The sequence below is a fragment of the Ceratotherium simum genome, chromosome 22, assembly GCF_057802395.1.
Source record: "Ceratotherium simum simum isolate JZ-2026a chromosome 22, ASM5780239v1, whole genome shotgun sequence".
Classification (NCBI taxonomy): domain Eukaryota; kingdom Metazoa; phylum Chordata; class Mammalia; order Perissodactyla; family Rhinocerotidae; genus Ceratotherium; species Ceratotherium simum.
Genome location: NC_141921.1, coordinates 27,112,826 through 27,182,512, shown reverse-complemented (window position 1 = coordinate 27,182,512; position 69,687 = coordinate 27,112,826). Strand labels below are relative to the sequence as shown.

The following is a 69,687-nucleotide window of genomic DNA, read 5'->3' as shown; positions in this document are numbered from 1 at the left end:
ACTGCAGCCCCCACCGCCTCCAGCCCGCACTGCAGCCCCCACCTCCTGACTGGCTTCTTCCCCCTCAGCCCTGTCCACACCCACGCAGTGGCCAGAGGGACCTTCGGACCCAAATCTGCTCAGGTCCCTCCCCTACTCACATCCTGCACTCAGGACAACATCCCACCTCCCAGGAGGGCTCCCACAGTCACTGCCCCCCCCACCCCTGACTCTACCTCAACCACAGCAGCCACGTTTCTGTTCTTGGATCCGCCCCATCACCCCGTCTGCACCTCCCAGGAGAGGCTGAGCTTCTACCTGGACAGTCCCTACCCAGCCAGCCCCCTTCACTGGTAAACTCCTCCTGGTCCCGCAGGTCTCTGCTCAGACACCTCTTCCTCCAGGCAGGCTTCCCTGACTCTTGCAGCCTGTGCTCCCCTCCATAGCCATCCTCACACTTCATGGTGACACGTGCTCAATGATGGTTTCTCTGCTCGACTGAAGTGACATGAAGGCAGGACTTCAGCTGTCTGTTCAGTGCTATCTGCACCACGGCATCTGGCACTTAGTAGGTGCTCAATCACCATTTACTAGATGAATGGATGATGGATGATGGATGGATGGATGGATGACGGATGATGGATGACGGATGGATGGATGGATGGATGGATGATGGATGGAGGACGGATGGAGGATGGAGGATGGATGGAGGATGGAGGATGGATGGATGATGGAGGATGGATGGATGATGGAGGATGGATGGATGATGGATGGATGGATGGAGGGATGGATGATGGATGGAGGACGGATGGAGGATGGAGGATGGATGGATGGATGGAGGATGGATGGATGATGGATGGATGGATGGATGGATGGATGGATGATGGATGGAGGATGGATGGAGGATGGAGGATGGATGGATGATGGAGGATGGATGGATGATGGAGGATGGATGGATGATGGATGGATGGATGGATGGATGGATGGATGATGGATGGAGGATGGATGGAGGATGGAGGATGGATGGAGGATGGAGGATGGATGGATGGATGGAGGATGGATGGAGGATGGATGGAGGATGGAGGTTGGATGGATGATGGAGGATGGATGGATGATGGATGGAGGATGGAGGATGGATGGATGGATGGATGGATGATGGATGGATGATGGATGGAGGATGGATGGAGGATGGAGGATGGATGGAGGATGGAGGATGGATGGATGATGGATGGAGGATGGATGGATGATGGATGGATAGATGACCACGTCAGGGACAACACATCTAACACTCAGAGCTGGTTCAGACACCCCCGCCCACCTACCCCTACAGATTGCATCAAACTGTCCCTGCCTGACCAGAAGATCTTGCGGCCGGCCCAGTGGCACAAGCGGTTAGGTGCGTGCACTCCGCTGAGGTGGCCCAGGGTTCACCGGTTCGGATCCCGGGCACACACTGAAGCACTGCTTGTCAAGCCATGCTGTGGCAGCGTCCCATATAGAGTGGAGGAGGATGGGCACGGATGTTAGCCCAGGGCCAGTCTTCCTCGGCAAAAAAAAAAAAAAAAAAAAAAGAGGAGGATTGGCAGATGTTAGCTCAGGGCCAATCTTCCTCACAAAAAAAAAAAGAAGAAGATCTTCACCCCACAGAAGGACAAAAATCTCACACAGGATGAAGCCCTGTTGTTCTGGGGACCTGACCTGCCTTTTCTTGTGGCTCCTCACAGCCACACACCCCTGTGAGGTGGGTCTCTTGGTCTCAGTCTACAATCAAAGATGTAGTGGCTCCAAGAAGCTGTGTCACCACCTAGCGGGTGGCCCAGCTGAACATACACCCTGGCCTGCCTGGCCCAGGGCTGTGAGGTAGGAGCAAGATGCCCCAGTGGGGGCTGTTTGTGTGGGGTTGTGGTGAGGATTGGGGTGACAACTCTCTTCCCTGATGAAAGCCATCGGTCCCCTCACCCAGAATAAGCTCCTGATGATAACAGTGGCACTAATGCTGATAATAATAAAACCACCGACCGCCGCTGCCATGCGGGGCGCTGCCCTGGGCCGAGCTCCGGCCCACACTCCACCCTCCTCGTCCCATCTAACCCTCACCACAGCCCTGTGAGCCGCTCCTGTTCATCCCCACGTTACAGATGAGGAAACCGAGGCTCACGGAGGTGCAGGGCCTGCCCAGGGTCCCTCAGCCGCAGGCAGAGCCAGGCTGGACCCCCTGGGATCTCACTCTGGGTTCATGGGCCTCGTCAGCGTCTCCCAAGCTCCGGTAGTTTCTCGGGCCCTTGCCTGCTTTTCCCATCTGCACCCTCCACCTGCACGATATTGACTTAATCGTTCCCTTTAAATTGACTCGAAACAGGCCCCCTTTTCCAGTTTGCCTCACTCTGAGCAATAATATCCATGAAATCAGGCGTTCAATGCACTAATTGCTTGTGGGGTTTTTTTCTGAAACTCACTAAAATAAATACATGACTGGTAAAATATAAAATATTAACATTTGTCCATGCACCACCGGTAGTCACCTCTCAGACCCCCAGCGAGCACGTCCGCCTCCCTGGGAGGCTCCTGGCTGTTGTTGGAGAGGCGAGAGGAGGCTGGAGGAGGTGCCATCTGGGCCGGTGGACATGGCCCAGCCTCGCCCAGCCCAGCCCAGCCCAGCCCAGGACAGCAGCGGTTTCTCCTTCTCCAGGGGAGGCGCCACCCTCGCCTGCTGCCCCCAGCCTGGGCCTCAGCCAAGGAAACACCATGGCAGCTGAGGGGGCCCGGCTGACCACAGGCCCCGTGAAGGAAGGCCCCGTGGGGAAGGAGTCAAAGGCTGTGACACCCCCGACAGCCCCTGAGAACAGGATGCACGGTGGGGGGCTCACCACACAGACTCTCCCCAGTCCTGGCTCCTGGAGGAAGCCCCGGGCTTGGGACAGAATTCCAAGCTCAGCACCACCCACAGGAGAGAGGCTGGGAGGCACTCGCTGTCCACAGGCCAAGGGCTCCTGCCAGGAATGAGGACAGGAAACTGCAAGGGAAAATCTGACACCAAGAAGAGGGAAAAATCCTTCCCTCGTCGTGGCCACATGCCCGAGCAACAGCTGCGGCGGCCATGTGGGGACGGAGGCGGCCGGCGGAGAGGCCTCCAGGTGCGAGTGGAGGGGCCAGGCGGGGAGTCTCTTCCAGCCGGCTCTGTAGAGGGCACGTGGCCAAGCTGGAGGGGTCCAGAGGCAGGGCCCATGGGGCCTGGACCCCAACCTATGACCCTCAAAGAGCACCTGGGCAACAAAAGCGTTTCCCCCTGGAGGAAGGAAGGCTCAGTGGCCATGTGGGGCAGACAGGGGTCGTGTGGGGTCAAGTCCCAGAGCCTCCACTTGCCTCTGCAAGTCCCTTCTGCTCTCTGAGCTTCACTCTACCAGACCTGTAAAATGGGGAGAGTCCTGTCTCCCAAACTGGTTGTAAGGAACAAATGAGGTTAGCACCGTCAGGACAATGCTTAGCTCCTAACGAGCACCGAGATGTTAGCTATTCAGAGATTTATATTTATAAATTACTATTTATAGGTATGTAACATACTATAAGTATATTATATAATAATATATTTCTATTTTATACTTAAATTTATTATTCATATGGTTATATTATTCATATATTTTTATTTATATATCATACTATGTTATATAATACCTAAGTATATATAATATGCTATATATACTGTAATATACTATAAACCACTATTTATAAATTATTTATTATTATTACCACTGAAGAGCCATGGGAAGCAGAGGGAGTAGGTGTGTCGTTTGGGGCCCAGACATCCTCCACTGTTTCACACATTCATTCAATATGCATATCTATCACGGCCCTGGAAGCTCATCACTGGGGCATCACCACAGTCAGGCCCCCTCGGGTGGGCACCTTAGAGAGGACGGAGTTGCCGAGGGAGTTCAAGTTCAGCTCACATGGATGAACTGCCCACTGGGTGCCTGGCACAGCCTGAGGTGCCATCAATGAAATGAGGCTCAGAGAGGCAAAGGACTCGCCAAGGTCACAGAGGGCCTGAGGGGGCGTGGCCCTCACACCCAGCTCTGGGCACAGGCAGGGTGGCCACTCTCTAGACCGTCCCCCTGCAAACCCCACGCTCCCCGTCACCATCACCCAGTAGAGCAGCCGCTCGCACTTTACGAGGAGGGAGACAGACAGAGGAGCCACTTCAGGGACTGTGAGCCTGAGGGGCAATGGGAGCGGGCACGTTCTGACCTGTTGGTAGGTTTTCAAGGAGGGAGGCAAGGAGAGGTCTTGATCGGGAGGAGATGCTGTCTCCTCCTGGACGCCCTGCTGGGAGACCTGTGCCCTGAGGCGGCGCCTGGACCCAAACCCCCGCAAGGATGCGGTTCCCGTCCTGAGCACCGCGGGCCCCTCGCCCTGCACTCGGCGCTTACACACCGTCTCCTGTCATAGTCTCCGCACCCCAGTTAGGTGGGAACTGTTCTCCCCGTTTCCTAGGTGAGCAAACTGAGACCAGAGGGGCCGTCTCGTGCCCGAAGTCACACAGCATGTCAGGAACAGTGCCCAGACTCACCCCAGTTCTTTGCATTGTGGAGACCCTGTTCTCTTCAGGATGCTGGAACAGCCTTCTTAGGACCCTCAGTCACCTCTACTTTGGGGTCTCCAATATCCCCCTCCCCCCAGCAGGCTGCAGTTATCTCGGCTCAGAAACGCTTATATCCTGATTTGGGGACACAAGGCTGAACCATTTGCCCACAGAAACAAGAGAGGGTAGGGGACAGTAAGATCCTTCCTTGGGGTGCTCATACTTAGCCCCCGACCCCAGCCCCAACATGCAGGTCCGAGCTGCCACCCGGGGTCCAGCAAAGCCCCTGAACAATCCCCGGGAGAACAGAGATGCATCCAGCCCAGGCCCGTCACGGAGCATCTCAGAGCAAGGGACAGGAGAGGGCGCCCAGCCTGGGGTGGGGAGATGACTACCACACCCACGGTCTGCCCCCGGAGAGAAGTCACTGCCCCCTGGGAGCCTTTGTGTGCAGGAGGGAGTGGGCAGTTTAAAAGGATTCAATTAGCTGCACTGAGTGCCACAAGTGACTGGGAACTAGCCCGGCTCACAGTGACCGCGGCTGAACCCCACCCCCCAGCAGCGCCTGGCCACCTCGTTCCTGGGCCAATGGTGCCATCCTGTGGCCAGATTCCTCCATGGCAGCCTCAGGCCTGCGATTCCAGCCCCACTAAGATCACATAACTCCAAGGTCCAAGGCAGTCCTACACATCATCTAGCCCAGTGTCAGGGGTCCATTTCACAGATGGGGAAACCGGGCCACTCAGGTAGCAGCAAAGGGCAAGTGGGGTTAGTGGGAAATTTGGAGTCCAACAGGCCTGGGCAGCAGCCAGCCCATACAGTACTAAGGGTGTCCAGCTAAGTTTGAATTTATCTTGCAGACAATAGGGAGCCAGAGAAGGTTCTTGAGCCAGGGTGTGACCTGATCAGATGTGCATGGTAGAACCATCACTCTGGTATCAATGTGCAGAATGGACTAAAGAACAAGGCAGGAAGACCAGCTAATCTGCTGTGGTCCCAACCTGTGAAGAAAGGACTAGAACCTCCTTTTATCATACTGACTCTGAACCTCAGAGAGGCAATGTTCTGGAAAGAGCCCTGACTTTGGAGCCAGAGATTCCAGGGTTCAGATTCCAGCCCCGCCACTTACTGGCTGTGTGACACTCTACATCTGGCGGCCTTGGTTTCTCCGTTTGTGAAACAAATTTAAGTAAAGGATCACAGAGAAGGTCGAATTAGAAACTGTGTGTCTATCGACTAGCACCTAGTAAATGATCAAAAAATGGTAACTCAGGGTCGGCCCAGTGGTGTAGTGGTTAAGTTTGTGCCCCCTGCTTCAGCAGCCCGGGGTTTGCAGGCTTGGATCCCAGGTGCATACCTACACACCGCTCGTCAAGCCATGCTGTGGCAGCATCCCACATACAAAACAGAGGAAGACTGGCACAGATGTTAGCTCAGGGACCATCTTCCTCACCAAAAAAAAAAATTGGTAACAGTGGGTGACTTAAATCTGATTCAGGCCCCAAACACTCAAAGGTTGCCATGCCCCAGAGCAGAGCTGTCCCCTCTCCATGTCGACATACCCTGATGCCAACCTTCCAGCCACGCAGCAGCTCTGGGAGGAGGCTCGGCCCGTCCGCAGGCAGCAGGAAACCTCTGAGCAGCTCCTGTCTGCTCCTGTATTAATTGCATTTGCATCTGGAACAGATGGGGTCTTGGCAACACCCCCCTTTTCACAGCGCAATGGTTCAGGAGAAAATCATGTAATTAAAAAGGAGAAATGCAGAACAATCCCCTTAGCGGATTTTGCCATCTTCCCTCCCTTGTAAACCCAGTAATGAACTGTAATTGCAAAGACAAACCCGTTATTGAAACCCAGTAACCAATTCACTGTGGGGCCAAGAGACTCCCATTGTGGTCCAAGACCTGAGGAAAGAAAGAAAAAAAAAATCCTAATTAGTTTAGTCCTGTTTATCTATACAAAAATCAAAAAAAACAAAAATATCGGTTACAAAGTAAGTTGCTGCCTGCTAATAGACCATGGCTGCCCTGGGGAGATGCTGGTTTTCCTTCTTTCCAGGACTTGTTTACAATCGTCTGTTAATCAAACGGAGAGCAGAGAAAGACGACGGAATTACACAGAAAGGGTGAATTTCACAGGACCCGGAGCAGAGTGGGGAGAATTGGGATGAGGTGGCACGAGTTTGAGTTTAAAAACCCCACGATGCCATCCCCCACCTTCCTTGGAGCCTGGCGATGCGGTCCTTTAAGAGCTAGCTCCCCCAGCCCCATGCAGGGAAGAATCTATTCCAGAGATCCAGAACAGGATCTATTCCAGAGAGGGCTTCCACCCATCTCTGACCCCACTCCTGGGGACATCTGTCAGTTCTGCCCACCCTGCACCCAGGCCCTGGCATCTGATAACAAGCCCTCCTCCTTGAGGAACCACTGCTCAGCCTTCTCAGTCCCGGGGGGCCCTGTGCAGCTGGTCCCACCCATCATCCAGGGATAGGCAGAGCCCCCAGCCTGGCCACAGTGATTGTTCAAGGGTGGGCACAGGACCCAATCTGAGCCAACGAGGCTGAATTCTGTGAACCTGGAGCTGGGAGGGTGTGAGCACAGAGCTGTGGGGCCGTCTCCGGGAGAGGGCCTGCCTGGGTGTGAGGCTGTCGTGGTGGAGATCAGAGTCAAGAGCGGAGAGAGACGGAGGCCTGACGACATTGCTGAGCCCAGCACCTCCAGTCATGGGATCCCATCAAGTCCCTTCTTGTGCTGAAGCTGGTTGGTGTGGAGTTCCTGTCCCTTGCAGCCAAGAGCCTGTTCTGACCCCCATCTCCTGTGATCCAGTGTCCGGGTGGTTGCCTTGCTACGTCTCCTGCCAGCCACATCTTGCACGCTCCCTCCTGCCATGGAATTCCTCCAGCAGGAATGTTGGAAACGGGAAGCAGCCCCCCCACCAAAAGGCTGAGTCCTGGGCAACGCCCCTCTCCATTTGTTACTTTCATGAAAAATCCTGAGGCTCAGCCCAGAGGTCTCAAATCCCCAACCCACCTCGGCTCAGCCTGGACTGGGGCCTGAGCCAGGCCTGACCAGGCAGGAGGCCCGACCACTGCCTCAGGCCCACCAGTTCTCAGCCTCTGAGCTGTGGCCTCCCCCAGCCTCACGCTGTGGGCGCCTCCTTGGCCCTGGACTCTGATAAGTCTCCCCGTCCATCACCTTCTCCAACTCCCCGTCTGCGTGGCGGGGCCCCCACTCCCTGTCTGGCCCCATCAGCCTCCTCCTTTGGGGTCCCACCCTGCCCCCTCTGCCCTCAGGCACCTGGGTCCAGCTCCTCTAGGACAAGGTCCACCCTTTGCCAAACTGTGAGCCTGCTGACTGCCTGGGAGGACGATGCGGGAGAGAGAGGCCCCCGGGATCTGCTGAGCACCTTCCACACACCCAGCGCTGAATGTTCATTACCACAGGCAGCAAAGCTAAGTCCGTGTTATTAGGAAAGGCCTCTGCGTTAGGCAAACCTAGGAACCTGGCTCCTCCACTTACTCAGACAAGTCCCATCGGTTGTAACATGGGTGACACTAATGCTACAGCGTAGTGTCACTGGAAGGATTCATCGGGGCCCTCGGAGCCACCACCGTGGGCAGCTTCTCAACTCTCCCTGCACGTAAGGATTTGAACGCAGCCCGAGGTCTCCCCGCCCCATACCAACAGGCGGGTCAGCCGCTCTGCACATGACCCAGCAGGGCCAGCCTCAAGGTCCACGCACCTCCCTGGGTGTGTGATGTGGAGGTTTGGTCCCTGCCCATCCCAGCTGAGGCCTCTCCACAGCCCACCGCACACTCCATCCCCGAGTGTTTGTGGGAGAAGCACAAGTCTCATTTGTAATTGGAGAATCTGGTCCCATCATCTTACTTAAAACTCTTCGATGCCTTCACATTACCCTCCAGGTCGAGCCCCTGCCCACCCTGGTCTTGGGCCTCCTCCCTGCTCATGGCTGCTCCCTGCCACTTGGAGCTGCATCCAGGCCTTCCTGCCTCAGGGCCCTCGCACATGCTGCTCCCTCCGCTTGACAAGCTCTTCCCACCACCCCCTTCACTTTCCTAACTCCTAAAGAGCCTTCAGATCCACGCTTAGGTCCACCTCTTCCAGAATGCCTCCCCACCTCCCCATGGCTTGATTAGACCCTCTGTTATACGCCCCTGCAGCACACCCTAATTCCTCCATCCTGCGATCACAGCCAGATTTCTGTGCAACCTCCTGTCTCATGTTGTCTCCCTTCCTAGACTGTGAGCACCATGGGGCCAGAGACCACCCAGGCATTTTCTCTTCTATCCCCTGGTGTATGCTTCGGCGTTTGGCAATGCTTAATAACTGTGGGAGGAAGGGAGGGAAGAAGGGGGAAATTAGACTAGAACCACCCAAGAGCCCACAGCCTGACTTCGCTGCTCCCTTCCCCCTCCCTCCCAGCCATCTCCCGCTCTCTTCGGCTCCCCTCTCCCACCCCACGCACCTCACTTTCCAGATTTCTCCTGCAGGTCTTTGCTTAACCACTGGGACCCCTCCAGTCCTCACACTCCCTGGAAATCCACCTCTGCTGCCTCCTCCAGGGAGCCCCACACACCAAGCTCCCTGTCTGTCTGGGAGCATGACATCTCTGTAAGGAGGATGCTGTTGCCCAGTTTACTGTTGAGGAAGCTGAGGTCAGAGGGTGAAGGAGTTTGTCCAAGGCGAGAGGGCTGTGGGGAGTCACACCAGGACAGTGTGACACCACACACAGGGCTGCAAACCTCTCTGCTACCGTCACCTCCCCACAACATGTTTCCTGGAAACTCAGGCTGAGGCTTGGTCTCTGCCAGGCCCAGCAGGGTATCCCTGGCCATGTCTCTATCTTGTTTGACTTCATAAAAGCCGTACTGGCAGCTTTCGGTCTCTGAGTACATCCCATATGCCCCTTTGCATACTTCTCGTTTACTCTGTTTCTGGATCATCTCTCCACTTAACAGGTGAGGAACTGAAGCCCACAGGGAGAGGAGATGGCTTGCCCAGGCTCACACGGCAAGAAATAAAGTGAGGCTAGCATGCCAGCCTGCAAACACAGGGACTTTTTCTGTTTCTGTCTTCCATTCTATCTCTGGTGCCATGAAGAGGGCCCAGCCTGGGTGCAGTACAATCACGTGCTGCACGACTGAGGGATGGAGCCGACCACTGTCCCCAGAAGCTTACAGGCTCATACCACCCTCTACACCTTGCCTTCCTGAGCCCGGGCACACTCAGGCTGGTGCCGCTCAAAGCGGAGGCAAGGCTGTCCTCGTCTTTGCTTCCTGGTGATGCTGGGGGTCAGTACTTGTTAACATGATGCAGGTGGGCGAGCTCCCTGCTGAGGCACGGAAGACTTGCAGAGAGCCATGGTGCACGCTCTGGCGTGGTCTCCCAGCAGGGAACAGGTGGCCCAGGTGGCACAGCCACTGGAGGTCAGGTGGCCACAGCATCTCAAGGGACACCAGCACCAGATGGGAGCAAAGGAGGTGTTGAGGAACTGACAGGTGTGGCCTGTCCCCAAGGCCAGGAAACCACCCCCTAGATGGCAGCAATGATGTGAACTCCACTCTGGGAGCAAGGTGTGGGTGGCCCTGTGCTTAGAGCTCCCCAGGCATCTCATTTGCACCCTGCAGCCCCCTGTGAGGCAGTGCCAGTATTTCTTTTCCATGGATGTAGACTGGGGGACTCAGAGAGGAGAAAGGCCCTGCCGAGTTACCGGGTAGCTGAGGCCTGGTGCTGGAACCCAGGATGATCCGGTCACTTCCCAGAACTGAAGGATGAGAACAGACACCAAGGCCACCACGTGGGTGGGAGGAACTAGAGGTGAGGGGACAGCTAAATCAGTGCTCTCACATTGCATGAAACAGAAACTGACTCCGCCATTTTTAACGTTGCTGAGGTTTCCTGGTGTCTTATGAATGGCCAAGTCAGGGAGCATAGCCAGGCCCAATGAGGGAGACCAGCAAATGACCCCACGTGGTGGATTAAAAATGGCCACAAAATCTTTGTCATTCTCCCTCCACGGAGAAGTGGAGTTGATCTCCCCACTCCTTCAATTCAACTGGCCTGTGACTGCTTTGGCCAATAAAAATGCAGTGAAATTAACACACCGCCAATTTTGGGCCTCAAACCTAAGAAGCTTTTGGAAGCCCTGAGCTGCCGTGTAAGAAGTCCAGTTCCCCCCGCTGGAAAGCCCATGTGGAAAAGGTAAGGCCCTAAGACTACACGGAGAAAGAAGGAGAGAGAGAGAGAAGGGCCCAGCCTTGCAGCCGTGTCTACCAAGGCAGCAGTCATGTGCGTGGGCCCTGCTGGGTGGTCCAGCCTGCTCGAGACCCGTAGCCCCAGCCAAAACCACACGGAGCAGAAGAACCACCCAACTGAGCCCAGTCAACCCACAGAATCACGACAATAATAGGTGGTGGTTTTAAGTTTTGGGGTGGTTGGTTACACAGCAATAGATAACTGAAACACGCTTGGACTGGAAAGCCATCAGCAACGCAGCAAATACTGTTTTTCTCTTTCCTGAGGATGCCAGCCTCCAATCTCTGCCTTTTAACGCACCTGGAGGAAGATAGAGACCTCCCAGCTCCAGCACCAGCAACCAGGTCACTAGGGTCCCCACGTCCAAATTCCCAGAAGAGAGATGCAGATTGGATCAACTTGGGTCAGGTGTCCACCCATTGACCAATCAGCTGAGTCCGTGAGTTACACTGCATCAGTGCTGCCACCCTGCCCTCCCTGTATGCCGCCCCCCACACCCTCGCCCCCGTGTGTGGGGAGGGGACAATCTCAGAAGAAAGGAAGTGTGGGCTGAGCAATTGCCATAGAGGGGCTGTGACAAGGAGCATCCTGGGACAGCAGAAAGGCCCCTAGCCCAGGGATCAGCACAGGGAAAGGGCTCTGTGAAAGGTGCATGTGGTGGTGGCCGGGTCCCTGTCCCGGGTGGTTGTGTGATTGCTGAGTTGCTCTTGTGAGGTTGTGCTGTTATGTTGGTGTGGCTCCTGGGTGTTGCTGGTGGTGGTATTCTGCCTCCTCAAACAGCCTCTGAGGAAGATCCTTCAGGAGGGTCTGAGCTTCTAGTAAAAGCCTTTACATGCTCTCAAGTGTGAATCCAGCAGCACCAGTAAAAATGCTCCATTAAACAAGAATGGGTTCAGAAAATCAGCCAAGCTGCCCCCCCGGGAGGTGGGATTGAGATTCCAGAGGGGCGTTGCTCCAGGGGGCCTGAGAGACGCTGGCAGGCCCCGCGCAGGGCTGAGGGGGCATGGGGTCAGGAGTCCCTCCCTGTGCGGTCCCTGAGGGGAGGGCTGCAGGTGTCCGTGCTGGGGGTGGGGGTGAAGCTGTTGAAGCCCAAGGAGGCCACAGAGAGGACGCCGAGAGGGGCGTGGGGAGGGGGCGGGGGGCACCTAGGGCCAGCCCAGGCTCAGGCTGGGACCCTGCCCATCACCTCTCTCACACACACGCACCCCCACTCCCTTTTCCTCAGCTGGGGTGAGGGTTACAGGGCCCCCTGCTCAACTGTGAGTCCCTCAATGGTGGGGACAGAGTCTGTCTCATAGGCCACCATCTCCCCACTGCCCGACAGGGGGCGTGGGCTCTGTGTTTGTTGTCCGTGTGCATGCATGCATGAATGAATGAGTCGCATCTCGTGCCATTGCCATCCTTCTCCGATGCCTTTTTCTCTTGATGCCTTGTGGTCCTGGATTCAAGTCCTGTCTCTCCAACTGGCCCACTGCTGAGAAGTCATCTTATCCCCAGACATCAGCTTTCCCATCTGTAAAATGGGGATGACGCAAGTTTGTTGTGGGCAGGGTTCCTGGGAGGATGAAGTGAGATCCCGTAAATGCATTTGCAACTGAAAAGGCGGGACAAATGGGAGCTGGTTTTGGAGTCCTCGCTGTCACCGCTGTTACCAGCACTGCCGCCATCCTGCAATCTCCCCCGTCACCCGCCTTCATCAGTTGTTTCTCCAGCTCCCCAAATAACCACGTTGCCGCGGGCCCCATTCAGTGCTTAAGTTAAATCACATTTAATTGTTTTTCAAAAAGGAATACAGAAATCAGAAAAGAGATTCACAGCACTCGCAGTCAAGAAAGGGTTAACTAAAAAAATAGGAATATATTAAGCTTTCGATTGAAAAAAATGCAAACGCAGTCCCTCTCACACTCACCCCTGTGTTCTCATTCACACACATGAGTCCCTGCTCCCAGACATGCCTGCCCTCAGGCACACACATGCTCCCAAACCCACACACGCTCCCAGCACACACATCAAACACACACTCCTCCCCAGGGCTCGCAGGATGGGGGAGGCGGGGAAGCCTGGTGCCTTCTGGGGGACCTCACCCTCCCAACCCCCCTCACTGAAATGGCAAAGCTTGACTAAACTCGGGCTTCAGGGGACACACGCAGGACTGTGAGCTGCGCTTGGGGCGGGGAGATGGAGACGCCACGGCAGGACAGGCGGCCTTAGACGATTCTGTTCTCCAGGACAGCCAGCCGCTTGCTCACAGCTTCCAGTGGACCGGGAGTTAAGGAGAGGCGCAGGGTGACCAGAGCAGGGCAGTGACGCGTGTGGCACCTGCACGGGGGACCCTCACTTCCTGTTTCCTCCAGAGTGCCCCTCTTCTGGGGCTTTCTCTCACTCCTTACAGCACGTGTTCTTCCCAATGTCAAAACTCATCCTTCCCCTGCCCTCAGAATGGTGCCTTCCAAAAACCCAGCCCATCACTGTGAGCCCTGGGTGCCAGCCCTGCCCAGGTGCACCCGGTCCTGACTGAGCCAGGGCAGTGGTTCAGGGCCCAGCCCCATCTCAGTGGGGGCTGGAGTTAGTCATGTCACCAAGAGCCCGAGAAACGGGGTGTCCACGTGGCACCATGTTTTCCTGAGCATGCCCAGGACTCTGTGTGTGTCCAGTCTCTAAATCTTGGCTTCTGCCTCAGTTTCTCTGTTTACCCTCTGGGAACCTCTGCTTTTGACAGGGTCAGTACCAAAGCTGGTGCCAGCCTACCTGGCCAGTCTCCAGCCTGTCTTCAGTAGGAGGCTGGCAAGGAGGAGCCTGCCCAACCCCACCACAGAGGGCGCACGGCTTCCTCCCTTCTCCCCCTATGCCTCGGCCCCCCAGAAGCCTCGGGAAAGGATATGTTTCCTGGTCAGGGCCTGCAGCAGCCCCTCCACTTTGGCCTGGAATTTCACAATGGACTCGCAGGCACACGGGTCTTCCTCTGGAGTGGACAGGAAGCAGGGAAAGAGAAGGGGATGGTGAGTGGTTGCCCAGCAGGGAGGCAGGGTGGACACCGCCAGGTCTAGGCGGTCTTGGGGAGTGTGGGGCCTAGGAGATCCGAGAAGGCAGAGACACGTAGAGGTCTTGAGACAGAGCTCCCAGGAGAGATGGAGGGGGCGACCCCGGAACGTCGTCCCCGTCCCTCAGAGCCCTGATAAAGGACCGTAAGAGCATCTCCACACTGAGCACCTACTGTGTGCAGGACTACTATGTTAGGGGCCTCTACGTCATCTGGTGATTCCTCATCCCAAGTCTCGGGGTTTGAAGTCATTAATCCCATTTTATAAATGAACATTCCAAGAAGTGAAACTTGCCCATGACCAACAGCTAATCAGGGTCAGAGCAAAGATGTAAACCCAGGCATGCACGGCTCTGGAGTTCAGACCCTTTACCCTGGGAACCAGCTGGCAAGGCCAGGGGAGGTAGCAGGGTTAACAATTGCTCTACCTCTCTAGCCTCAGTTTTCCCATCTGTAAAATGGGGATAATAATATGCCTACCAAATAGGATTGAATGATAGAATACTTGGAGAGCACTGAGAACAGTGCCGTTCGTGTGATGAGCAATCAACATATGTTCACTGGCAGTAAGAGTTATACTGGCCAGCCCACCTCCTGGTGGGGCCAACCCTTGGTGCCACCCCAGCTCCTGCTTTTCCCCACCCACACCTAGTTCCAGGATGGCTCCACCCAACACACACAGAGCCCCATCTGCCCCTCTCATCGATGCCAGCTCCACCCTCACTCACCCACGCAGATCCTCTTCTGCAACTTCTTGCCAATCTGGTTGATGGTCTTAAAGTCAGCAGTGTAGAAGTAGTGCTCTGCCACGGGCTCTGAGGCAATTTCCCTCAGCTCGTCCTCCACAGCATTGCCCACACCCACAGCAAACATCTTAAAGCCTGCCAAGAGGAACAAGATGCATAAGGGTGGCCATGCGGACCAGCAGCCATGGCTCAGCCTCCTGGAGAAAGCCCAGGCAATCAGCACCAGACACCTCCTGGTGGCAGCTGCTGGAATTGCAGGCACAATGTCCACAACAGACATTGAGGAAACTGACATTTATTGAGATTCTACTGTATGTCAGACCTGTGCTAACTTGCTCTGAAGCTTTGTAAAATTATTTAACTCTTATAACCATCCATCTGGTGGTTATTATTATCCCCACTTGATAGGTGATAAAACTAAGGCTCAGGCTTGTCGCAAAGTGGGGTTGTCTTCCAACAGTTCATGTGCTTTTGGGAACATTCAAGTGGAAAAGTTCCAAGCCCCACCTAAAAGGACCATCAAAACAAGCCACTTACTTTTCTGGGGCCTCAGTTTTGTCATCAGTATAAGAAAGATGGATGAACCAATCCCTCCTCATTCCCATTGAACTTGGGTTTAGGGCACTAATCAGAAAAGACACTAAGAGAAACTACAGTTGGGCTGTACCCTGTGTACCCCTGGCCATCAGTAGTGTCCAGGGTCCAGGCAGGTAGCACCTACCAAGGTCCTTGGCCTTCTTAGCAGCATCATTAATGTAGTCCTGGCTCCGGCCATCAGTGAAGACAATGCCCACCTTCTGGGCACCAGGCCGAGCCCCACTGGACACAGTGAAGGAGTTGTCAATGAGGTACTTAAGGGCAGCCCCAGTCATGGTGCCCTTCTCCATGTAGGACATGTTCCGCACAGCCGCCTTTATGTCCTTCTTGGTGTGGAAACGGCCCAGTGGGAACTCCTGGCGCACAGAGCTCGAGTACTGCACCAGCCCCACCTGGGCCAGCTTGTCCGACACATCCAGCGTATCCACGATCTGGTTGATGAATTTCTTCACCAGCTCAAAGTTCTCCGGCCGCACACTCTTGGATCCATCGATGAGGAAGACCAGGTCGGTGGCTGAACTGCCACTGCCCCCGTTGCAGACTGGGGAGGGTGGGGAGGCGAGGGGATGAAGCTTAAGGACATAGTCACCCATCTGGATCACAGGCTGGGGACCCACCACACACCCAGCTCTGTGCTGGGGATCATCCCATTTTGTCCTCAAAACTCCCCCTGTAAAGCCGAAGTTCCTGGCCCCATTGTACAGCATTTGAAACTGAAGATCCAAAGGCTGTTAAATGACACAGCTCAGAAGTGGTGGCACCAAGATTTGACCTCAAGACTATGTGACTCCTTCCACCAAACTACACCCACCACTCATTGTGACAAAAAGAGTGACAGAAGTCAGAAGAGAAATTCCTGCAGACCCCAAACTCTAGATGGCATCTATTGTCTTTGCAGATTGGTCCAGAGGCACAGTACAAGGAGGCTCGGATGGGCTTCCAGGGGAGTGGCCAAGGCCCCATCCCCTCCCCACCACCCTCCCCGGGGCTTGCCTGTGTCGAGCCCACTGACCATTGCAGGTCTTGCCATCACTGTTCAAGGTGAAGCCCTCATGGCAGGCACAGGTGTAGGAGCCCGGGGAGCTGACGCACACCTGCTCACAGTCGTGGTCTCCTGTGGCACACAGGTCAGACACCACTGTGGGGACAGGAGGAGACTCAGAATCTCACAGCCACAGGGCCTTGGACGTCTCAGCCAGGATGGCCCCAGCACATACTCAGGGAAACTGAGGCCCCCCAACTAGGTGGGGTCCCGGCCCCAGACCCTCAGTTCAGGGCTGGAATCACTGCACCAGAGCTGACAACCCTGCAGAAGGTGATAATGCTGATGATAAACTAAAACCACTTGCTACAAAAGTACAGCCCACAGGAGCAGGCCCTTCATCTGTCTTGTTCCCTCTTGTACCCCAAGCGTCTAGAACAGTACATGCAGCAATGAATAGCACATAGAAGACGCTCAGCAAGGATTTGTTAAATAACAAGCATTATTTCACTGAATCCTCACAATAAGATGCATGCTCTTCTCAGATCCGTGTTACAAATAGGGAAAAGTCCTTGCCCTGACCCCGCCCCTAGTCTACTGGAGACCCCACCCCTTCTGGCTGGTCACATCCCAAAGACCCCTCACAGGCCCACCTCCCCTCTGCAACGGACTCTGAACCTTCTCCTGCCCAGTGCCCAGGCCTCTGGGACTCTCCCTCAGCACGGAAACTCGGGGCCCCAAACACCTGGGTACAGAAACACGCATAGGTTTTTTAGGCCCTGCTCTTACTGGCTTGCCGCCCCTCCTTGCTCCCTGCCAGGACCCATAAAAAGGGCTCTTGGCATCGTCTCTCCCCAACTCCCTTCACCCCAGCCTGGGGACCCATCCCCAGATCAGGCCCTGCCCCTGGCGCTAGTCCTACCGCAATCCGATTCAAATTTCACTTCCAACCTTGCCCAAACCCACTTAGGCCTTGTCCCCACCCGGGCCCCACCCCTGATGTTGGCTCTCAGTCCCCGCCCTGTATAGGCCACTGCCCCGCCCACACCACGCCCCAGCCCTGGCCCCGCCCCCAATGTTGACTCAGTCTCCGCTTCAGCCCTGTCCCCTCCCACTAGCTCGAGCCCCGCCCTTATCCTTAGTCTCTCAGCCCTGGCCGCGCCCCGACGCTGACTCAGCCCCGCCCAGTCCAGCCTTGACCTTTTCCCCGCCATGCTCCCGCCCCGCTCCCGCCCCGCTCCCGCCCCGCTCCCGCCCCGACGCTGACTCTCTCGGCCCCGCCCCACACCATGGTCCCGCCCCACACCCTGACCCCCCATCCCCGTGCTGGCCCCGCCCCAACGCTGGCTCTCTCAGCCCCGCCCAACTGCCCTGGCCCCGCCCCCACGCTGACTCTCTAGGCCCCGCCCCACACTCTGGCCCCTCCTCCTGCCCCTGCCCCGCCCTAACGCTGGCTTTAGGCCCCACGCCACAACCAGGCCCCGCCCCCTGCCCTGGCCCCGCCCCAACGCTGACTCGGCTCCGCCCCACACCCTGGCCCTGCCCCAGCGCTGACTCTCTCGGCCCCGCCCCCACCGTGGCCCCGCCCCTGGCTCCGCCCCACGCCCTGTCCCTCCCGCCCCTCCCCGCGCACCGCAGAAGGCCTCCTGGAACTTTTTGGACAGCTTCTCGATGACACTGTAGCTCTCCACGTAGTCGACGTGTTCGTCCTGTGGCTCACTGGCGATCTGCCGCAGCGTGGCCTTGTCCACGCGGCCCACGCCGATGGCGAACAGCTCGATGCCGCTGGCCCGGGCCCGCGCAGACACGTCCCGAACGCTGTCCTGGGGCCTCCCGTCCGTCACCACGATGACCACCTGCAACACGCGGGGCGCGTGTGAGGCCCGGGCCCCGTGCCCGCATGGGCTGGGCCGCTCGGCCCTCCAGGAGCCCCCGCCCGGGACCGTTGACAGAAGGGAACACCGAGGCCCCAAGAGGCAGGGCGGCTTGCCCGGGTCACACAGCTAGTCGGTGGCAGGTGTTCTGCCCCGGGAAAGAGAACCTGGCCAGCGGAGGCGGAGACAGGTTTCCTGTGGCTGAAGGACACGGCTGAGGTGTTGTGTGATCTGACTGGGGCCTCTGGATGTCTCCCCACTTAGACCGCCGCCTCTGAGGACAGGGCCGAGCCTGTGTGCCCAACGCCGTGCAGTTCTGCCCTGTGGCCACCAGAGGGCGGCGGAGGCTAAGGAATGGCAGCTCGGCCTCCAGGCCGGCCGTCCTTCCCTTCCCGCCCTGGGAGGGAGGCGGTTCCCACACAGGTGCCCAAGAAACGGAGGAAGATGCCGCCTTTCTCCCTCCATCCCCAGGATGCTACATGCCTTTCCCACAGGGAAAAGACTGCTCCCCTCCCACAGGCTCCTCCATTCTGAACAGTGGAAAGAAGACAGAAGGGACTGAGGCTGGCCCTCACCCCCTGCCTGGGCCTGCCCTAAAGTCGGGGTCCCCACAGCTCTGCCCAAGTCTGGGGCTCAGATCCAGGCCCCTTGGCTGCCTCTCTGCGTCCGACCTGGGTCTGCTTCCATTCCTGGGTCCCCACCCCTCGCCGGGATGCCCGACCCTTGTCTTGGTGACGATAGTACAGTGGCTAAGATAGGCGTGGGTTAGCAATGTGGCTCCCAGTGACAGCTCCCCTCCCTGAGCCTCCCTTTCTTCCTCTGGGGGGTGGCGGTGGTGAGGTCCTCCTGAGAAGACTCAGGGTAAGGAGCCGGGAAGGGCAACTGTTATTCTACTATCACTGCCCCGGACCCCTCCAGAGGCCTGGGCTCCTGGCACTGAAAACCTGGCCATGACTGTTTACTGCCACGTGCTGCCACCGTCCCCTGAGGCCCACTGTCCCCTTGAGTCCCTACTGTCCCCCTTCAGTCCAGCTTTGGGACTTTCAGTCCACCTGGTGGGAGCCTCCCACAGGTGAATTCCAGGCTGAATGCCTAATGTCTGCGGCCGGCTCCGCCAGACCCTCAGTCTCACCTGCTGGAGGAACGCTCTCCTCACCTGCCCACCTCAACCGTCACCCTCATGTCAGAACTTGTAAATGGCCCGCACAGAATAAGACCAGCAGGCTGCCTGACAGGTGATTTCTTTGAGGAGCGTAGAGGCTGGGGTTATAGGCCCTTGTCTGTGTGAACACTTCTACCACTTATTAGCTGGGCAGGTTGCTTACGCTCCCTGTGCCTCAGTTTTCCTCACCTGTAAAATGGGGGTACCACCTCTGAGCGGGGTTTTATCCATGTGGCACTCATGTCAGGTGTATCTCCATGCCAGAGAGTGAGACCCGGCGGGGGATAACAAAGAGTACTTCCCCGGGGCTGGGGCCCTGGGCAGATAAATGGCGACTCCTCGGGCCCATGAAGGCTTCGAGGGGGAGGTGCAAAAGCCTGTGGGAGGACCTCCAGGGGAGGGGACACCTGACCAGCCTCACGGGCCCCAGGCAGAGTCCTGAAAAATTACACTGTGGGTGCAAGCTGTGTCAAAATGTTCACACTCGGCCTGGAGCCCTCAGTGACGGTGTGACTTGGGGGGGCATAGCTTCGCTTTTCTGAGCCCCTACCCTTAAAGGCTTATTAAATAAAAGCTTAGCTAACGCTTCTATAGGGCCTATTCGGGACCAGCACTGTGCCGAGCACCTTATGCGTACGAACTCACGTAGTCCTGCTGCAGCCCTTGGAGAAGGTGTTGCGTTGCTCCCATTTTGTAGGTGAGGAAACTGAGGCACATGGGGTGAAGTAACCTCCTCAGAGTGGCACAGCTAGTACGGTGGAGCAGGGGCTTGAACCCGGACAGGCTGGTGGCAGGGTCCACACCCCTGACCGGCAGGTAAGCATCCAGACCATCTGGCTGTGCCTTCAGGGAGCTCAGACTGGCCAGGGAGCCAAAGTCAACGACACCGAAATAATCAAGTCACCAGATTGTGACTCCTGGGGTCAGAAGGGTGGGTAAAGAGGGTTCCACCCCAGCTCTGCCGCTTCCCGTGGTGGGGTCTGCTCCCCAGCTATAAACTGCCACCTCGCGGGGGCGGCGGGAGCACTAAAGCGCCTGCGGGCAGAGCTCTTAGCGCACGGGGGGCCGACAAGCAGCGGGGTCCCGCAGGGCGGGGGCACGCACCTTGCTGATGTCGGGGGCCCTGGCGCGCCCGCCCTCGGCATCGCTGAAGGCCCTGGTGATGGCGAACTGGATGGCGAGCCCCGTCATGGTGCCGGTTGACAGCGGCCGGATGCGGCGCACGGCCTGCAGCAGCGCGGCCTTGGAGCCGTGGGCCCGCAGCGGGAACTCCTGCCTCACGGCGCTGGCGTAGTTGACCAGCCCCACCCGCGTGGCGTTGGGGCCCACGTCCAGGGACTCGATGACCTGGGACAGGAACACCTTCACCTTCTCGAACTCCACGGGCCGCACGCTGCGCGAGCTGTCGACGACAAACACCAGGTCCGTGGGCCGGGTCCGGCAGAGGTGACCTGGAGGGGGCGGCAGGGAGAAGGCAAGAGCAGGGGCGAAAGTCAGGAGGCTGGACCCTCGCAGGCAAAGGAGCAGAGCATCGGGGCCACTTAGACGTGGACTCGAGGCCTCAGACCGCGCAGACTGGACTTGAGCCGGGCTGACTGGTCCTCTCGTCTGTGTGTGGACCCGCGGGCGAGCAACTTGCCAAACGCTCCCAGCTCAGCCCCAGGGGAAAGATGGAGCTCAAGCCTGGGCCTTTGGTAACTCCCTTCACCTCTCTGAGCCTCAGTCTCCTTGTCCGTACAATGAGCTGATGGTCCCGTCCTTACAGGATCCTCGGAGGATGAGCAAAGGGCACGCATGTGCGATCTCAGGGCTGGGCACCCAGTGGGTGTTCAAGGGGGTGGCGGAGGAAGCCTTTAAAACCCACTTTTCAGGTTCAGCCCAGGGTGGCTGCCACAAACAAGGGGCAGCTATTTCTCCTAGCTGGACAGGAGGGCACTGAGGGCAGGCCCTCTAGGGGTGGGCACAGCCTTGAGGGCCAACGCAGTGCCCGTCAGCATGGCCTCTTTCGTCTGAGCCTCCAAGCGAATCACCAAAGTGCACCGAGTTTCCCTCAGCCGAGCAGAGCCTGCGGGCTGGTGTCCAAGGCCCGGGAAAAGGGGCAGGAACGCCTAGTGGCCACCTTGGCAGCCTGATCCCGTGGCCCCCAGGGAGCAATGTCTTTCCAGATTCCCTGGGAGGGAGCACCATCTGCTGGGAAGTGTGTGGAGCTGAAGTGAGGCAGATGGGCGTCCAAATCCCGGCTCAGCCCCTCTGTGGCCCTGGGCAGGTCATCGCACCTGCAGGAGCCTCCATTTTCTCATCTGTCCAGTGGGGAGAATGAGGCTTCCTGCTCGATGTTGTCACTGGTTTGGGCCTGCAGCCGAGCAGCGCACAATACAAAGGCCCTTCCCTCTACATCCCACAGAGTCTGAGCCGCTCCCGACTGGGGATGCAGGAAGAATCTGGAAAGGGAAGTTGTGCTGGGCTGTCCCACCCCCCAGCCACGGTGACCTAGACTGGGGCATCAGAGTTCCTCAAGGGACCTTAGAAATGACTCGAAGCCCTTCCCTGGTTCCCACCGGCTGAGGCCACAAATGAGTAAACTGAGGCCCAGAGAGGGAGAGGGAAGTGGCCAAACCACAGAGCAGTGGGTCAAGAGGCAGGAGGCGCTGGGGCTATCTCACTGTGGGTCTCAGACAGGTCCTCCCCTCTCCAGCCTCAGTTTCCCCATCTGTGCAGGAAGAGTTGGGCATGCTAGGATTCAGTGCCCGAGGCTGGAACTCTGGGAGTGGTACAGCTCGTCGGGAGCCAGTCCGGGAGGTGCTGGGAGGGCTGGCGAAGGGCGAGTGGAGTCCTGGCCCCCCCGAGCTGCACTCATCAAAGAGCCGTGAGCTCAGCCCTGGGCTTGATGCAGCTCCAGATGTGAGCAGGCACTCTGGGTAGCTTCTGCCCTCAGTGACCCACAAGACAGCGTCCCTGCGGCGTGCATGGTCCCTGAGGACAGCCTGGGGGCCGAGAAGCCCCAGGGAAGGCTCTGGGGCTCCAGAGAGAGGCCTACTCAAGTCCCTCGACAGAAGAGACAGGGTCACCCCTACCCTGGTCCTTAGGAACATCACCATCTCTGTCGGCTCCTGTGCCAGCCAGCTAGCACCCCTGCCTCCCTGCCCCTCTCCCCATCCAGGATCCCATTTAGCCTCTGCCCATCTCAGTGCCCAGCTCCCCAGGTGGTTGGTCAGGGGCCACTCGCCCAGTGTCCCCCACCTCACAAGGGCCCCCTCACCTCTGGACTCAGGGGGGAGGCCAAGTGAGCGTGGGGCCTGGAGCAGCAGCAGGCCGCAGAGCACGAGGCTGGGGCCAGAGATGACCTTCATGTTTCTGGCAGCGCAGACAGCAGCCGGCACAGTTGTAGGGGCCAGTGGGGTCCCAGTCTTATCAACCTCGGTGCCCAGCCTCCCAGCCAGGCGGCCCCCCACTGACGTGGGGGCGGCAGCCCTGGCCCCCAGCCCCTTTGAGGGGCGGGGCCCGGGCTGAATGGAGGTGTGTGTGCTGGGAGAGGGAGGGAGCGGCCTGGCCCCCGCTCGAGAGGCCCCTGCAACCACAAGGGCTCCTTTGCCTGCAGAAGCAACCAGAGCTGCAGCTGGAATTCAGGAAATCTCAGGTGGGTGGAGGGTGGCTCCTCCCGCGGCTGGAGCCTACATGACATGGAGCTGCCACTCCAAGCCTGGGGAAGCCAGAGTCCAACGGCCTCCTGCCCCAGCCCGGCCGGCACCCTCAGCCCACACCCAAATTCTTCTCCCACCTGTAGTTCCAGCCCCAATTTCCTCATCAAACACGCTTCCCCTTCTCCAGCCTTGGCTGCCCCCTGCCTCTCCCCATACACCCCACTCTCCAGCTGCTCCTGGATTCTTGGAGTTCTCCTCCGGGCCTTTGCACATGCAGAGCCATCTGCCCAGCACACCCTTTCCTCCCGCTAACTCTGCACAACAGAATCTCTCAAGGTCGTAATCAGAGTAACGAGTACGTTAGCAGTTAGTACGTGCAAGGCCGTAGAGCAGATGGCTGAGAGCACAGACTTGGGAGGCATATTACCTGGGTTTGCTATACATTGCCTGTGTGACCGTGGGCAAGTTACTTCACCTCTCTGTGCCTCGGAGTCCTCATCTGGAAACGGGGAATGCTGACAGTGCTTACCTCCTGGGGTTGATTGGACGAGCACACTTATATGAAGTGCTCGTTTAATTCTCTTGACAACCTTGCAAGGCAGCCCCTATTATTACCCCCCAATTCCCAGATGAGGACCTGAAAACAGAGTTGTGAAGTAACTTGTCTAAGGTCACACAGCTAAGAAGTGTCGTCTCCAGGAGAGGGCCCAGGCCGGCGCTCTCAGCCACCCTGCTTGCTTGGATATGGCCTGGTGGAGGGGCATCCTCCATGCCCCCTCGCCCCCAACTCCCCTGGGTTAGGCCCCCTCCCTGGGCTTCCGTGCACCGTCTGTCTCACCCACCAGCAGGTAAGCTCTGATTGATTTATCTCTGCATCCGGGCCCAGCCCAGGGTCTGCACAGAGGAGGCAAAAATAAAGGCTTGTAAGTAAAGGATCGTAACCAGGAATGGTCCCTACCATTGCATCTGGGTCCAGTAGTCGACAGGATAGAGTGGAAAGAGCGTGGGCTTGGCCATCTGAGAGACCCAGGTTCAAATCTACTTCTGCTGCTCACCAGCTGTGTGACCTGGAGCAAGTGACTTAACATCTCTGAGCCTCAGCTTGTCATCATGCAAAATGACAAGGAAATGGTAGCTCTCAGCTTGCCTGCCTCACTGGGACCATGTGAGGAGGCAACGAGAGGACGGGAGTAACCATGGGGGTTGAAGGATTATCACCCTTCCAGGGGGTATCATCACTAACACTTCACTCTGTGTAAATTATCCCTCAGTGAAAGGAAATGTAGACAGTTTTTAAAAACTCATTGCCAGGCACAGCTGACCCGACCAACGTTCTCACAATCTTCAACAATCAAGGTAACGGTCCCTCCCACACATGACATGGCAGTCACTCACTCCATCACTGTATCTCCTTCCTTCTCCCGACAAAACTGTGAGGTCAGCAGATCCAAGTGTATTAGCCCATTTGTCAGATGAGGACACTGAGGCCCAGAGAGGTTCATGACTTGCCTAAAGCCGCCCAGCCAGTTTAGGGGCAGAGCCAAGCCTGGATGGAACTCAGGTCTCATTTCTGTTTGCCGAAGTTTTAGAGAACTAGGTACTGAAAAGCATTTCTCTGACTTTTCCCATTTAAGTTTCATTTATGCGTATAATTCACAGCCCTCGTCAATTCCGAAAACCAGCCGAAGCTGCTGATTTCTTTTCTCTCTACCGCATGTAAGTCTAATTCTCTTCGGAGGTGCTGCATGGTGTGGTCTTTGTGGTGCTTATCAGTTCCCAAAATTGTGTTATAAATGTGTTACCTTCCTCCCCCCCCACCCCAGAGGATGTCAGCTGCCCCTAAGCAGGGGTCTTGCCTGTCTCGATCATTGCTGTATCCCTGGGATCCGGCGTGGTGCCTGGCACAGGGTATCAGGTGAGCAAATGAAGAAATGAATTAAAAGAAGGAACTAATGATGTACTGATGACAAGGGGCAGCCTGGGGTCAGCCATGGTGACCCGCAGGGAGAGAGGCACAGTGCTCTCCCTGTGGCCCCACTGATGGTGGACGAGGAGAACGTGAGCGGGACCCTCGCCCACCGCCCCCTCTCCCCCACGGACAGGGCTGTGTCCGGAGCTCGGGGTACAAAGCCCTCTTGGCCGGGGCGGCAGCTGGGCCCATGAAACAGCTCTTTCAGCTCCGGCTCTGAATGGCAGTTCTATGGCCTTCTCAGAGGAACACAGGCGCCTTTTCTGTGTCACTGCCCCGCTCATTAGCGGAGCTACAGAAATAGGCTACAGGTAAGTTTTCAGGAACAGAGACGGATTCCCAAAAAAGGGGCAGCTTTAACATTCCATAGCACAGGCTTCGGGGGGAGCAGAGCTGGAAGTTCAGCATATACCTTGAGGAAAGAAAGTAAATATTTGTGTTTTTAAGATGTGAAACATTTTTCCCCAGGAATCAAAATCGGGAACAGTGTGTCCGGTATTGGCCGGAGGAAAAAATGCATTAACGGGCCTTCTTCGAGGCTGTTCCCTAAGTCAGACAAGCAGCCGTGACGGGCTCCCGCTGTCCCCTCTCCTTGTTTTCACACACCTCAGGTTTCCAGAAACTTAAAGCCTTTAGTGTTTTATCCAAGAGGGAGCGTTTGTGATAAAATGAGAGGCCCCTGAGCAGAGTGTGGTTCAGTGGAAAGTGCATAGGACCCCACTCCTATGCCCCAGGCTCAGCCTCTTCCTTAAGAGCAGACCTGGTGAGCTCGTGCTCCTCTGATGAGAGATGCCACGTGGTTCGGGGCTGCGTGTCCCCTTCGTCCTTTGGCCGCCATGGTCGCAGTTTGGCTGGATCCACCTACACCTTTACTATTGCTTGTTTAATCTTTCTCTTTCACTAACTCCAAACCAACTCACTTTTTGAAAAAATTTCTCCTCCTCCGAAGAAATAATAGCCATGAAATCACCGGTTTGATGCACAGTTTATATATTTATTCCAATGTGCCTTCAAATAAATTTAAAACTAATTCAACTTAACTTTTTCATCCACATATCACCAAAAGTTATCTTGCGTTCCAGTGCCTTGCATGCAGACTTGGAGGAAGCCTGTGAAGTGAAAAGCCCTGGGAACCAGACAGAACTGGCGTTGAGTACCTCTTCTGTCACCTGCCAGCTGTGTTGACTTCGGGTGAATCCCCTCACTTTGCTGCTCTTCTGTGTCGTGTCGGGAAAGTTGGGACCTCAATGCCCATGTCACAGGATGGTGGAGAATGAAAGGTATTGGATGCTGCTTCCTTGTTCATTGTTTTTCCAGTGCCTTCTTGTATCGGTCAGGATAGGATAGTAAGTTGCAGTAACAAACATCCCTCAAATCACAATGGCTTAACACAGGGACTGTTTCTGTCTCATGGCACAGTCTGGGGCTAGACAGGCGCCTCCCAGCTCCCCAAAGCTGCCTGCATCCTGCTGTCCCGCCATTTCCAGGTCCTTTGTCTCCAGCCACGTGGACGAGAGAGAGACAGCAAGTGTCTCTCCTGACAGCCTTGGACTAGGAGTACGTGTCACCCACCTCTGCCTAGAAGCCCAGGGGTAGGACGTGGGTATTAGTGAGTGGTGACACTCTCTGTCACCCTTCCCAAGAGAAAAAAGCTCCTGCTGGCCCTACGTCACCTCTAGAGGAAAATTCAAACAAAGCTGGACATTTAAGACCCTTCCCAATCTCCTGCTTGCCACCTTCCCCAGGCCACTGTCAGTCTCTCTCTCTCCCCCCCATCCCCTTCTCTTCTCTGCCCCAGAATGAGTCACTCTCTCCTAGCACATTTGTTTCCTTAATTGCAGCAGATTCCGTTTGGAGTTTACTTACTGGTTTTAGTGACTCTCCCCCACAAGACTGAGAGCCTCAGAGGCAGACTCTGCCTTTTGCACAAGCACATTATCTGAGTTTGTGCTCCACAAACAGTGACTCATTTTGTTTTGGGGGAAACATAAAACCTTGAATGTCAGGCTCTGAAGGAAACTCAAAGGTTATCTAGACCAGAATATCCAGCCTGGCCACCCCTCACGCCCACCTGGAGAGGTTGTGAAAAATACAGAATCCACCCACCCACGTTGGATGCCTCCTCGGGGCCCGACGGTCAGCCCACACCCCCATGGGCAGCTGTAGGAGCTTTCCGTGGGGAGTGGCTCCCAGTGTCAATCATGCTGGGAGAGGGAATGAGCATTTGGAGGGGGAGGACTTAGATTCAGCTCTGGGGGCAACCATGGCAGACCCAGTGGACGCCCTCCGGCCCCACGGCCCTTCAGCCCCACGGCCCTTCAGCCCACCTGTGGGTTTACCTACAGCTGCACACTGACAGAGAGCAAGGCAGCCTGGGGATTCACCGTCCCCATGGCAGCCCTCGACCAGGGAGGGATGGGAGCTGTGGATAAACGCCTCGGCTTCCCGTTCCCAGAGGTGCTCCTCACACTTCCTCAAAGGGTCCCCAGCAGGGCTGAGCCCCACAGAGGTGACCTGTCTATTAATGCAATTTTTACTGGCTTTTACCCTTTCCCTGCCTCACTTTCCTGGGACTGCTGTCTTCCCTGGGACCACCTCCCAAATAAACGACCTGCACCCAAGTCCTTGTCTCAGGATCTGCTTTTGGGGGAACTTAACGGAAGCTAAGGCAAAGCTTTCTCAGTGTGGGAGTCCAAGACAAGGATGAGTTTGGGGCCTTCCCAGGGGTGGGGGAGAGCAGGCCCCTGACGGCGGGGGCAGGTGAGGGCGAGGAAGGGAGGTGCCCGAACAGGACCCCGGGGCCAGCCAGGAACTGCGGGCTCTGAGCAGAATCCTCATCTGGAGTTCCTTCAGTTACCCCTAAATTGTCGATAAAGTTTGGCTTAAGTTTTTCAAAGAAAAATACAGATTCCCAGGCTCCATCCCAGACCCAGTGAACTGTATTTCTAAGCTCTCCAGGTGGTTCCGATGTAACTAAACCACCGATCATGTCTAACTTCCCACATGAGACATAAATTCTCTCTCTGTCTCTGGAAAGCTGTGTCCAGCCCATGGTGGGACACCTCTCAGACAGGGAGCTCTCTGTCCCCCAAAGGATTCCATCTAGCTCTGAGAGTGAGCAGGTCTCCTGGTGTTCCACGCTCAGTGACCGGAAAGTCATGGTCATGCCCCTACTGAATTGTCTCTTCCCTTATGAAAACATCCTCATTTCCTACAACCATCCTTTTTTGTGTGTGTGAGGACGACTAGCCCTGAGCTAACATCTAATGCCAACCCTCCTCTCTTTTTTGCTGAGGAAGATCAGCCCTGGGCTAACATCCATGCCCATCTTCCTCCACTTTATATGGGACGCCGCCACAGCATGGCCTGACAAGCAGTGCATCGGTGCACGCCTGGGATCCGAAACTGAGAACCCTGGGCCGCCAAAGCGGAGCGCTCGCACTTAACCACTATGCCACCGGGCTGGCCCCCCTACAACCATCCTTTATAACACGAGTTTCAGCCCCTTACCAGCCTGGTCCCAGCTCCCAGTGGCATCTCATTTTGTCTCTTTCCCTCTTAAAGCTCTGAGCCCTGAATTTAATATAATCCTCCAGCAAAACAGAATCTATTTTCTCCCCCATTTTCCAAAATACCTAACCTGTATTCGTGCTGCCTGAAACCCCTGCTGTTTTCCCCTCAGCCTCAAAACTGAGCCTCTGGAGACCTGAGAAGAGCACCTGAAGATGTGCCAACAGTAGTCAGCTCGCCTGTTCATCCTTCCGCTTCAAAACTCTGATGTATACAGACCAGATCTTCAGATATTCAGGATTGCTGCTGCTGCCACTTGGAAGTCTAAGGAGAGAAGAATAAAGTTCCTCCAAGCTAGGAAGGGGCGGTGTTTTGCTTCCTACTGCAGTGTAACAAATTACCACCAATTTAGCAACTTAGCACAAAAGTATCACCCCACGGTTTCTGAAGGTCAGAAGTCTGGGCCCAATTATACTGCAGTCTCTGCTCAGGGCCCCACGGGCTGAAACAAGATGTCAGCTGGGCTGCGTTCCTTTCTGGAGTCTCTTGGAGTCCTCTTTCAGGCTCATATGATGGTTGGCAGAATTCAGTTCCCTCAGGCTGTCGGACTGTGGCCCCTCCCTGCCCCCATCCTCTTGCTGGCTGCCAATCAGGGCCACTCTCAACTTCTAGGCCACCCACAGTTCCTTGTCATGTGGCCCCCTTCAAGGCCCTCTCATGTTTCATATCCCTCTCATGCCAAGTCTCCCTCTTCAGGAAGAGTTCAGCCCCTGTAAGGAGTCACCTGATTAAGTCAGGCTCACCCAGGATGATTTACCTTTCTTAAAGTCAACTGTGCCATGTAACATAACCTAATCACAGGAGTGACTGTCCCATCGGATTCACAGGCTGTGCCCATATCCCAGGGGAGAGACAGATCAAGGTCAATGTCATTGAGGGCCATCTGGAATTCTGCCTACCTCTGGTGGTATATATGGGGTACAATGAGGGAGGGAGGGGGAGAGCAGGGCATTGACAAGGAAACACAGCATTTTTCAGTTTGAAGAAAGTTGCTTCAGGGTCAGTATGGGAAGGACTAGGTGCTAATTAACATATGAAAACTACAGCCCAGTGGTTACTCTTGTAATTTGGTCTCCAGGCCCTTCCCTTTGTGGTGTGTAAGTGATGAAGGCTGGTGGGGAAAGTGTCCTGTGGAGTTTGGCGACCCGGAAGCAAGGCCTGGCCCCGTTCTGACTCGCAGAGTGACTGCGGGCAACCGAGGAATGTTAGTGTCAAGGTGGCTCCACCCGCAGCCTTCAGAAGGATGGCCAACCGCAGAGACGTTCACATCTTCCCTTCCCACACCCCCCCCCCACCACTGAGTACCCGACATCCGCTCCCCAGGGCGGAGGAGCTGGGAAGGTGCCCAGAGCGTCCCTGGTATGTTCCTCCATTGTCCCAGCTGAAGTGCTTCAGAATACCTTGGCTCTTCCCCAAACCCTCTGACAGGACTTCAGCTCCACCGACCTATAAAATTTCAGCCACGCGGCCCCGTCAAGGCCAAGGCTGGACATGTTTCTAGTGTTGCAAGTTGTGAGCAATCCGAGGTGACACTGGCGCTCCCAGGCTGGAGTCGCACTTTGACGTGCATGCTCCCGTCTCCAGGCCTTGGCCCGTGCCGTCTCCCTGCCTGGATTGTCCCCCCAGTGTGTGGAGCAGTGTCCTGCTCGACCACCCGGGCCACTGAGGTGACAGCAGAACTGTTTCCCAGAGAGACTCTGTTCAGCTTGGGCCGTGGTTCCCTCATGCTGGCCACTCTCTGCCGAGCCTGCTGCCCATCAGAACGCTCTTGGTGGCTAATTAGGGATGCTTCCTCCTGGAGGCCCAGGAGAGAGACTGGAATGTGGGCACTGGCCTCCAGGGAGCCCGCCCGGGCAGGAGGTGGGCAGGGCCTGTGGCCACAGAGACCCACAGTGGCTGCTGCTTACACCCACAGTGGAGGGTGTAAGCAGCAGCCACCCAGAAACCCAAGGACATGTCTTCCCCTCACTGCTTTTAACCTGGAAACTGCTTTTCTTGACACTTAAAACTATTTCATTGCAAATTGGAGACATTCCCAGGGTGCCTGATCGGCCATGAATCTCTGGTCTCGCCGAAAGTCAGGCAGAGATCCCACACAGTAGAACAGCGTGCCCACACACACGGTGACTCTTCCTCATCTGCAAAGTGGGTGGACCCACCCCCACCACCCGGGCTGCTGCAGCGTGGCTGGGTTGCCCGTCCTGTCCACGGCCCCTTGAGGCCCCAGCCTCTGGGTATGAGGTGTCTCACGTGGGTGGTCACACGTCACCATGCTGTCTTGGTCTCAGGCCCTAGAAGTGGTCGGGCAGGCCGGAAGCCAGAGGCTGGACAGGGCAAGGAGGCATCTTCATCTGAGGGCACGTCCGGGGAGGCCATGGGTCAGCATCGTGTCCCACTGATGCATTAACCCCTCCAGGACGCTGGCTAACACCCCACCCACACGGCATCTCACCCACGTGTCCACAGATGACACTCACACGCCAACCGCCTCCTCCTCGCTTTCCGGAACTGCAGACCTATAGACAGAGCTGCCTCCTAATCTCCACAGCTCCTCCCATCAGGTGTCCCCCAAGGTAGCTCAAACACAACACCCCCAGAACTCCACACAGCCTCTTTGTCCCTCGTCCTGTGTCCTCAGCTCAGAGCTGGGACCACCATCCCAAATGCTCTCCAAACCTGGGCACCTGCCTTGACCCTCCCTCTTCCTCCCTTCGATGTCCAGGCCCTGCAGACCCTGCTTCCCAAATGGCCCCTGAGTCCCCCAGCCCCACGGCCACTGCCGGAGCTCACACCGCCAGCACACCACACGTGGACCCCTTCCCCGTCAGCCTTCTGTGTGGGGACCCACAAGAGCCCCCGTCCTCCGTCACGAGCAGCCCCGGGGCTCTTAAGCCTGTCCTCACTGCCAGGCTTATAACAACAATCACGACTCAGGCCCTATCCTCAAGCGGCTTCCCTAGAATGATGCCCTCACCTGCTTGCCTTGAGAGATGGAAGAGGTGGGCCAGAGAGGACCAGAGGGCTGAGCTGAGGCTCTAGCCAGGCCTGTTGGAGTTAAACCCCAGCTCTGCCCCTCAGTCGATCGTGACTTTGGGCAAGAGGCTTGCCCGCCCTGAGCCTCAGGAATAATCATCGCGGGGCCGGCCCCTTGGCTTAGTGGTTAAGTGCGCACGCTCCGCTACTGGCGGCCCGGGTTCGGATCCCGGGTGCGCACCAACGCGCCGCTTCTCCGGCCATGCTGAGACTGTGTCCCACATACAGCAACTAGAAGGATGTGCAACTATGACATACAACTCTCTACTGGGGCTTTGGGGGAAAAAAAGGAGGAGGATTGGCAATAGATGTTAGCTCAGAGCCGGTCTTCCTCAGCAAAAAGAGGAGGATTGGCATGGATGTTAGCTCAGGGCTGATCTTCCTCACAAAAAATAAAATAAAAAATAATAATAAATAATAAAAAAAATTTTAAAAAAACAGCTTGCCTGGAAATTTCAGGATACTGTTAAAAAAAATAATAATAATAATCATCGCATGGCATCTGCTGTGTGGGGCACAGCAATGACACACTGCAGGGTCCACTCAATTACGGGGGACCGTTCCTGCTGCCCTCACAGTCCTGAGGACCTGAGGGGCTCCCACTCGGCCACCTGGGTTCGATTTGCCGACTCTCGTTCCCTCCAGGAGAGAGACTGTCCAGGCAGCCCTCACTGCCCAGCCTGTGCGCAGCCCCCGCTCTCCTGGGCCGGCTCCTTTCCAGGCGTCTAGCTCCAACAGGCCCTCTCAGTGGGTCCGAACTCGGCCCTGTCAAAGGACCCCTGTATGAGCCTCAAACGGGGCATTGATAGGGCCGCAGCAAGGGCTGCCCAGCAGATCGTGGGCTGGCTTGGCTTGGCGTGGCCACGCGACTTCCCCAACCCAGGTATTTCCTGTTCCTCGGGCCAGCCCCGTCCCGGCCGCCTGGCCACAGAGCACAATCCCGCTATACATCTCAGCCTGTTCCTTGGCTCAGCGCCAGGGTGGGGGTGGGGGGAGATGGGGCTGTCACCCCAGCTGGTCCTTGGGACACACAGCCGTGGCTGCTTGGCGTCCTCTCGATGAGGATGCAAGGCTGGAGACGTTGGCCAATGCCCTCATCCCGTGACCTCTGCCCCAATCCCCATTTGATGGGGTTCCCTGGGGGCCTCTTCATATGGTCCCTTACAAGAAGCAAGAGCTCACCCAGACTGGGGCCCTAGCCCCTCTCAACAGCCTCCACTTGGAGTAGAAAAAAAGGCACTTGGTCTAATCCCTGATGCTGTGTGGTCTCAGGAAAGTCACTTGATATCTCTGGGCCTCAATTCCCCCATGTGTGAATGCGAGCTCGCTGTCCATCTCTATTAGAGCCTCACTCTTTCAGTGGCTTGGGGATCTGATAAAGAGCAGATACAATCTGTGAAGAAATCTGCTATCCCCAAGAAAAGCTGACCACCCCAGAAGGTTGACAACACCTCTCCAATCCATCGCCTTCTCTGCCTCCCCCCAGGACGACCTCACCAGCCTTCTTATGGGTCCTTGCGTTTGGTCTCCTCCTTCCTAAAACCCAACCTTACCCCGTCACTCCCCTGCCCAAAACCCCTCAAGCACTCCCCTGTCCCAGGACAGGTTCCTGCTTCTGGGGGCGCCATTCAAGGCTCTATTTATTCTCTTTAGATCCTGGTGACAGAGCCCAACTCACTCCACCTTGGGCTCTCCACTGACTTTACTCTCAGGCAGGCCCTCAGCTGCTCAGCTCAGGAGGAAGAAGGCCAGAGAAAGGTGGAGAAAGAGAGAAAGAGATTATTGAAGAATTTGATTCCTGGGCCCAACCAAGAAGGCAGAAAGCCCTGGACTTTTCATTCATCTGAGCCAGGAAACATCACAGCCACCTTTTTTTCTTTAAATAAACTTGGTTCAGTACGGTTTCTGTTACTTGCAACCATCTCCTTCCTGGAAATGCCCTTCTCGGCTGAAGTTGGCCGGGGTGGGCTTGCAGCCAAAGAACCTAATGTATGCAAGGCTCTTCGTGATCCAGGCCCCAAGGCCTCGCCAGCCTCCCTCCCTTCCTCACTTACAGCCACGCTGAGCTACTTACCCCAGCTCCTCTCCCCCGCCTTCCACATCTGGCTGCTTTTGCCCAGAACATCCTTCCCTACTCTGCTTATTACTGCCCACTCATCCTTCAGATTCAGCTCGGTGTCACCTCCTCCAAGAGGCCTCCCCTGGTTGTCTGAGGTCCCCCCGACTTTCTGTATCTTGGCATTGCTCATGTACTATTGTCATTATTTACGGATGTGTTTTCCCGTACCCCAGACCATGGGTAACTGGACGCCAGTCTGACCCATTGCGGTCAGCCCCAGAGCCCAGCACGGGACCCGGCTCCAGGCGGGTACTCTCCAGGTGAGTGGAGTTCACACCTTACCTGAGGGACATCACGGTGCTCACAAGGTCCGTGACTTGTGATCAGAAACAGGGCCAGGTCATGACCCTCCCTAGCTGGACGTGGCCCCTTGAGTTTCTGGACTGAACGAACAGGCGTGTGTGTGTGTGTGTGTGTGTGTGTGTGTGTGTGTGTGTGTGTCTTGGGGGTGATGGAAGTAGGGTTCCCGGCCCCACCTACACCATGTTTTAGGAACCACATCAGCCAGAGAGAAGCGTGTTGCTGCTTTATTGAAAATTCTTCCCCGTCACACACGAAGCAATTACAAGGGGGTACTGGCGGGAAGCCTCTTGCACAGCCCTCTCCCTCTGTCCCCCCTCGGACCCCAGAGAACCTGCCTCCGTGGCCCCATCTCTGCCTTCGGGTCAGCTCCCTCGGGAACCCCGGCCCACAGGGAGCAGGCAGAGCAGGGGGTGTTGGGGCTCAAACCTTCCCCACCCCCACCACCAACACGGGCCCCCCGGGCAGCGTCTGTGCCCACAAAGGGTTTGCCTGTTTGGACTGAACTAATCTGTGGATTTAGTCCAACAAACGGATTTGCCTGATTTCAGGGCTGAATTTCTGCTTGACCACAAGCGTCAGGCAGAACTGAGTCTCCTACAACCGAATGGATGACGGGTGGTCGGGACTGTGGAACGGCCTGACAGCTCGTTACTAGAGCTGCCCGTGGGGAGGGGCCCATTCCACAGAACCCACTGCCGTGTGACTACACTGACCACGTGTGACCTATGGTTGAGGATGACAGCTCTTTAGCAAACAATTGTATGTTTGAAGGGACTGTTTGATGATTGAAACAACTATTATTTCCTGGAACTAGCCATTTAATGACAGTTTGGCAACTCTCTGACTGAATTTTCATTTGATTTAACAGTTACTCAGCCATTCAGAAGTACTGAATTGACCAGAGTGGGCAGCCGGTTATTGGATCAGATTGAATTGAATGGTTTAGGGGCTAATTTGATTTTTTTTTTTTAATTTTATCACTATTCTAAACTGCCAGCTGGCTGGCTGACTTGATCAGTGTTTAAAGCAAGCTATTTTAAGAAATTGGATACATGTATTTGGCAGGGAGGACTAACTGATGATTCCTTGACTAAATTGCTGTGTGAACTAACTATTTATAACCAACGCAATGGACTGTTGTTGGCTGACCAAATTATTTTGCTGAACTGACAAGTGTGTTTGGTTGGTCAGCCCCTGGGTGAAACTGGTCAAGCTGAGAGGTGTTTAACCAAACTCAGTGAATTTAGAATGACCAATCGTTTAAACACACGTCAGAGCTGATCAAAATAAGCCGAGCGTTGTTGGGCTGAATTCATGAGAGACCCAAGGAGTCCTTCAGCCTGAAGGGTTGGCCCAATGGTGAGCATCTCCCAGGCCCCGCGGGAAAAGCAGGCAGCGAGGGGGACACAAGCGGATTGTCCTGAAGTCAGCCAGGCGGTTCTCCCAGGCCACAGGGGCCACCAAAGCGAAGAAGCGGATTACGAGGCACCTCCGCCCCTCCTAGCACCAGGGCTGAGGCCTGGCGGGCGTCACACTTCTGAGTATGGGGGCGGCGCTGGGCTCCCCTCTGGAGTCTTGCACGGCAGAGCCAGGGCTTCCTCGTAGGACGGCAGGACCACCTGGGATGGACAGAGAGGTGAGGGCTGAGGACTGGCCAGAAGGAACCACCATCCCAACCTGGAGTCCAGGGACACCATCCCCCACCTCTGGCACGATGATGATGCTGAGGACCACTAGCACATCGTGGGTACTTTGTCTTCCTGTAGTGGACAGACTCGCCTCTGCCTGTTCAGCATCAAACCCCCTTATTTTGATAACAGCATTCTCAGTCCATGTGCTTTCAGAAGAATGGGTCCCATCCCTCGTATCCAGGGAGTGTACATGCGACCTGGGTGTGGCTGCTCAGAGTAGAATTTCATCCCCCTGGCTATCATCATTGGTTTGGGGATAAGCTTGTGACCCACGCTGGTCCAATCAGACACATTCCTGGCACTTTCTTTCTGCTGGGGTTGCTGAGAGGGTGGGATGTCAGCCTAGGGGTTTTGGCAGCCATTTTGCCACCATGAGAAAAGGGCTGCCTAAAAATGGAGCCAACACTGAGGAAAGTAGAGTCAAGAGATGGAGAAGATGAGATCACGTCCCGATGTCAGGTCTCAGCCAGGCCCAAGCCAGACCTCCTTGGACTTTCAAGTTCTGTGAGCTAGTAAGTTCCCTTTTTTTACTTAAGTCAGATAGAGTTGGTTTCTGCTAGTTGCAACCAAAAAAGTCTTGACTAAGACAATCCCCATCTTTCAGAGGAAAGTGAGCCACTAGTAATTTAAACCAGCTGCACTTTCCCATCACTTCTCCAGTTAGCTGCTTCTAAGTGCCCCTCATCACTCTGTCTGGAAGGCCCCTTCCCCTTTCCCAGCTAACTTGTACTGATTGACAGTCTAAGACTTGGTCAAGTGTCACCTCCTCCAGGAAGCCTTCCCTGACACCCCAGATGAGGCCGGGTGCCTCCTCTGTGCTCCCATTGCTCCCGTGCTTCACACCAAGTTGTAACTGGATCTCTGTTTCTGGATTCACTCTCGACTATATACTCCTATAGGATGGGTGGCAGCTGAGTTTCCTCTGCACCCCCAGGGTTGGCTATGAGGCCAACCAAGAGTAAGAGGCAGCAAATGTTGAATGCATGAACAGAATCCTAGACTGTCCGAGCTGAAAGAAATCTTCACATTTCTTCTGGTCCAACCCTCATCTTACAAGTGGAAAAACTGAGGCCCAGCAAGAGAAAGAGACTTGCCCCAAAGGACACAGGGAGTGGCAGAGCTGGGACTTGACCCACCCCCAGGCTCACCTTCTGGAGCGTCTTGCTGGTCCTCTCCTCGGCCGAGTTCATGTACTTTATGAATCTGTAGCATCTCCACACGCACTTGAACATGTAGACCTGGAGAAAGGCCCGGGTCAGGCTGTGCTTTGCTGACCCTCCTGCTCACTGCCCCAGCAGGCCCGGGACGGACGCCGGGCATGTCCTGGGGAGCCCCAGCTCACCCCAGAAGGCAGCATCCAGCTGCCGCTGCTCAGCCCCCTATTCTGGTGAGGGCGCCTCACCTACCAGTCCCAGATATTGCCCGTATGTCCCTTTTCACTGCCCCACAGACTCTGCAGGAAGGGGCTTTTTGGAGGTTTCTGGGCCACCCTGCAGCCTCCCCGGCAACAGTCCTGCAGATTCTGCCTCTCCACGTCCGGGGACTGGCCGCTCACTACCTCCTGAGACGGCCCCGCCCATCTTGAGACAGAGCTGACGGTGGGAAAGGCTTTCTCCAAAATTGCTTAAGATAGGTAGTTTTTTGGGCCGGCCTCATGCGGCTGATGTAAGAATTGGGGAGAAGATTTCCAGGGTGGGGAGTGAAGTCCCCAGGGGCACATTCAAGGCACAACAGCCAATGATTCTCACTCTGCCCCCAAACTGCCTCCCAGGAAAGGAGAGCAGCTCCTGTCATCTGGAAGGTCCCTGGTTTTATGGAGTCCCACAATGGGGACCTGGAGGAGGCAGAAATAAATAAAATGAACTATGAAAGAGTGAAGCACGAAGAGGCAGGGAAAATCGAGCAGGTGGAGAGAGGCCAGTGAGGGGCACAGAGATCCCCCACCCAAGGAGGATAAAGAACAGGAGGGGAGGGGGAGATGGGCTGGGGTGGGGGCTGGGAGCTGTTCTCTGGGGAGTGTATGATGGAAGCCCCCATACTGGTTCCCCCAGCCTCCAGGAAAGTTCTCACGGCACATCACTCGTGCACTCGTCGGGGGTCGGTTCTTGGAGGGCAGTTAAGAGGAGTGAAGCCCTGTTTCCAGGTTGGCATCAGGGGAGGCAGAGACTGCTTGGGGCCTCAGAGGAAAGAAGGCGGTGACGCCCAGTTACAGCCACCCGCACGGAAAGCCTGGGAGGAAGTGAACCCGAGAGCGCAGTGCCGGCCTCGGAGTGGTGGGCTGGAGGGCTCTGCCTTCTGCTCATCTGCAGTTTCAAAATGTCTACAATGGCCATTTGTTAATTTCACAATCAGAACAGAACACTTGTAAAAGCCCTTCATTCTGTTGAGTTGACATCAGCCTCCCCGTGGCTTCAGGCCACAGGTCCTGGTTGCAGCTTCTAGAATCCCCATAACAGTCCTTTGGGTGTTTGGAGACGGCAATCACGTCCTCCCGGAGTCATCACTTTTCCAAGCTGAATTGTCCTGTTTTCCTTGCCTCCCTCAGATGGCCGAGTTTTCCGGCCTCTTCACCCTCCTGGCTGTGCTGTGCTGCTATTAACACTCCAGTCTCTCACCATCTCTCTAAGAATTGGGACCTGAAACTGGACTCTATCCTCTGGGCCTGACCACTCCAGAGAAAAAATCATTCTCCCCCCTCCTTCTTATCACCGAAACTCTAGTAACATGACCTCAGGACCCATCTACATTTTGGTGCCTGAGTCACATAAAATTGTGACACGGACAAAGCAAGACTTATTATGTCCTTTTCACAGAGGAGACCTGAGGCACGGAGAGAAGTGACTGGAAACCAACCACACAACTAGTGAAGGGAGAGCTGGGATTCAAACCCAGCTCATTCTGAATCTGATTCCAGACACAACACCTCCTCCTTTCCTTGGATCAGGGCCTCTCTGGGTTACACATTAAGTCTCTGACACCTGAACACAGATGGTCTTCACGGATCCACTTCCTCTAAATGGGGTGTCCTCAAGGATCCCAAGTGAGGTCAGAGGAGCTGGTGTAGGGAGGGCTGGAGCAAGGAGCCAGAAGCAGGGAGGGTGGCAGCGGAAGACACACTTTTTTGCCTCCTAACAGTCTGGCGTGGGTGGGCCTGGGGCACAGCCTCACCACCCCTCCCAGAGCAGTGGGGCAGGGGCCACTCACCTTCAGGATGAGGACCGTGATGAAGGCAATGGAGAAGATGATCATCATCTTGACGAACTGGTTACGAGCCATACCCTCCTGGCTGGGGAGGTAATTCTGCAACAGATTTGGGGACCACATCAGTGCCCCTGGAGGAACTTTAACAGCACCCACATGTCAAAGAATAACAAGCCAGCTCCCCATGTACGCAGGAACACGGGTGGCTCAGTTGTAATCTTAGCTGCTCCCTGCACGGGCCCTAGGAGGCAGGTGCTACCTACCACCAGCTCCATATGACAGGCGAGCAAAGCGGGTGCAGGGGCAGACGCAGCTGAAGCCCACCCAGATAGCCTCACCTGGCTGGTGCTCCTGTCCCCCAGCCCTTCTCTAGAGGATCGTCTTGGGTGCTGAACCACCTAACCCTGAAACACCTGGGAGGTTGGGCCCCTTCCCCTAGGGGCAGCTCGTAACGGAAGACTGACGGATACAAGGCTACTGTTCTGGGGGGACAACCTCTGCGGTATCTGCCAATCTGTGCACACGTTCCTTGACACCTCTCTCTTTGGAATGTAGAGCTCATCTCCCCTTCCTCGAGTGTCGGCGGACTTGGAGACTCACATCTCACGAATAACAGAATGGGCAGAGGTGAGTGTGACCTCCCAGACAGGGTTGAAAAGACGGGGCGGTTTCCTCCTCACTCTCTTTTGACTGCTCACTCAGGGAAGCCAGCAGCCACGACGTGAGGGCGCTCGAGCAGCCATGGTGAGGAATTGAGGCAAAGGGCCATGCGAGTGAGCCACGTGGGGAGAGGATCCTGCGACCTAGTCAAGCCCCTGGCGTCCACAGCCCCATGCCCATCTCGGGAGAGAGCCTGAGACTGAGCAACCCGGCCAAGCCACTCCCAAATTCCTGATCCTCACAAACTGTGTGGGATAACATGGTTTGTTGTTTTAAGTCACTATGTTTGGGGATCATGTGATAGACAGCAATAACAAATGAATATTATTTCTGCGGTGCAATTCACACTCCTGGGCTCCCTCTGGGATCCAGCACGGCTTCTCCTAAAGCCACGTCTGCCTGGCATCTTCCCCTGGTCTGAGCTGCTTCCCCGACTCCTCTGAAGTCTCCTCCTGAGAGCTCTCTCTCCATAAATCACTCACACCAGAATCCTCCTCCCAGACTCCACTGCCAGGGAACCCAGCCTAGGCACGGAGGCCCGGGGGCGGGAAGCAACTTGCTCGAGGCCACACAGCCAGCGACGGGAGCCGACCCTCGGCCCAGACTCACCATGTGGTTCATGGACTTGAAGTTGAGATAGGTGGGCACTTCCATGTAGGAGCTGCAGAGGGTCAGGATGCTCAGGCAGAAGTCCAGCAGCTTCAGGGTCATCAGTGGCACCTTGGAGGGGCCCTTTAGAGGGCAAAGATGAGGAGGAAGACAACGGATCATCAATTAAGCCCCAGACCAGAGGCCCTGGCATGGTGAGGTACGTGGTGGGCTCTCAGCTTGAGAGAGTGGCTCAGCCAGAGACATCAGCCACTCTCTAGCCCACCGTACCGGAGAGAAATGGACACCCAGACGTTCGCACCAAGCACTGGTGGCAGACCTGGGACCAGAACCAGGGTCCCCTGACTCCCAGCCCAGGACCCTTCAGCAATACAGCTCCTCAGCCTCTTCAAGGACCATAGTCAGGGGAGGTGTGGGAAGTAACTTTTGGGGAGCTGCGGCCTTCCCACTGTGGATGCTCATCACCAGCTTTACCCATCTTTATCTTCCTTTCTTCAACTTGCTTACAAAGGAGGGACAGCATAGGGGCCAAGGACCAACCCAGGGCTTATGCTCTTTCCTCCGGTGTAAGTTCACACAGGGCGGGCATTTGTTGAGTGCTTCCCACGAGCTGGGCACCCTACATACATTTTCATCTTTAATGCTCCTGAAACATGTTGATGAGATGCGATCACAGACACGTTTTACAGAGGAAGAAACTCAGCGTGATTTGGAGGGACTCGGGGACTTGCTGAGAGTCACCAACTAGGCTCAGGCCACCCTCACTGGCCTGAGCTCCTCCCACCTCCCCCGGCTGGGCCGGCTGGGGGCCGGGGCTGGTACTCACGGAACGGCTGCTCCGGGAGGCAAACTTGAGGTAGGCGGGCAGCTCGATGTAGGAGCCCAGCAGGGTAAGCAGGCACAGGAGGAAGTCCATGATTTGCAGGGACAGGAAGGGCAGCAGGTACTTCTCCCGGTTCTGAAAGGCAGGCCCAGCACTGTCAGCGGGTCCCTCACACAACAGGCCCCACACAGCCTGATTCCCCAAGCGCCCCCTCGCTGGCAGCCCCCTCCCCTCCCCAGTCACCCCCACCCGCCGGGCTCAGCTGAGGTCACCCTGCGCGGATCCACACGCCTGCCTCTGAGTGAGGCTGTGAGGGCAGGGAGAAGGGGAGACCCAGGCCCCGAGGCCGAGGAGTCTTGGTGTCGCGGGAGACACAGGGACCAGTCCCCATTTATAGAGACAAGTGCTCCAGGGGCTCCAGGAGCAGGGTCTGACTCAATTCACTTTCAAGAACCCAATGAGGAAGGGCCATTTTACAGATGAGAGGGGATCAGAGAGGACTTCCTGGAGGAGGGGACACTGGGATAGCTCTGGAAAGAAGCAGGAGGGAAAGGGGGAGGGTAATGGAGGCAGATAGCAGCATGAGCAAAGCCCATGCTGCCTAAACAGTGGGACCTTCCTCCATGCGGGCACTCCCAGGGGTGTTCAGTCATGGTAAGAGGCCCCAGGAGGCCAAGGCTGAAGCCCCCCTCCTTCAACAGAGAGCAAGTGACTGCTGTGACCAGTAGTGATGCGTATGAGCCCACAGAGGGGGCCAAATCGCAGAAGGGGTGGTTTTGTGGCTTCCCATGTGGTTGTCTAAAGTCACTCAGGAGGCGGCCGAAACAACCCAGAGTGAACCCCAGAGCCTTCCGGGACGACCTGGTCCATCTTTCTAGCTGGACCATTTGTGTTTCTGCACGAGCACCCGGGAGCCACAAGGCGAAATCGTTCCCTGGGGCAGGGCTTCCGTGACAGTGGTGTTAGCTAGGGGGGATGCTGGCATCTCAGGCAAGGTGGAGACGTTCCAAACCAGAGCCACGTCATTGTCCCACTCTGCTGGCCCTGTGAGTGCCAGCCACCTTTCCTGGTCCTGCCCCGTGGCTGTGTGGCAAGGCCCTGACTTCCTGCTCCCCTGGGGCCGAGGGACAGATGAGTTCCTCTTTTGGAGGAGGCTGAGCCGCAGACTGTCTTGACCCTCTGCTCTGCTCCCTGGATGAGCTAAGCTGGATGGTCTACACTCTCTCTTCTGCTCCTCTCACTGAATACAAAACCCACCGCTTTCTCCCTCTCCCCCAGCCTCAGAACGATCCTTCCTCTTTTTTCTAGCAAAATTCCGTTCTTCTGTTTGCAGTTTAAAAGGAAGTGGTCACCAGCCAGTTGTCCCCAAAGTGTCAGTGATCTGCGGCCGCCCACTGTGCAGCCCTCCCCCGGCCCCGGGGAGGGGTATATAACAACCCAGGCCTCCAGCCCAAGGAGTCAGGTGTGGAAAAAAGGCACTCAAAAAGGTAAGTGTGAAGATCTCTAGGATGCAGGTGGGGCCTCCCAAAATACCCACCTCCCACCATCTCGGCAGCCAGTGCTGCCCACCCGGTGGGTGGGAATGGGAGGGGGTCGGGAGGGCAGCTGGGACTCCTTAGCCCCCCCAGGTCCTGGCTCCCCTTCTGCTTCCCCCAACCAGGCCCTCACCTTGACCACTCCGATGAGCAGGCTCAAGCTGATGACAAAGAGCATGGTGATGAGCAGGAAGCTGGAGATCAGGTCGGCTGAAAGGCAAGGGAGAGGGTGAGGACACAGAGGTGCCCCCGGGCACCCCTCCCAGGCTCTGGGGACCACACTTTGGGAACCGCCGGTGTGGGGGCTGGGACAGTGAACAAGAAGGCCCAGGCCCTGTCTCCTGCAGTTCTCAGTCTTGAGGGGCTACAAAGACCGCAGACAACATCTCGGGTAACACAGGATGGTGTAACAGAGGGTGCCGGGCGGGAGGGCAGGCTGGGGGTCTGCTTTAGCCTGGGTGAGGTCAAGGAAGGCCTCTGAGGAGGTGGCCTGTGAGCTGAGTGACCAGGAGTCCAGGCAGGGACCCTGAGACAAGGCCGAGCTTGGTGTGGTCAGTGCAGCTGGAGTGTGGAACCAGGGGAAGCCTGGAGAGAGATTCGGGATGTGGCTGGATCCCACAGTGAGGAGTTTCGATTTTGATCTAGCATGGTGGGCAGCCATTGACGCGTGTGAGCAGGAGAGGCCTGCCGCCACCTTTCTAAGCAGGTCAGGTTTACAAAGCGCCCCAGCCTGCCTGCTCTCACTCCTGGAGACCTGGGGCGGGGGCTCGGGGGCCAGGTGGAATGTCCCCACTTGTAGATGAAGGATCTGAGGCTCGTCCGAGGCTCTGTCTCTGCCTGGCCGGGGGCCCTCCCCTCCCCTTCCCCAACCCCCTCCCCTCCCCTTCCCCCACCCCTCCCCCTACGGCGCCCCCTGACCTACCGATCCTGAGGTAGCCCATCTGCGGGAGCTTGCAAGAGGCCTTGCCACGGGCCACCTCCACTGAGTGCTCGATGAACAGCAACACACTCATGATCTGGCGGCAGAACAGAGCATCAGTCAGCCGTGGCCTGCACAGCTCCACCAGCCCCTCCCACCCCGATGGTGTCCATCAGGCGCCTGTGAGGGGGCATCCTGGGGAAAATGGAATGCCAGTTCAGTGGAGCATCCTGGGTGAGTGTGGCCTGTACAGATAGACAGCACAAGCTCATAACCCCGGTTCTTCCTCTTCCCAGCTATGTGAGCTTGGGCAAGTTACTTGACCTCTCTGTGCCTCAGTTTCCCCCTCTGTAAAGTGAGGATAATATAGTAGCTACTTTAGGAGGTTATTATGAGGACTAAATAAGAACATCCCAGGAGGGCATTAGAACCACGCTGGGGTCTCAGTAAATTGGTAACTGACCACTGAGACCAGGCTTGGGGGTGAGGAGCTGAGACTGGGCCCCTCCTCTGCACCCCCTTTTATGAAGACAGGCTCTGGGCATCATGGGATCTTAGTCACAGCATGTGAGCATCATAGAGCTTCAAGTTCTTAGAATCATCAGCACAGGCCTGGGAGCATCTGACCCATGAACCCCCAGGGTACCCTGTCAACCCCATCTCCCATCCCCCTCAATTTCCGCATCTGCAAAATGAGGATAATAATAACACCTGTCTCATAGGGTTGTAGTGGGGCCAGATGGGATATAATCTTAAAGTACCTGGCAGATAGTAAGCACTCAATCCATGCTCACTATTATTATTACTACTATCCCCACTGGACTGTAGGGTCCAAGCAGGGAAGGCCAGTGCCTCTCTTGTTAACTTCTCGAGCTGTTGTATTTGATGGATGGATGGATGGATGGATGGATGGATGGATGGATGGATGGATGGATGGATGGGTGGATGGACGGATGGACGGGTGGACGGGTGGACGGGTGGGCGGATGGGTGGGTGGATGGATGGATGGATGATGGACGTATAGATGGATAGAAGGATGGGTGGATGGGTTGATGGATGGATGATGGATGATGGATGGACGGATAGATGGACGAACAAACCCCATCCCCTCAGGGGACCCTTGCTAAGAATGATGGAGAAGGGGCAATCTGACGGGCCTGAGTGTTGGGGTGGCCCTGGCAACAGCTGAAATCCAGCCACAAAACTGCAGTTTGAAAGGACCTTGGAGGTCCCCTTGCCCATGCCCTCTACCTTCCAATGCAGGAATCCTGGGCCATGCAGCCTCTATCTACGTGCACCCAGCCATGGGGAACTCACAGTCTTCTGTGTGTCCATGTCCTGTAGCAGGCCTTCTGCCCTTCCCCCACCACACACACACAATACTCCAGGCACCATTCACCCACACTGAGAACAGCAAGACTATCTCCTTCCTCGTAGTAGATGCCCTACCTCTATTAAGATGCTCTAAGTTTACATTGGCTTTCTAGGCAGCCCTGCGCTGGTAACTCATGCTCAGCTGACAGGCAACCAGACATCCACCATCTGTTTCCCCCTTGCTGACTGTGTGGGTTTTTTTAACTCAGAGGCAGGTCTCCATCTGTCTTCCTGCCGTGTTACATCCTGTGCAGGGGCCAGAAAGGCACAGCACAGAAGAGTGATGAAGAGCTGGGCTCCAGAGTCAGACAGAGATGGACTTGAGTCCAGGTCACTATGTGACCTTGGACAAGTCACTTCACCTCTCGGTTTCCTCCTCTGGAAAATGGCAATCCTTGGACTTCGTAAGGGATAAACTGCATTGTGTTTGCAAAGCACTGAGCTCGGGGCCTGGCAGTGGGCGCTCACAAACAAGGTGGGGCCGAGCGGGACTAGGAGTAGGTGCCAGGGGGCTGGCAGAGAGCTCGCTCTAGCTGCCCTACCCCCACCCCCCGGTGCAGGGTGAACCAAAAGGGCTTTATTTCACCAGGAAGGTTGAGAACAACTGAGAGCGGAAGGCAGATGTGGTGGGGCTGTGGCCAGAACCCACAGGAAACAGCCCTGAGACAGAAAAGCTGCTTCCTTGGGCCCTAAGGCCGAGCCCCAGCCCCTCTCCTCCCAGTTCCACCTCTAGTAAAGGAAAGAGAACAGGAGGCCAACCACGTTCAGTCCAGGACAGAGCAGGACACCCTGCAAGGTAGGGAGCTCCCCATCCCCGGGGGTGTGCGAGCAGAGCACAGATGTGTCGCAGCTGGGCTTATAAAGACACATGAGTATCTACCAGGGGTGGCGCAAGAAGACTCTTGAAGTTCTAAGAATCCAGGATTGTGTGAGATCTGGAACAAACCTCAGAAGCAGACAATCCCAACCTCCGATTGCTAGAAAGAGCCTCCGTCTACTTATTTTATAAGCTCCTTCTGCTTGGTTTATGAGCTCAGAGAGGTTATAGGTGGCTTACCCAAGGACACACAGTAAGTTGGGGACAGAGTAGAGACTGGAGTCCGAGTCTCCCAGTGCTGCCCTGGTGTCTTCCCATACACCCTGTCCCCCAAAACACCTCAGAGCCCCTGCGGGTCCCTACCCCAGAGGGCTCACAGGTCTTGGTCATGCACCAATGTCAGTAAAACCTTTTGAATACACTCTTCTATATTTCTTTGTTTATTAAATCATATGCATGTGCTACTGTCCTGGTTTATCATGAACATCATGAAACTTATACAGAAAAAAATCCAGAAATTAATAAAGAATATGATGGAAAAGTTTGGAAATTCTCCTATTGTCATCCTGAGGCCCCAGTGATCACCTTGGACATCACCCCACTTTGGGGACCACTGGGAACCCACTCCCCCTAGTTCCTCAGTTCTGGCCCCAAACATCTCTCATGGCCCTGCTGTCATGCCTGCAACCCTGCCGTGAGCATCCCAACTACAGCTCTCGGACCACCCCTCCTAAATGTCCTGTGACCCCGGGAAGGGAGGGACATTTGAACAGCCTGACTCCATGCCAGGTGTGCCAGCCACACCATCCCAGTGATCCTCCCACGACCTAGTTAAGGGACTATTCTTAGTACTCCCACCCGCATTTCACAGATGAGGAAAGTGAGGCCCAGAGACATCCAAGGCCTCCCAGCTGGTAATTTGTGGGGCCAGGATTCCAATCCAGGCCAAAGAGCCCTAGATCTGATTCTCTTCCCCTCCACCGTCCTCCCAGCATCTCCCAGCCTCCTGGCTCTGCCTGAGGCCTGCCCTCCTTCCTCACTCCCGCGTCAGTGCCCAGCATTGTCAGAGGGGCACCGTCTCCTCTTCCCTCTGACTCCCGTGTCAGTGCCCCAGCGGAGTCAGAGGGGCACCGTCTCCTCTTCCCTCAGACTCTCATGTCAGTGCCCAGCATTGTCAGAGGGGCACCGTCTCCTCTTCCCTCTGCAGTCTTCTCTCCCTCCTTGCAGCTTACGCAAGAAGCAGCAGCAGGCACCAGAAGTATTTCTACTTTTGTAAAAAACCCGTGTTTAAAGATAGGCCCACCCTTCCCCACCCTTCACCTTCTCAACAGTCCAGTAGGGGAGGAGGATGATCCTGTCCCCATTTGCCGGATGAGAACCCGGAGGCCCACAGAAGGCAGGAAGCAGCCTAAGGTCACAGTTTGAGGCGACCTCGGAGCCTGACTCAGACCCTCCCCTGGCCCCTAACCTTTGACAGAGGACCCCAGCCCCCGACCCAGGAGAAACAGAGAAGGCTCAGCTCCCAGGAGACGCGAGTAGAGGAAGGGACATTTATTGAGCACCTACTGTGTGCTCACATCTGTGCATACAGGCTTGCACCACAGTCTCCCAAAACCCTGCAAGGGAGGCCACATTTTCCCCACGTTACAGATGAGGAAATGGAGGCTCAGAGAGGAGCATCACATGCCCTGTGTCACGTGGCCTGGCTGGGATCTGAGCCCTGCGGCCTGTGCTCCCAGGGTCCAGGGCTGGGGGTTGCTCTGGGACCCAGCTCCTGGTCTCTCCAATCCTCCGCCCACCCTCCCCCATCCCTGGATACTGGGGGCTCAGGACACAGCAGCCTCCCCCACTGCCTCACTGCTGTCTCACCTGGGCCACGTCCTGGCTCCTCCCTGGCCTCAGTTTCCCCCTCCAGTCAATGAGCACAGTCACCCCATTTGTACCCAGGCCCACTGGGGTGACTGAACACAGGAGAGGCAGGGAACAGAATTCTTACACACTGGGGCATGTCACCCCCAGGCTGCCGGATCTCCCACCCCAGAGTGCACGCTGCTCATCAGAAGGCCCTCACGGCTCCACCCGTCCTCCACCAAGAGCCATCTATAGTCCCCAGAAAGTACCTTCTCACCTACAGCATATGCTGGGGAAACCCAGGGACCTCAAGAGTCCAGATTTCCCAGGCCCCCTGGCCCTTGCCTTCCCCTCTTCTCCCTGGTTTCTACCTGGACGCAGCGCCGCCCCTCCCTGAGCTCTGAGGGCCTGGCTGGGCTGGGTCGGGCACGGGGCTTCTCCCCACTACACGCCCAGGCAGACAGCATTCACCCACCACTGCCCCTCCATTACAGCAGCTTCTCCCACTCTGTTCTCCATCCTACACTGGTGAGATCATGCGGTGAAGAGCCGGGGAGCTGGAGTCAGGTGGTCCTGGCCCCACTCAAGCTCTGTGCCCTTGAGCAAGCCACTAACCTCTCTGAGCCTCGGTCTCCTTGTCTGGGAAGTGAGGATAATGGTGGGACCCACCTCGCAGGGCCGCTGTCAGGTCAAGTGGCATCTAGCATGGAGCCAGGCAAACAGCAGGGGCTCCATATGTGAGCACCCTTGGCAGTGCGCATTAATCTGTGTGGGTGTTCATTCGCTCCCCAAATTGTTCATCCAGTAAACACTCTCTGGGCACATACCACCTCCAGGCCTGTCTGGATAAGCCACTGCTCCTCGCCTGCAGGTGTCACAGTCCCCAGGGAAACCCGATGGGTGATCAGTGTGTTCAGAGCCATGGCAGGGGACATGCAGGATGCTTAGAGTAATCACTGCTGTCTGGAAGTCTCAGGGAGGGCTTCACAAAGAGGAAAAGCTTGAGTGCAGCTTTGAAGGATAAGTAGGAGTTTTCCAACAGAGAAAAGCATTCCAGGAAGAGGGAATATCGTGTGCAAAGGCCTGGAGCCTGGCAGTGCAGATCCAGGGACACTCGGGGGCGGGAATGCCTCTTCTCTGAGAGAGGGCATGTTTCGAGTGGGGACTTGAGGCCCAGAGAGGGGCAGTGAGCAGCCCAAGGTCACACAGCAAGCCTGCTGCAGAGCCAGAATCAGCCTCAGTCCTCCTGACGCCAAAGTCTCAGGCTGTGTGACCACATCAGGCCTGGCCCTGCTCAGCCCGCCCACTGCCACCCCCACTCTCCATTCCCCTTTTTCGCCTCTTCTCTCTGCTCTTCCCTGGCTTCAGTTCCCACTCTCGTCCCCATCCTGCCCCTGTTTCACAATAACAAATACGACTTCCCTAAGCTGAGCAGAGGAGGAAGTGGCCAGGAGGCCAGGAGAATTTCTGCTTTCCTTCTGGCTCTGAAGAGCAACCAACAGCTTGAGCTGAAATAAAGGGGGCAGGGGTCGTAGGAGGAGAGGGGAAATCAGGGAGGGCAGGGTAGTGGGGGCACTATTGAATATGGCCGAGGCCATAATGGTGGAGACGCCACAGCTGGACACAGCGGAGGAAATGTTGGTCCGGGGACTGACAGGGGTGACCGTGCTGGGAAGTAGGGACTGGTTTTCGTGTCATTGGGTCTGGCGTGGTGGTGACAGTTATGATCATGTGTGCAGCGATAACAGAGGTGACAGTGGATGTGGCAGGAGTGTTGGTAATGGAGGAAATACCAGTAGGCATGCTGGGAAGTGGTAATTAACTGCAATGATCATATGACCACGATGCTGCTGATGTTGATGACAGTGGTGACCTCATGATATGGAGGTGGTGATGAAGATAATGGAGATGCTGGTGGTGACACCAGATCCCCCCATTCTGGGTTCAAACACCAGTTCCCCATCCAGGAAGTTGGGCCCGCTCTCTCGGACCTCCTGGGGGCCCAAGACACACCAGCTCAGAAGCAGGCAGGCGGCGACCCACCCTCTGAGACTTCACTGGGTAAAATTTGCAAAGAGACCCAGCCCTCAGCAAGCACCTACTGTGTGCTGGCCGGTGCGTGGGCACTCTCCTATCCAGTAACTTCATGTGCTCCTCCTAACACGTTGGGGAGGTCAGCATTGTTCCCCCACTTACGTATGAGGAGAGCAGGGTCCTGGGTGTGACTTGGCAGAGGTTGCACAAGGAGCCTGGCCTTGGCTTCGCCAATAGATAATGCAATTTGCAAAATGGGTCCCAGGTGCACAGCCCTTCCTGTCCCTCTCCACTTTCAGGGCTGCTCCACCCTGAGCCTGTGGCCTTAGACCGGCACACTTAGACAATTATTATTACTATTATCACCCTCTCCCTGACGCTCAGTGCCCACAACTTCACAGCCTACCTGTTTTCCCTGGGGGCCCCTGCGTCGTCTGGGATGAGGATGGGAGAGGAGAACCAGATGCGTCAGCCTCAAGAGGAAGCTCCCCTCCTCCACCCCTACCCCATGCTTCCTGTCACGGCTTATCAGGGGGCGATGGGGTCAGGGCCATTCCCCCCCGCAGAACTATCTCCCCGGCCACCTCCCCAGCCAGCCCCGATACCACTGCGAGGCCCCCCTCCCAGAGCCGAGGCTCAGCGCAGCCCCAGCCAGGCTGCCCCCGCCTCCCCCAGAGCCCAGTGTCTCCCGAGGCTGCTGCTCCACTGTCCTCCCTCCCGTCTCCGCCCCTCAGACTATCAAATGTCCCCTCTGCCTGGCCACTTGACTTCTCTGTGCCTCAGTTTCCTCATCTGTAGAACAGAGAGAAGGACCCCCCCCACTGGCAGAGCGACTCTGAGGAGCAGACGAAGCGATGTGTCTGCTCCCGAAGTGGAAGATTCAGACAGATCAGCTGGCCAGCAGAAGAGCTTGTGCGCAGACAGGAACCGAGGTCCCCGTGGCCTCGGCCGCGCCATCTGTAACAGCCTCGAACTGGAAACAACCCCAACGTCCTCCCGCAGTAGGACGGGCAAACACAGGGTGGTATATTCACGCAATGAAAGATGATACAGCAAGAGGAAAATGAGCTGGCTACACACGGCCAAACGGATGGAGCTCACAAACATAATGTGGAGAGAAAGAAGCTACACACATAAGAGCACGTGCTGTGTAATCTCCTTCCTCTGTAGTTCTAGAACTACATGTGTAGGAAGAAGTCAGTGGGGGCAAGGTTGTGACGAGGAGGGGGCACTAGGGGCCTCTGGGTGCTGGTCCTGCCCTATTCCTTAATCCAGGTGGAGGTGACAGGTTCCTCTGCAAACGTTCAAGATGTGCACTCATGCTATGTAAGTTATACATCGATAAAAGGTTTACAAAAGTCAAATAAAAGAGATCGGCTGGTACCTACTGCGTGTCGGGCCCTGGGGCCTACAAAGATGAGTCAGGCCAGGCCATCCCCCGGATGAGCCTCCGGGCCTCCAGGCCAGGGGACTCAATCCACAGGGCCCCAGCAGTTGGGATGCGGAGCTGTCCTGGGATGGGGGCTGCTAAGAACTCAGGGCCCAGGAGTGGGGGCTCCAGGAAGGCTTCTGAGAGGCGATAAGTCTTAAAGAAGATTTCTCCCAAAGGGCAGAGGGAAGGATGTTCCAGGCAGAGGGAACGGCATGAGAAAAAAGCAAAAGTGGGTGAGATGCATTCAAGAAACTGCAAGAGGTTTCTCTTGGTGAACTGTGACCTGGGGTCATCCATGGACCGGACACACAATGGGCCCCCAGGAAACCGTGGCTGCCGTGCGGCTGGGCTGGTGGAGGGATGTAGGAGATGCCGGGAAAACACATAGTTTTACAGGGGCGCTGACTCGGGCTGGCAGAGAAGGAAGAAAGTGTGCTCTGGGCAGAAGGGACAGCTCGTGCAAAGACCAGGAGCCCTCAGAGGGCAGAGCTCAGACGGTGCTCGTTGAGGTTTATCACTCTGCAGTGTGGGAAGTGCCACGGTGGGAGCACTGCATGGAGAGCAGCTAGCTCTGGCCTCCTCTGCCTGTGCCTGCACGTGGCAGCCCAGCCAGGCCTGCCCTCTGCCCTTTGCCCTCTGACCTTCCAGACCTGCCACCAAGGAAGAAGATGGCAAGCCTTCCCCCGAAATGACAGGCGCTAAGGGTGAAATTCCTGGCCCAGTGAATCCCAGGGGCCTCTGCCATTCTTGGGTGGTGGGGGGTTCATCAAGTCTCCCTTTATGGGCAGCATTTGGGGCTCAGAGTCAGCCTCCAGGCTTGGCCCAAGCCCCCGTGACCCCCACTTCCAGAGTATCTGGGGAAGCACCCTGTACCCCCCAAACTGTCCCCATGAGCCACCACTTCCCTATTAACCTTCAGAGCAGAGGCTCCCACATGAGAACAAGTATCACTATTACTCCTGAGCACTTAGGAGAAGCTGGGTCCCCGTCTGAACGCCCACACACCCCATCATATCACCCACCCCTCAGCCGTGAGGCAGGTTCTGTTAACCTTCTCATTTTCTCCCCATTTTGCAGGTGAACTCGGGACTGCATCCGTACACATGGGCTCTGTGTTTCTAAGAACATGGCTCCCCGGGGTATTACAGCTGACCCCCACCCCACGGCTGCCAAGAAGCCTGCCCCACCCCGTCACGGTCTAGAGCAGCGGAGCCCGGGCGGCCAGCAGGACACCTGGGCTCTTGTTCTTTATCTACCACAGGCTGCAAAGCGGCTTGCCCTCTCTGAGCCTCAGTTTCCTCTCTGTCAAATGGGGGCTGCAGTGGCAGCTGCCATTTGTGGGGCCCTCCCTCACTAGGTGCCAGGTGTGTCTCCCACCTAGTTTCCTTCAAGTTTCCTGCAGGTCGGGGTCATGGACCCCCATTTGACAGGGGAGGGAGCTGAGGCTGGGAGTGGGGGCGGTGCCTTGCCCCGGGGCAGTGGGCCCCGAAGCCGGGCTGACGACTGGAGGGGCAGGGAGCCCGTGCCCTTGCCCTGCACAGCTCTTTGCTCAGCTTCCTGCCTCACCAGGGGCTCGGTGCAGCCCTTCCCACGGCAGAGCGGGGTCCCCTGGGAGACAAATGCAGGCCTCACAGTGAGCTCAGAGCAAAGTCCTGGTTCCAGGCTGCTGCCTGAGGCTCAAAATAAAAGCCTCACTTCCTGGGGGCCTCAGGGCCGGGGCAGTGATGGAAAAGCCTGGCCCACCCCACCTCTGCCCTCCGGCTGCAGAGCCCAGTCTGAATGGGGCTCCAGACCCTCCACCAGGGAGGACCCCTCTCCCCGGCTGGTGCCTCCCCCAGCTATGGCCTTCGGACAGCAGTGGGTCCCTCCAACCAATGTGACCCCCAACGGCTGGGACCACGCCCCACCTCGCATTCCCAGAAGCCCCTTCCTTCCCTTCCCTTGGGCCTGGGAACCAGGCAGTGGAGAGGGGATGAGGCCCAGCCAGTGGTCTGGCCTGTCCTGGCACACCTTACACAGATCACTGACCACATCACTCGGCCCACCAGGCCTGGTGCAGTGGGGCCCAACTTTGCCCCCAGAAGGCCCTCGTGCTGCCCCCATCAGCCCAGTGGCCTCCAACGTTTTACAGGCTAGAGGGTGGGGCACACACCCCAGAGATGAGGAGCCCAACTCAGTTCCAACGAGGGCCCCCTCGACCACGGTGCTGGGGAGGGGCCATGACCCCCACCCAACCCCACCAGCCTCCCCACCCCTCCAGGAAGGGCACTGGGCAAGGCTTCTCTGCCCCACACGGGGGCACCAGGCGTGAAGGTGGAGGTTCTAACAGATTCGCCTCAGGGGCTTTCCCACCTGGCAGTTGGGGCCTATTTTTAGGCCCCAAACAGATGAGCTTTCAAATGGGGAGTGGTCTCTGTGGTCTGCCCCCACTCTGGGCACTCACCAGCCAGCCCCTCACTCCAACGGGGCCACATCAGCTCAATACCTCGAAACGGTCACTGTTGAGACAGGGACAACTGGCTCCATTTAACAGATGTGGAAACTGAGGCCCAGACAGGAAAGGTACCTGCCTGCTCAAGGTCACCAATGAGTGAAGGAGATGGGCCTGTGAATTTCTCCATCCCAAAGTGGAGCAGAGAGAGGATCCCCTGGACTCTGAGGAGGACAAATCAGGAGGGCTTCCAGGAGGAGGAAGCTTCCTGTAAGCTGGACCATAAAGAAGAAATGAAGACTGAGGGAGGGAAGGGGCTCCCAAACTGACAGACCATCCCCGGCCCTTGGGCCAGGTGGGGAATTCATTTATTCGCTCACTGGTTCAGTCCACACACCTGTATGCCAGCAGTGGCGGCCTGGAGCAAGCCCCCGCCCCACCTCCCTGTGTGAGCTGGAGTAAGCGGGGACCCTCCTGAACCTCTGTTTTCTCATCTGTAAAACAAGAGGATTGAGCCAGGCAGCGATCCATCCTTTCAGCTATGCAGCCTGGAGGAAGGCGGGGACTGGGTCCGGTCTCACCCCTGCTGACCTCTCCGGCCTCCCCCACCCCGCCTCACGGCCATCCTCCCTGCACCCCAGCCCTATGATCTTCTCAGTGTTTCCAAAGCATCATGTGCTTCTTCCCACTTCCAAGCCTTTGCTCCTGCTGCCCCCTCCACCTGGCGTGCCCTTTTCCCCCAGTATACACAAGCGAAGCCCTGCGCACCCTTAGCACTCAGGCCTCCTCCAAGAAGCCTTCCCTGAATCCCCACCTCCCTCCCAGGCTGGGCTAAGGCCCCTCGTCTGTGCCCCTGTAACAGCCAGCGCTGTCATCCGTCTAAGCCATTTTCACAGCTTCTCCTTGGCAGCCTGGAAGCCCTGGAGGGCAGAGGCTGTGAAGGAGTTGGGCCTGCGTCCTGGCCTGGGGCTGGGCACGTAAAATAAAGACAGACCGAGAAAGTATCTGCATTCACTGGAAACGCCTTTAAATAACTGAGGTTACTTTGTTGCTTTTTTTTTTCCAATTTAAAAAGTAGTAGCTTGAGGGGCCGGCCCAGTGGCTTAGCGGTTAAGTTCTCGCGTTCCGCTTCAGTGGCCCAGGGTTCGCAGGTTCAGATCCCAGGCACGGACCCACTCACCGCTCCTCGAGCCATGCTGGGACGGCGTCCCACATAGCAGAGCTACAACTCTACAACTATAATACACAACTATGTACTGGGGCTTTGAGGGGAAAGAAAAAGAGAAAAAGAGGAAGATTGGCCACAGATGTTAGCACAGGGCCGATCTTCCTCAAAAAAAAAAAAAAAGGTAGTACACTTGAGCAACCACATAAAGTAACAGTGGATTATAACCCAGAGTGTAAAAATAACTAAATCACTTCTTTATATAATAAATGAGGAGAACAGACACATCTCCCGCGAGGAATTCCACATAATTTGTGTAGCTCCTCTGCCCTCGAGGAGGGAGAACAGAGCTCCCCGCTGCCTAGATGTGGGCTGTGCACGATGACTTCCTTCTGAGGAGGACAGTAAGGAAAATGGGGGACGAGAGTGACTTTTCGGGGGAGAAACCTGACAAACACGACCTCAGCCAGGGGCTCAAGGTCAACACCAAGAGTGACAGGATGCTCCCTGGTGCTCTAGTGGTTAGGATTTGGCGCTCTCACTGCTGAGGCCGGGGTTCAGTTCCCTGTCAGGGAAGCCTTTCTTCTGGGGCCGGCCCGGTGGCACAGCAGTTAAGTGCACGCGCTCCTCTTCGGCGGCCCAGGGTTCACAGGTTCGGATCCCAGGTGCACACCAACGCACTGCTTGTCAAGCCATGCTGTGGTGGCGTCCCATATAAAGTGGAGGAAGATGGGCGTGGATGTTAGCCCAGGGCCAATCTTCCTCAGCAAAAAAAAAAAAAAGTGACAGGACGTGTCAGCAGTGCGTACCTCTGATACGATGCACTGAGCAGAGCACTTGACCTCTGCGATTTTCCTCCCCAAACACGCTACCCAAGTGTAACCATGAGAAAACCAGCAGACAAGTCCCATTTGAGGAATATTTGACAAAACGCGTCACTGGTACTCTCAAAACTGTCACGGTCATCAAAAACAGGGAAAATCTGAGAAACTCTCCCAGGAAGAGGAACGTAAGGAGGCATGACGACCAAATGTAACGGGGGATCCTGGGTGGGATCCTGGAACAGAAAAAGGGCAGTGGGGAAAGCTGAGGAAATCGGAATAAAGTATGGACTTCAGTTAACAACAGTGCATCGATATCAACTCATCAGTTGTGACAAATGAGCCATATTCATGTAAGATGTTAACAGAGAAACCAGGCGTGGGGTAGACAGGGACTCTGTATCATGTTCGCAATTTTTCTGTAAATCCAAAACCATCCTAAAATAAAAAGTTTGTTTTAAAAGTAGTGCATGCTCATTGCATCAAATATGGAGAATACAAAAAAGTAGGAAAAAATTAAAGCTTTCACAATCCTGTAACCCAGAGACAGCCGTGGCTAGCATCAGCCCCATTTCCTCCTGGCCTTGTTTTGGTGCATCCTGTTGCTACATAGCTGAAATCACAGAATTGTAAGCTGTTTATTACGTGATGCATTTCTTTTTTTTTTTTTTAAAGATTTTATTTATTTATTTTTTCCCCCCAAAGCCCCAGTAGATAGTTGTCTGTCATAGCTGCACATCCTTCTAGTTGCTGTATGTGGGACGCGGCCTCAGCATGGCCGGAGAAGCGGTGCGTTGGTGCGAGCCCGGGATCCGAACCCGGGCCGTCAGCAGTGGAGCGCGCTCACTTAACCACTAAGCCACGGGGCCGGCCCACGTGATGCATTTCTAGTGGGATTCCAGGCACCTCAGAGAGGAGAGGTCAGGGAGGGAGAGATTTCTGGGCAAAAGGGTCTTCTGGGGATCCCTACCCCGTGCCATTGACTTAGGGTGGGCTTTGAGTTGCCAGACAAGCCAGGACCAAAAAGCCCACTTTAAGAAAGTTCTCGGACCGCCCTCTGTGTGCAAGTTTGGGTGAGAAATCATCCGTGACCCAGAGACTCTTCTACTCAAACCCAGCGACATCGTGAGCAAGACCCTCCAACCAGAAGCCGAGAACCCAGCCTCCCCCATTGGACACAGGAGGATCCGCCCGTAACAATACCCCTGATGACTCAACAGGCGCTGTCTCGGGACGTCAAGGGCCCGATTTAACCCTCCCCAGAGGAGCTACGTCCACAAATAGCTCTCAGTGCACAAGGTTGTCACCCATGACTGGCCCCAGATGACGACCGATCTTAGCAACCAACACATCTGGACAGCAGCTTCTCTTTTTCCATCCAGATGTTTGAGGCCCTGACAGCACACCTGCCACCCGGCTGCTGGGCCACAGGAAAGCCCCCAGCCCCTGTCCTTTCTGGGAAAGAACAGAGGTTTCTCCAGAGGGGGCAGGAGGACAGTCCCCCACTGGAATCAACCAAGGACCCAGCCCAGAGGGGACTACCAGTCCTACAGCTTCCAGGCTTCTCTTCTGTTCTCATAGCTTTTCCTGCTCTAGAACATTCCATGGCTCCCCATAGCTACTGTTACAGGCAGTGGTTCTCAACTCGGAGCTATTTTGCTCCCCAGGGCACTTTTCGCAATGTCGAGATATTTTGGGTTGTCACAACGGCTGGGTGCTACTGGCGTCTTGTGGGCAGCAGCCAGGGATGCTGCAAAACAGCCTGCAATGTACAGTTTGATCCCCACAACAAAGAATTCTCCAGCCCAAAATATCAATAGTGCACTATGGTGAAGGTCCAGACTCTTTAGCTCGTCCCTCCAAGCCGCTACCAGCCCCTGCTCCCCGCCCCTGCTCCCCAACCTGAAGCCTCCAGGCTGGTCTGTGTGGTGCCCCAGCACAAGCCACTGTCCTTCAGCCTCCACACCGTTGCACACCCGTTCCTCCCATCCATACAACCCACAACCAACTCTACGCCTCTGCCAGTGGCACCACCTCCGAGAAGCCTTCCCTGATCCCTTGCTTGAACATTCTCCAGCTCTGTGGGCCGGCACTGACGTCACTCAACCACGCACAAGTGAGGGCCTCCAATGGCGCCATCAAGAAGAAACCTCGAGTCACAAAGTCCGGGCTTGGCAGGGCAGCCCCCGGGCCCAGGCAGCCTGCCGACCCGTTCGGCTTGGCCTTCACGGGGATCTCTTCTTTACCTTGAACCAGTCACCAACATGAAAACACCAGAAGATGTGACATAAAAACCTGTGGTTCCTGCTTCTCTAAACGGCAGAAGAGCAGCACTCAGGGTCCACCGTCCTTCGTGACAACAGTCAGCAGAGAGAGAGAGAGGTCGCCAGAGCAGACCCAGCACAGGCTCCCCAGGTCCCCGAGGTCCACCTGCCTCCTGCACTCACTTACACGACCTGCCTGGCCCCTGGAGTCGTGGGAGTTTGAGACCTCTGAGCCAGTCCACACCCCCTTACCCCTCATTTTATAAAGGAGAAACTGAGGCCCAAGAGAGAAGCTTGTCTAAGGCCACACAGCCGGTTAGTGGCAGAGCTGGATCACTGCTTCCCACAGGGACGTCTCTGCCTGCCACACTGTCCTTGCGAGAATGTAGCACAATCTCAGAGCTTGAAGAGGCCCTGAGGACGATGTGGGGACAACCAAGGTGCCATTCGCTTGTCTCAGGGTCACTTTTGCACAGGCAGGAGCGCAACCTCTGAGCTCCACCCGAAACCAGCCTTCTGGGGTCTGCCGGCTTGACTCCAGGCGCGCTGGCAGCAGGCTCTGTGACTGATGCACTACCAATAATAAATCGCTCAACTATGTGTCAGGTACTGCCTTGTAGATATTAACCCCCTTGATCCTCACAACAGCCCTATCAGAGAGGTATTATTCTCATGCCCATTTCTTAGATGAGGAAACTGAGGTTCAGAGAGGTTAAGTAAGTGTCCCAAGGCTGCCCAGTTAGGAAGTGGTAAGGCCAGGATTTGCACAGAGGAGTCTGGATCCAGAGGCTGTGCACCGACCACTGAATAGCACTGCCCCTCTGAAGGCTGGGCTCTTGCCACAGCCCTGCCCGCCCTGCCTGCGACAGGAAACAGATGAAGCCAGGTCTAAGCAGTTTAATGCAGACCACTGCAGCGAGCCGGATTTAGGCTAATTTTGAGGAAGCCCTTCCAGGCTCATGAGAGAACTGCTAACCACAGGCCCTGAGTCACCCCAGGAGGAAGGCGCCTGGGTCTGGGGGAGCTGGGTGTGGCTCGGAGTTGTGGAGTGGGGGGGTGGGTCTGGACAGGAGAATACAGAGACCCCAACCTTCAGCCACTGAGACAGAGGGGGAGCCTCTGGCCCTAGGGGGCTGTGACTCGCCCACAGTCACTCTGTGAGTTAGCAAGAGACAGAGGCTCTACACCCGGGCTGTGCACACCAGCCTCCGAAGGGGAACTGCTGGGCCTGCTCCTCCTCGGGTCGCCCGACAGGAGCTCAGGCCAGGCAAGTCACCCCGCTCATGAGCACGGGATCTCGAGTTTTCTTTTGTGGGGAGAAGGCAGTGGTCTGCCCGAGTATAAGTTAAGAGGACTCAGCACCCTCCCTCCCCTCTGGAAGCACAGAGAGGAGAGTCCCACCTCTCGTCCCCTCCAGTGGCCCAGGCCCCACGGGAAGAGTGGAAGCTGTGCTTGTGTCCTGGCCCCATATCCTGGCAAAATCCCAGCCCACGTTTCTCCCAAGATCCCCAGTTTCTGAAGCACTTTCCTATCTGCTGTTCCGTTTGCACCCGGATGACCTGTGGTTATATTTTGTCCATTTCACAGAGGCAGAAACTGAGCCTCAGAGCGAATGCGGTTACATTCGCTTGGAACGAAGACCCCTGCTCCCACCACTGCTCCGCTCGGGGGGCCGCTGCAGGGTCCCCTTTGCCCCATTTGACAGATGGGGAGACTGAGGCCCAGAGCAGGGAAGGGATTGGTCCAGGGTCCCACAGAGAGGCGGTGAGCAGCAGTCCTCCATTGGAGGGGGCTCAGTAGATCGGGGCCCTCTTCCACACTCACACACACACACACACGCACACACGGTCTCCCCCGCCTCCCGCACTCACCACATGGTAGATGGCCAGGGCGGTGGTGGCAATGCGGACATTGAAGCAGCAGCAGGTCTGGCGGACGGCAGCCGTGCGGGGGGCCATGGTGCTGCTGTCCCCTCCTCTGAGGCACTGAAGGGAAGGAGCCCGGCTCCCGGAGCAGGGCAGAAAAGGGGAAGCTGCCGACTGCACTCCTCACTTCCTTCCTGCCCCTCAGACAGGCAGAGGCAAGATTGTCACAACTGGGGCGGGGCAGCTGGGAAGGGCCACAGCCTGCCTCAGAGGGCCACAGCTGGCCCCTGCCACTCCCAGGAGGGGCCTCTCTGGGGAGGGCAGACCCTCACACCGTCAGTACCTACCACTGGCCAGGGCTGGGGTCTATGCAGTTTCACAGGCCACACTTACTGGATGCTCCCCACCACCCTCAGAAGCAGGGACTGTTACCAAACCCATTTCCAGATAGAGAAACAGAGAGGTCCAGAGAGGTCAAGGCATTCACCCCAAATCACACAGTACTTAGTGTTGGTGGCAGGATTCAACCCAGGTCTGCCTGGCTGCAAAAATAGCCATTGTCTCGTAATTCCTTCATGTTCTAAGCATGCTCCTGGATTAATCCTTTAATCCTCACCTCAACCCTTGGAAGGAGATACTATTATTATCCCCGTTTTATAGGTGAAGAACCTGGAGCACAGAGAACAGAAGTGATTTGTCCAAGGTCACACAGGCAGCCTGTGGAGGAATGGGGATTTGGACCAAGGTTGACTGGTTCTAGAAGCTGCCCCCTTGGAGTTGGTGTTCTCTTCCTCTACCCCCAGCCTCAGAGAGAAACATGCTCTTCCTGAGCTCCGTCCAACCCAGGACAGAAGAATAATTACTAAGCAAATCCATCAACCATGGGTCAGGCCCTGGGCTGGGCTCTTCCCATGGCTGGGTCATTAATGCTTCAGAGCAATCGCGGAAACTCTCAGTCAAACCCCACTCTGTGGGCCTCAAGTCCCCCTGATGCTTACATGCAATCAGGGATTTTTTTCCCTTCACTCTTGGGAAAAGCTGGAATTAACAAACTATGACGACTAAGCAAGCTATGCTAGGATCTATATTCCCTTCTCAGATAATAAATTATCCATATTGCAACAAAGAAAGGGAATAGGAGGCACTTGCAGAATTCCTGTAAGAAGTCGGCTCTGTTCAGATGCTGAGCTCACTTGCAACGGAGAACACAGCTGGACCTGCCATGAAGTCCCGCCCTTGCATGAGATCTTACAGTTAGGATTGGTCACTACTGCCGCCCATCATTTCTGCTCCAGAAGAGGTTATAAAAGGTCTCTAAGCTCCTCCCCCTTGGCAGGAGTTGCTCTATTGGACCCACAAAACTGGGCTGGTGGACTTGATCAAAACTTTCTCTGTTTGCCAAGGAGACCAAGGGGGCTCTGCAAGCTTAGCGCTCCTGAGTGACCCGGCCAATCTCTTCCCTACTTCACCTTCAAGCCTGTTTATTTTTCATCTTAGACTTTGCTGAGACCACCATAGAAAGGTGGTACAGTGTGGCGGTTAAGTTTGGGCCCTAAGGCTCACAGCCTGGGTTCAAATCCTGGCACCTTCTGGTTGAGTAGCCACACAGCAAGAAAAATCCTGCTTTGCCAAAGAGCAGCAGGACCAGAGTGGCTGGCGACGAGGAAAGCAGGAGCCAGTAGGGTCCTGAGGCCGTGCTGAGGGGTCTGGATTTAATTGTGCTCGGAAGCCATTTGAAAATTTAATACCATAACAAATGATAGCCATTAATAACACTCTGATTGGAGAAACCAGAGCAGGTGTGGAGCCAGTTCCCAAAGAGAGGGCCGAAACCCACTGCTGGTACGTGAGACCCTTTTCCGTGGCGTACGCATGAACATTTTTCATTTTTATGATGGTAAATTCATTTTAATGTGCATTATAAAAATATACATAACTAGCCCATGAATTCTGTGATTTTCCATTTATGGGAGTAATATAAAGTCTCATTTTAAAACATTTAAATAAAAAAGCAATAAGTCGATTTAAAGAAAAATCAAGGCAGCCACAGGCCAGGAGGCAGACAGATGTGGCAAACAGACATAGAGTGGTGTGGGCATCACCGGTTTGAGAATCCTGGTGGGTGGGAAGTCCCACAGTAGCTGTGTAATTTCAGACAAGGCGCTTGATCTTTCTGAGCTATTGTTTCCACGTCTGCGAGACAAAGGCAGAGGCTCCACCTCAGTAAAGATGAAATGCGGTCACGTGCAAACGCGGCTGTTCGTTTCCTCCCTTCTTGGCCCACCCTCAGGCTGCTGGGGGGAGGCGGAGCTGGGATCTGAACCCTCATCTGTCTGACGCTGAGTCCTGGACCACATCTCCAGAAGTGGCCAGTGACCACAAGGGGCAGCCCCTTCGTGGGCAAGTGGCATCTCCCAGGTACCGTCTCCCGTCCAGAAACACAGAAGTTCTGATGGATCGTTTGTTCTTTGCTGGGTCAGCAGTCTCCAGCACACGCTGGTCCCTTGGTGGGGCCTCAATTGCTCCCTCTGGGCTAGAGGCTCGATCTTCTTTATGTTCATCCCCTCCGAATCTCCTGAAAAGAGATCGTTTTTATCCCAAATGTCAGGCTCCTCAGCCAAACCCACTCCCATAGGAAGAATAAAGGCCCCCCCAAAGATACCTACATCCTAATCCCTGGAACCTGCGAATATATGTTACCTAACATGGCACAGGGACTTTGCAGGTGTGATTAAGTTAAGGATCTTGAGATTATTTTGGATTATCTGAGTGGGACCAATGTAATCAAAAGGGTCCCCATAAGTGAAAGAGGAAGGTAGGATATCAGAGTTAGACAGAGATCGGAACATGCTAAACTGCTGGCTCCGAAGACGGAGGAAAGAGCCACAAGCCAAGGAATGCAGACAGCTTCTGGAAGCTGGAAAAAGCAAGGGAACACATTTCCCTCGTCTAAAAGGATTGCAGCCCTGCTGACACCTTGATTTTAGCCCAGTGAAACCCATTTCTGACCTGCAGAGCTATAAGATAATAAATTTGTGTTGTTTTAAGCCACTGAGTTTGATAATTTGTTACAGCAGCATCGGGAAACTCGTACAGCTCCTCAGCAGAGTCCGCAGTGGAACCTGAGTCTCTCTGACCCTGGAAGCCAAGCACACTTCATGGAAGCCACAGTCCCCATCCGCACAAATGCAGCCTTGCCCTCCTTGCTGTGTGAACTTGGGCAAGTCATGGACATCTCTGAGCCTCAGTTTCCTCCTGCATAGGGTCAGGATAATGACAACACCCATCCCATTGTTCGTGAGGATTAAGTAAGAAAATGCACACGCAGGTGGCAACACTGCCCATGCCCCTGACTCCCATTCTGCCCTTTTCCGTTACAAATCACAAGTTTTAGCCTCTCTTTGTCAGCTGACGGAATCCTTAAAAACTTCTGACCTTCCGAATTCCTCAAGGAGGAGGAAATGTTCCACAGTTCCACAGTCACAGCATGGTGGAGTCAATCTGCTTGGAAACTGTCCCCTCAAACGTTACTTCTGACAAAGGCGTCTTCCAAGGCCCCCTGACTTCAGGGACGATTCCCATATCCTAGAAAGTCATCTCTAATCTGTGATTCCGGCTGGTTGTCTTGCTTAATAATTGGTTGCTGTGATATATTAATATTTAAACAGACGTCTCTGTTTCCTCAAGGGCAGAGTTTCTCCTGAGTTTTCTTTGTTAAGCCAGGAGAACATCATTGGAACTTCCCTCTTCACCCACATGCCTGGAGGTAAAAATAAAACCCACGACTCTGCCAGGTTTCACATTTAAACAAAGAGTTGGAGAGTCTTGTGTCTTTTCAATTAATCCGGGAAAAGCTCTTAAGAGTGTCTGGCTCATAGTAACAACTTCAATGGTGGGAGCTATTTTGATTCCGATGGTTGCTATGATTATTTCTGTCGTTAGCTAAGCCCTTTCCCAGCTCGAGGCTCAGCTGAGCTCCCCCAGTCCCAGCCTGAAGAGGAAGGCAGCAAAGAGGTGTTGATCTGTGTCTGGCAGGCCCGAGGGAGCAGTGGCCTGCCACAGGACACACAGCCGGTCCGTAGCAGAACCAGAATGTGGGTCCTGCCTGGGGACAGCTGCTTGTGAGGTATATGAGTGGTGGCAGTCAAGGGTAGCTCCGGGTCTCTCTTCCCTCGGGGGGCTGCTGGGTGCCCTCTGCAGCTCGCCCAGGCCAAGAGTCAAGCTTCCTGCCAGACCACTGGCTTGTCATTCCCTCCTGGCTGCCCTCACCACCTCACTCCCACTTTGGGGACTTGGAGCTGGGACCTGCAGAGCCAAGGCCAGGGGCCTGGACAATATGAGACCCCACACGGCACTCTATCTCCCTCTCCTGCCCCTCAACCCAGTGTGCTCAGCAGGGGCTGGGGCCTGCACGTGCAACCTCGGGGTCCCCCCCACTCCCCTGCCCTGCAGAAGGGAGGCAGGCCTTGACCTCAGAGGGTCAGCCTGGCAAGGTTGGCCCACAGGCTTGGTCTTGGGGACAGCAGGACCTCCAGTGACCAGTTGGTCAGTTCTGTGGGCAGGCAGGGGCCCCTGGGGCTGTCTGTCAGATACTCCGTCAAGGAGGCTGCCCCTCAGCCAGGCAGTCCAGAGGTGCACCCAGGGGCAGAGTCACACCGCATACTGGTCTGTCCATGCCATCACGGGCTCTGCAGGTGGGAGGCCCCTGGGCAGGAGGCTCCAGGGTGACGGCACCGCAGTCAGAAGGGACGCTGGCTGTAAACAGCGCGAAGAGCTGAATATCAGCTCTGGGCATGCTCCAAAGTCCAGCATCTTGGACCATGGGTACAGCTGATGCTGCTTGCGGGGAGCAGAGCACTGACCCGGAGCTGCAAACCCCACTCCCCTCCCGGCTCTGGTCTCCACCCAGCCTCTGCCTCGCTCTGAGGCTATAGAGTGAGAGTTGTCACGCTGTGTCCACGGCTGCTGTGGGGGGGTGGGGGGATAATCCCCGTGAAGCATCAGCCTCCCGCAGCACCTCCCTCCTCAGAAAGAACCATCCAGGTCCCTGAAAAGCTGGGGGCTAGAGCAGCACACCTGCCATTAACACCACAGTAAGAATGATCTCATTAGGGCATTTCCCCAGATAGGGGATTTTCACTTAAATAAAAACAACAACAAGCAAAGAACAAAAGTGATAAGCCCTGCTAAGGGCCGAGTCCCTGGGAGAGGTTTGAAAAAAAAGCAGAGAACTACTATTTACGGTTCTGGCCAATGAACTATTAAGGGACTTCTAGGAAACTGATGGTTCTCCTGATTAAAAAGGGACAGACTACATAAGTACATGCCTTCTACCCTTTGTCCTAACTCCCCTATTCCTGCCAGGAATGCAGGCACAATGCCCGGAAGAACAGCAGCCATTTTGGAAGCATGAGGACAAAAGCCATACCCTAAGAATACTGGAGGGAAGAGAGAGAAAGATCCTGGGCCCCTGACGGCATCATGAAGCCTCTGTACCAGCCCTGAACCCCCTTCCTCTGGACATCTTGTAATGTGAGAAAAAGAAATCCTACCCAGGCCTTCTGACTTCATTCATCCATTCAACAAGAGGCTTGTGTTAGGTGCTTGGGACACAGCAATGAACAAAACAGACGAGGTCCCTGCTCTCATGGGATGAACATTCTAGTGGAGGAGACAGTAAACAAGGACCCACATAAACAAGGTCATTTCAGCAAGTGATAATTCTCCATCACTTTGCTCTGCTGCCTCCACGAGCCTGGCTCCTCGTCTTCACTGGAGAACAAACTTGCTGTGGGACATTGGGATGATCCCTTCCCCACCCTAACCTCTGTTTTCCTGCCGTAACGTCCCGGAGGGGTCCAAAGCCGTACTCTCTGAGGCCTGGGCCCCCTCGGCCCGGGACCAGCCAAGCAGGTTACTTACTCAGCAGCTGCACCCAGCGCCTGGACACCCTCCAGCCTGCCTGGGCCGTTGCTGCCCTCAAATTCCTGGTGCCAGGTAAACAGTTGCGAGGCCCCGGTCAGCCGGCCCGGGCCTCCTGACTGCAGCCCTTTCAGGGCCGCCAATAAATCTCCGGCAACTGCCGAAAGATCTGTCTGGGGCCGGCTGCAGGCTGAAGAGCCCAATTGTGGCCGAGGCCTCTCCCTGCCAGCACCGGGCACGGCCGTGGGCAGGTTGGGAAGCCGGGCCATGAGGTGGCCAGGCTGTACTCTGCAGCCACCTCTGCTGCTGTCCCAGGGCCACCGTCCCTGCTCCGGGTAATCCAGCTGCTGCCAGCCCCCTGCCCAGGTCAGCCACGGAGCCTCAGCACCGCCCCTACACACACACACCCCTCTGCATCCACCTTGGACTAGCACACCTCAGACAGAGCCCTCTAGGCGTGGACCTCTCCAGCCTCCCCATTGCCCAGCATCCCTCTCTCCTCCTGGTCACCAGGCCCTGTGGATGTGGTGTCCTTCTCACCTCCCAACTCCTTCTGCCTTTCTCATTCCCATCGCCAGGGCCCAACCACCACCACCTCCCGCTGGATTAGCTGTGGAGAGAGGCTGGGGACAGAAGAAGGAGACCCTGGGCCATGCAGGCTCTGGGGGCTGCCGCCGGGCCCAGCCCCCTATATCCTCCTAGCAGGGAAGGTGTTTCTCTGGCCCAGGGGCTTGGAGGGCTGGATCTGCTGTCAGACCTGGGCCTCCAGGCCCTCTGTCCTCCCATGAGCGTCTGAAGAGCAGGGCCACCAATTCAGAATCAATGAATATATATATTTAGTAATAACATCACAGGGACAGGTAACAATACCACCTCTTAGTAAAAGGCAGAATCAAGATGAATATATACATATTTTAACAATTAAAAACATGGGACAAATGATGAGACCGCCTAGAACACGTGTGTGACTCGAAGGCCACCCCACCCCCCAGAACCTGCTCGGGGGCCTGAAGTCCAGGGCTATGCTTGCGAGGATGCCCCTAGTAAGACGCACACATCCAGACCCTGCGGCCCCATCCAGGGCAGCCTTATGGTCAAGGGAACCTGGGTGTGTTCGGGGGTCCTCCTCTGGGGAGACAGTGCGGATATGCTAATCTCACAGGAGACTCTATCATTCATTTAGTCATTTAACAAGCATTTATTGCGAACCTACCACATGCCCGCCCGGTGCTGGGCCCAGGGGATAGAGCAGTGAACAAGACCAAGGCCCTGCCCGGTCAGGGCCGCCTCGAGGCTGGGCGGGGCTGGGGCCACAGTGGGCAGCCGAAAGACTCCAGCCAAAACCTAGCTGGGGGGGGGGGGTGGCGGTCAGGGGCCAATAATAGCAACAACATTAGTAAGAGCATTACAGGGACGGGTAACAATACCACCTCTTAGTAAAAGGCATGATAGAGATGACGCCGGCGATCTAAAAATAGCCGGTCCCCCAGCTAGGGAGATCTCAGGTGTAGGGGAAGTCCGCAGACCCCGGAGCGGACAAACCTGGGTCCACATCTCACCTTTGCCCTGGTCGGCTGTGTGACCCAGGGCCAACGTCACGGCCTCTCTCGGTTTTCTCATCTGTAAAATGGGGATAACAATAGACCGGTCTTTCTTGCAGAATTACTATGAAGATTAAGATAGTGACGAGGACGTTGGACTGGACAGGTGGTCGCTGGGGAGTCTGTCTCTCCCCCAGCCCATCATCTTTCCCCTTGCCAACCGTACTTCCTACAGGCTGATTCTCAACAAGCCCTGTCTGGCTCAGGAACTTTCAGTGGCTCCCTATGGCCTGCAGGATCCACTCTTTGGCAGCTGCTAAGCAGGGGCTGCCACTCTGTCTGCGGCTCCTGGTGAGGCCGAGCCCTTCTCCGCCACAGAGCCCTTCCAGAGCCCACACAGCGGGGGAGGCCCAGAGCCCCCGCAGGCGCACTCTCCACGCCCCGAGAATACCTTGCCCAACAGGGCTTGGGGGTATAAGGCCTGAAGCTGTCACTGGTGTCACCAGCCTCAGCCCCACCCCATTTCTCCAAAACCCCCTTATACTAGAGGGAAACATGGGGGTGTTTGTGGTTGGAGAAGCGTGCTATTTCCTATCGGGGCTAATCTGATGTTGACATTTTCCACCCCACCCCTCACTGCTTTGCTCACTGCAGGGCTGTGTGCCCCTGCCTGGGGAGGGAAGAGGAGGGGGCTGGGCCCTGCCACCCCAGGGGGTTCCCAGAGATGAGAGAGGATAGTGATGATGAGGGGCCAGCATTACAGAGCACCGACAGAGGGTTGGCCTTTCCCGTGCGTTGTCTCATTTTAACTTTGTGAAGGTGCTGTTCTTGTTCCCATTTCACAGACTAAGAAACTGAGGGCTCCAGGGGTGAATTGGTTTGCTGAGAGTCCGATTAGGATTGGGGTTCAGGCTTGAAATCTCTTTTCCTTTCCAGCACACCCCTGTGTGTGTGCTTACACACTTACCTGTGTAAGATAAAAAACCTCCTGAGGCTGCTCAGGACTGAAAAGCACTGTTGGGACACCTACAGAGTGCAGATCTCCACCAGCTCACCTCTCCACTTCCTGCTTAATGGTGCCCGAGATGAGCCCCTCAGCCCTTCTCCTTACAGGTAAGTACCCTTGCCGGTCACTTTTTAACACCGATTTTCAAATAGATCACAAATGCTTGTGGTATAAAATTTAAAATATACAAAAGGATACAAAGTGAAAAATAAGTATGCATCCCATCCCTGTCCAACAGCTTCTCCATTACCCTCTCACCCTCTCCAGGGGCAACACAATTACTTGGTTTCTACTGTTTCCTTCCAGAGATTTCTACACATATACAAGCACCTCCACATACACATCATTATGAAAAAGGGTAACATACCTTATACGGGTCCTGCACCATGCGTTCTTCACTGAGTGATACATTTGGAGCTTGCTCCATTTATGTATGTAAAGAGTGCTCCCATTCTTTATTATGGCTGCATAGCATTCCCTTGAGTGTCTATCTCAGAACCAAATCAACGTTAACCAATGGATATTAGACGGTCTCCAATATTTTGCAATTACAAACACCACAGCAACAGATAGCGTGTTATATGTATCATTTTCACGTGTTTGAGTACCTGTGTAAGATAAATTCCTAAACGTGGAATTACTAGGTTAAAGGGTACAAGCATGCCAGTTTTGATCAATATTCACAAATCGCACTTCACTGAGATGGTACCAACATATACTCCCACCAGCAATGTAAAAGACTGCCTGTTTCCCACATCCTCACCAACACAGTGAGTTATCAACCTTTTTGATCTTTACCAATATGATACATGAAAAATGGCTTGCATTGCAGTTCAATTCCTTTTTTAAGTAAGGTTGAGAATATTTTCATGTGTTTAAAAGCCATTTGTATTTCCTTTTCTAGAAACCGTCCAAGTCCTTTGCCCATTTTTCTGTTGGTTGGTGATCTATTTCTTATTGATTTGAAGGTGCTCTTCATATATAAAGGAAGTTTTGTCAGTGATATAAGTTGTAAATATTTTTACACAGTTTATCTTTTGATTTGCTTATGGGTTTTTTCCATCATTTTTAAAGGATACTTGAATTTCTTGATATTTTAGGTTACTGTTAAAGTGTCTGATTATAAAATATTCCATCGTGTTTTTTTCTAGTACTTTTATGCTGTTGTTTCTGTCTCATTCCCTCTTCTGAGTTACTTGTATATCCTGGTTTGTACCATTTTTCAGGCCCTGATGGTGCTGTCTCTTCACCCCTTCGGTGTGTTAGTTTGGAGTGGAGGCTCAATCATGCAGGGGTGAGGCTGGGCGTAGAGTGGGTGTAGGTAAATGTTTGTTCACAGGCTGCCTGGGTTACTGAAAAGGAAGAGTGCAGTCCACAGAAGGCCAGGTGTTGTGCTAGAAAGAGCACAGAACTGGAAGCCACTTCTGTTTTATTTGTTTTGTGTCCAGACTTACTCTTCTGTGCCTCAGTATACCCATTCATCAAATAAGAAAGCCTTCGCGCATGGATATTCAGTGATTATATCACTTGGAAGGCTGTTAGGCAGGAAGAGCTGGGAGATTGCCGAAGGAGGACCACTAGGGACTTCTAGATCCAGCTCTGTCCCTCGGTCACTGTGTGACCTTAGCCAAGTCCCTTCTCTGTCCTGAGCTTCAGAAAGAGAAGGTTGTCCTACATGCTTGCTGAGGCCCCTGCCTGCTCCCCATCTCTCTCCTGCTGCTGAGCTATTTATTCTTCAAGTCCGGAGGTTGGAGTTCAGCCTGGGCTGTGGCAATCAGGGAAGGCTTCCGGGAGAAGGCGGGCCTCCAGCCAGGCTCTGATGTGCTGAGACCAGAGTCTCTGATCCAGTCTGGGAG

General features: G+C 55.6%; 2 protein-coding genes across 3 annotated transcripts; both read right to left on the bottom strand.

Annotated features, from left to right (window-relative positions):
* Positions 1-12,651: 12,651 nt before the first annotated feature.
* On the bottom strand, positions 12,652-22,585 carry MATN1 (matrilin 1). 2 transcript variants are annotated; one of them, XM_004425857.3, is made up of 8 exons: positions 22,495-22,585; positions 20,340-20,686; positions 17,833-18,055; positions 16,230-16,355; positions 15,342-15,758; positions 14,603-14,755; positions 13,716-13,796; positions 12,652-13,091 (listed from the first exon to the last, which is right to left on the bottom strand). In XM_004425857.3, exons 1-8 carry the CDS (start codon positions 22,583-22,585, stop codon positions 13,042-13,044), a joined length of 1,488 nt encoding a protein of 495 aa, XP_004425914.1. In that variant the 3' UTR covers positions 12,652-13,041. The 2 variants fall into 2 exon arrangements, with proteins under 2 accessions (XP_004425914.1, XP_087301927.1); XM_087445801.1 differs by having other exon boundaries at positions 12,652-13,096; positions 13,718-13,796.
* An 11,493-nt stretch (positions 22,586-34,078) lies between these two features.
* LAPTM5 (lysosomal protein transmembrane 5) lies at positions 34,079-59,544 on the bottom strand. Its single transcript, XM_004425858.3, has 8 exons — positions 59,369-59,544; positions 43,312-43,405; positions 42,523-42,599; positions 40,858-40,989; positions 40,032-40,154; positions 38,766-38,861; positions 36,710-36,799; positions 34,079-35,489 (listed from the first exon to the last, which is right to left on the bottom strand). The coding sequence occupies exons 1-8, from the start codon at positions 59,453-59,455 to the stop codon at positions 35,400-35,402; spliced, it is 789 nt and encodes a 262-aa protein (XP_004425915.1). The 5' UTR covers positions 59,456-59,544; the 3' UTR covers positions 34,079-35,399.
* Positions 59,545-69,687: the final 10,143 nt, after the last annotated feature.

Excerpts from the sequence above, each read along its gene's own strand:
- MATN1 (XM_087445801.1), bottom strand. The coding sequence starts at position 22,585 with ATGAAGGTCATCTCTGGCCCCAGCCTCGTGCTCTGCGGCCTGCTGCTG. Across the intron at positions 14,756-15,341 it reads TAAGAAGGCCAAGGACCTTG|GCTTTAAGATGTTTGCTGTG; the intron begins GTAGGTGCTACC and ends TCCTCTTGGCAG. Across the intron at positions 13,797-14,602 it reads GCAGAAGAGGATCTGCGTGG|AGGAAGACCCGTGTGCCTGC; the intron begins GTGAGTGAGGGT and ends TGTCCACTCCAG.
- LAPTM5 (XM_004425858.3), bottom strand. The coding sequence starts at position 59,455 with ATGGCCCCCCGCACGGCTGCCGTCCGCCAGACCTGCTGCTGCTTCAAT. Across the intron at positions 42,600-43,311 it reads GATGGGCTACCTCAGGATCG|CCGACCTGATCTCCAGCTTC; the intron begins GTAGGTCAGGGG and ends CTTGCCTTTCAG. Across the intron at positions 38,862-40,031 it reads TCAAGTCCATGAACCACATG|AATTACCTCCCCAGCCAGGA; the intron begins GTGAGTCTGGGC and ends AATCTGTTGCAG.